The sequence below is a fragment of the Salvia hispanica genome, chromosome 3, assembly GCF_029641045.1.
Source record: "Salvia hispanica isolate PSC_SH4W2 chromosome 3, Shi_PSC_v1, whole genome shotgun sequence".
In the NCBI taxonomy this organism is placed as follows: domain Eukaryota; kingdom Viridiplantae; phylum Streptophyta; class Magnoliopsida; order Lamiales; family Lamiaceae; genus Salvia; species Salvia hispanica.
In genome coordinates this window covers 18,163,623-18,235,711 of record NC_142694.1, presented here as the reverse complement: position 1 = coordinate 18,235,711, position 72,089 = coordinate 18,163,623, and the positions used below count along the sequence as shown (strand labels likewise).

Sequence of the window (72,089 nt, the reverse complement as noted above, 5' to 3'; positions counted from 1 at the left end):
TGAAACTTCTTCATGATTACCTTTAATTGCCACATTCTTATATTTTAAAAAAAGTATTTATTGAATCTAAATGGCGGAAACACGTATTTCCTCTTTACATGACAACACTGTGTTATTTATATTACCGGCTACTGAACCAAGTATATTAGCTCGAGTTCTCCGGTGGAAGTGGACACAATTGGCCCACACGTATATTGCATGTGTTATTCTTGATTTTGTTTTGTGTTTGAATCCATTGTTGATCAATCGAAGTTAGTTTTACACTTTTTATGAGTTTTAGTGTGTGGAGGATGAGGATGTCATGACGGTGAAAATAAAGGTGAAAATTTTAGGGATTTTTTTAGCTTTACGGGGAGATTGAGTGGAGATGGTGGCGGAGGCTATTACATCTCCACATTTCTATTTAACTCACATACCTCCTTCTTCACTCTCACTCTATCACTCTCGACCTTCCATGGTTAAAAGTGACGACGTACTCAATGACTACAACATCATTCAACTGGGGATCAAGGCCGAAGCACAGCGTAGAGAAAACATGCGCCAACTAGCTGTTGTTGAACATGCTCTAGCTGAGCATGCCCGTGTTGCCTCATCAAACGATACCATTAGAGTGAGCACCTATGAACAGATTAAGGGCGTTGAAGCCCTCGTGGGATGTCGTCCGCATTGGACCGGCACTGTGACCGTGCGGTGTGACACTAAACAAGATGAGCGCGGACATGTTTTAGCACTTGCTACTACTTTGACAACAGACAATCCTAACATCACTCTTATAATCGAGTGATACAATGGTTTAGTAGTATTTCTTATGTCATGTTTAATTACTACTACTACTACTTAAATTCTCATGTTGTTGTTAGTCTGTGTTGTTTTTTTCTACCTGTTTATATGTATTATTGTGGCTGTTTTAGTAGATTTCTTTTGTGCTATCTAATTAACCATGTTTGGTACATGTTAGAGTTATCACATATATTATTAATACCATTTGGGTGGTGTGATATTATGAGTGGAATGTGAAGTCCATTATCAAAAATAGCAAAAAGTAAGGGTGTGTCAATAATTGGGGACAGACGAAAAAGGAAAGTGGTGCTAATAATGAAGGTGGATGAAGTATCTCTCTTTGTAATTCTGAGATCATTATTAATAATGTTATCTCGAGTTCTCCGGTAGAAGCGGGCGCAATTGGCCGAACCACGTATATCGAGTGTGTTATTCTTGATTTCATTTTGTGTTTGAATCCATTGTTGACCAATCGAAGTTGGTTTTACACTTTTTTATGAGTTTTAGTGTGTGGATGAAGATTCCATGGCGATGAAAATAAAGGTGAAAATTTTAGGATTTTTTTTACTTTTTAAAAATAGGAATTGCTAGCTTATTAATATAGATTCACATCTGTCAAAGGGTATTTAGGAAAGACACTCTAATCTAGAGCAAAGATTAAGTTTTCATATGATTTCATTTTGGATTTTAGTGTGTGTGGAGAAGGTGGGGGTAGAGGAGGACGATGCCTTTGCGGTAGAGGTTGTGCGGAGGCAGAGGCCATGGTGTTCAAAGAGTACAAAGACATCACATTATGGCCAGATCAGACCTACACAAACCAGGTGATTTTGCTGCTGCCAAAGTGTTTATTGAATCCGAATGGTGGAAGCACGGATATCCTCTTAACGTGACGACACCATGTTATCTCTATTATGGGCTATTGTTGCGCCACGCTTTCCCCCTAAGTAAGTGTTATTATAATTTTTTTTATTTTTTAAAATTGGAATTTATATTATTATTTAACTATTTCAATTTCTATTTAATTCAGATCTCCATTTGCCTTTTGAAGTTCTAATAGATGAAGCTGGCGTGTTGTGGCATACAACTTGTTCATTATCAAATTTGAATGTATTCAATAGTAATCTTCAATTCAATACACTTTATGGACAAAATGTATAACCCAATGCAAATGTGAGTTATATGCCAAATTACAATGTCCATATCGTACAGGAAATACGGCCCCGATTCGTAACGAGTCCCAATTTTGAAGTGACACTAACTATGGATAACAAAATATTTTCGGGCTCTATGAAAGGGAAAAGCACTGGTCGACAATTTCTTCTTGCATCCAGGGGTGTAGCCAGAAAATCATGATAAAGGGGGCAAAATTATATCCAGGGTAATTTTATGAATTGTAATAAGGGGGCATTTAGTGAAGAAGTGGAAATATATTTAGAAATTTATACCAAAATATAGAAGGATTTGTGGGGGTGAGGAGGGGCAATTGCCCCATCTAGACAAAGTGTAGATACGACCCTGCTTGCATCCATACAATATGTATATTAAATAATAGTTTATTAAATGCATAGTTTATCAAATAATTTAATTTTATTAATATAGATGGAGAACATGGATATTATAAAAATTAAAGCCGAAACGGAAGGCGAAGAGAAGAGATAGAGTAGGTAAGACGTATAGCTTCCAAAATGTGTAGGTGTTAGTCTACTAGCTTCCGAGAATAGTGTTCACTATGATCTTCACGAAAATTTACAGACTATGAATTCCATTTGGACAATATATGTAAATTTCGAGATTATGTTTGAAAAGTACAAAGATATTATATTACAATATTGACCTGATCTATACGAACTAGGTGACTTTGGTGTGCCTAAAGTATTTATTGAATCTAAATGGTGGAAGCACGAATTTCCTCTTTACATGACTGCACTCACTGTGTTATTTATATTATGAGTTATTGGCTAAACCAAGTATATTAGCTCGAGTTCTCCGATGGAAGTGGACACAATTGGCCCAACCCCGTATATTGCATGTGTTATTCTTGATTTCATTTTGTGTTTGAATCCATTGTTGATCAATCGAAGTCGGTTTTACACTTTTTATGAGTTTTAGTGTGTGGAGGAGGAGGAGGCCATGACGGTGAAAATAAAGGTGAAAATTTTAGGGAATTTTTTAGCATTATGGGGAAATTGAGTGGAGATGGTGGCAGAGGCTATAACATCTTCACCTCCGCCGCAGTAATTATAACATCTTCACCTTTATATTTAGCTCACATACCTCCTTCTTCACTCTCACTTTCACTCTATCACTCTCGACCTTCCATGGATAAAAGTGAAGACGTACTCAATGACTAAAACGTCATTCAACTGGGGATTGAGGCTGAAGCACAACGTAGAGAGAACATGTGCCAACTAGTTGCTGCTGAACATGCTCTAGCTGAGCATGCCCATGTTGTCTCAAAGAACGATACCATTAGAGTGAGCGCCTATGAACAAATTAAGGGCGTTGAAGCCCTCGTGGGATGCCATCCGCATTGGACCGACACTGTGATCGTGCAGCGTGACACTAAACAAGATGAGCGCGGACATGTTATAACACTTGTTACTACTTTGACAGCGGGCAATCCTAACATCACTCTTATAATCGAGTGATACAAGGGTTTAGTAGTATTTCTTATGTTCTGTTTAATTACTACTATTACTTAAACTCTCATGTTGTTGCTAGTGTGTGTTGTTTTTCTACCTATTTATATGTATTATTGTGGTTGTTTTAGTAGATTTCTTTTGTGCTATCTAATTAACCATGTTTGATACATGTTACGGTTATCGCATATAATATTAATACCATTTGGGTGGTGTGATATTATGTAGATAATGTATATTATAAGTATTAATTTTTTATGTTTTTATTTCCAAATAATTGTGCATTGATCAGTTATTTAATTTTTTCATGGTGATCTTGTTTCTAATTCAGGAGAGAATAATATAGAGAATAGTCTTTTCTACATTATTTTCTCTATTACTTTTCTTTTCTCTATTTAAACTGTTTATTACATCAATTCGTCTTCAAAATATGGACTAGCTTTACCATTTTTTGGTCGTCCCCCAAAATTAGAATAAGTTTAAATATGGAAAGTTTTTAATAAATAATAATCATACACATCATTTTTAATGTGCACCCCACAATTTACTAACACTATTTCGACTATCTTTTCCCCTTCTATCTCTTACTTTTTCATACCTCTATTTTATTTTACCAATTGCACATTAAAACTCATGCCATTTAACAAATTGTCTATTTTTTTGGGACAAAGAGAGTATAATTTTTTAAAAACGAGTGCTGAAAATGAAACGGAAGGAGTACTAGTTTTAAAATAAAATGTGAATGAGAAATAGCAGAATGTTATATCTACTGCCAAAATGATAAAAGTGTAAACTTTATGGACGGACTACAATAGCAAAATGTGACAAACTTTTAGGAACAGATGAGTAAATATTTTATTTACATTTCTTTTTTGAAAGGCTAGTCTAAAATTTCTAAGATTCAATTATCATATTGAATTTACAATTCAATGTAAAATTATTACACCCACCGTCCCAAGTTAGTTGGAGCATTTCTTTTGGACACGAGATTTAAGAAATTGATTTGTTAAAAGTTAAAGTAGAGAAAGTAAAGTAAGAGATGAAGAAAGAGTAAAGTAAGAAATATAAAAAAAGAAAATGACTTCCTTAGGAAAAACTAAAAAACGAATACGACTCAACTATATTGGGATAGAGAGAATAGTAGTATATTTTTGCACAAATAACATTAATTCAAATAATATAAATCAAACTTAATATAACAATGTCAGGCCACCAACTATGATTGAATTGGGAGATAATTTTTGGTAGGGGCATCAATTTTACAATCCCATTTATCGCGACTGAGTGGGCCCCACGACAATCCCGTCCCAAAGCACTGTTCTACGCACTTGCACCCTTGTGCGCACTTCTTGAATGTGTGCTATGCACTCATATTTTTGGGGGTTGCAAGTCGTGGGCCACAATTTGAATCATTTTTCATTTCTTTTCTTTTTCATATTTTTTAATGTTGTTTTTTTAAAAAAATGTCTATCATTTGTTATTATTAGTACTTAAAATTTATTTTATATCTATATTTTCAATTTATATATCTATATCACATAATTTACATGTATTTATATGTGTATTTTCATTTTTACGCAGTTAGAGTAATTTTTAATTTCATACTCTTTCTGTTCACATATAAAAGGACAATGTGGTGGTAGAACCTAAATAAAAGGTCTAATATCAATTATAGTGTTCCATAGGAGTGAGAGCTAAAGCACTAAAGAACTTATTTGTACTAAGATTTTATGTTCTGTCCTTTTATTGATTCCAAAAGAAAGATTTTGTTCTCAACTTTCTTGATGTGCGTTTAAAACAACTAATTGGCCTTTCCCTTTTCCTTTCAACATCTCTACTTTGACAACGCTGCAGCTCTTTGGGGGACAAATCTTCCCACAACTTTGTGCTTCAAATATTCAAAGTACTTTTAATAAAATGAATTTTATTGGATGAGAGGATTGAAAGACAAGTTTTCTGTTAGTTAATGTTCTAAAATTAGACTTAGATTAATAACTTTTATTACTATTATTTATTTTATATTGATTGAATAAGTTTTTGTTATTGTATGGGGATCGGTTATTTAATGGAACTAAAAGTAAAAAAAGAACTACTACAGTATTACATTTATTGTTTGCCACTAAATCTTGCTATATTCCCGTTTATTTTTTCTGTCAATGATCCATCATATAGTAGATGCTAATATTTGGTTTCTTTTGTTGATTATTTTCAACATAACATCAAAGAAACAAAGTAATACTCCAATAACTTGATAGATGTTAAATGGTGCCAAAAAATTGTTCACTAGCTTCAAACTAGCTCAAGAATATGTTAGTTAACTACTCAAGTGGTCGAAATCAATTCAGAGTATCATACATATTTTTAAAATCCAAATCAAATCTATCACTTGCTCCATCATAGCCTTATAAAATGCAGGGACCAGTAACAGGCCTAAGTATGGGTAAAAGGCTGCTTTATCCCCTACCAAAATTTCTTTTTTTCGTTCTATGTTCGATTCATATAACGATATCAATAAAAAGGTTAACAAAGTCTAATTAACATAATTAATAAAATACTTTCCACAACTGACATTCAGAAAAATCATTATTAATCATGAAACTCTAGAGGAACTAAACCATATATCGATTAAAGAATACAGTATATACGAAAATTGCATTTTATTAATAAGACAACCGTTTATTTTCTACTGACAAAGTATGTTTCGATTCCATTCAAAAAAGTTTAGATAGAGTCCCTACATCACCTACTATTACTTCGATTTAAATGTTTAACACCTTCAAGTAGTTGGACCACCAAAAAGTAGTACAATTCCAACAATTACACTTTCGGCACTAAGAGATTTATGCATTAAATATATAGAAACATATATATGTACAAATTAAAACTATAATCTGCAAATTATTAGCCATTAAAAGTAGTAGTATCATCTTGTGGCTGTAGATTTAGACCTCTTCATTTTCCTATTCTTGTCTTCCGAACTGCTCCAACGGTACCCACTCGGAATGACGAATGGATCCTCCACCGCCTGCTCGCCACTCTTTAGGCGGTGGTGGCTGCCGCCTTTTGATGGCCGAGGCGGCAAGTGGCCGCTGGTTTCACCACCACAAGTAGTAGTATCATCTGGAAGTTGAGTTGGACTAGACAGAGGAGTGTAGAAATGTTCAAGTGGCTCTAGCTCCATGAACTTTGTAAATGTTATCACTACTCTCACCGTTGGAATCACCGGTATCGCAACCTGATCAAACAAGTGGTTCAAATTTAATCAATCTATCTCATTAAATTAATCAATACTACTATATGTCAAGATTACACTTTCCAGCTTGTACTATGAATCATATAATCCATGTGACAATATTAAATACTGTCAGTTCAAATGGATATGGGTCCACAAATGACACATTCAAATAGTAAAAGTAAAATATGAAAATGTCCGATATGATTAAATCTTACTTCCTCAATCTAATGATTAGAGAATCAAACATAGTAGGCCAAAAGCAATCGATAATATAACACTCTGTGTCATATGAGTTAGAAATAAAAATAAATAAATGAAAATGAGGAAACACTTGCTATAGCTACCTTAACCGGAAATGTGGACGGCGGTAACGTCGTCGTTAAGAGCTCTCGCATTCTTCTAACGGTCTTAATCTTATTCGACAAAATATCGAGTAACGGCAGCACCTCCTCCGTTTTCAAGGGAAAGTGTTCCGTCAGCCACACCGTCGGCCGCAGGCTCTTCGCGAACTCCTTCTCCTTCGTCCTCGGCGGCGCCACCAGCCTGTCCGCCGTGCATGGAGGCGGCGCTCTCCTCCTCGACCCACCAGGGAATATGTCCACACTCTTCCGAGACACCGACACGAATTCCCTATCCTCCCCGACGAAGCTACTGTGCCGCCGCTGGTAATCGCCGGAGACGCTGAATCTCGGATTTTCCGCTACGATGAAGCCGTCGTCGGAAGCCTCGTCGATCTCCAGAGGCAAAATGCACGTCTGTGGGAGTGGATCGCCTCTGTTTTCGGCTGCGGCGGCGGCGATTTTGCGCGATCGGAATGTTAGGTGGACATTGTGCATTTCATAAACCCTAGCTTTCCATTCTCCGACGGATTCGGTTTTCTCCTGGCGCCGCCAGTTGGTGCGGCCGATCAATTCGGCTCTGGTGACGTCCATTCCGGGGCGGTAGACGCTGGTTTGATTGCAGAAATTGGAGATCTCGGCGTCGGAGAGGGGATTTCCGGCGTTGTCGAAGACGTTCGAGATCAATTTCTTATCGTGATTGAGGGTGATGAGCGAGCCCTGCGGCGCGGAAACGTCGTCGTTTAGGAAGAGGAAGCTCTGATTGACGCGCTGGATTTTGAGGCCGTCGTAGCCGGCGAGCGAGGTGTCGGCGCGGAGGTTGCCGTCGCGCTTCCAGATCTTGTAGGTGTCGGAGGGGGCGATTTTCCCGACGAACGGCACGACGGAGCTGTCGAAGTGGAAGGAGATCTCGAGGTAGAAATCGCGCATGCGGCGGAGGGCGGCGACGAGGCGGGGGAGGCGGCGGCGCCACTTGGACCAGGCGGCGAGGTGGTGGCGCTGGACGAGGACGGGGACGATCGCCGGGCAGCGGCGGAGGAGCGCCTCCTGGAGGGGGTTCCAGCCCGCGGCGTTCTGGAGGGAGATGTCGGCGCCGGCGCCGGCGAGGGCGTGGGCGGCGGCGACGTCGTTGAGGCGGACGGCGAGGTGGAGCGGGGTCTCGCGGAGGCGGTTGTCGCGGCGGTCGAGGGCGGCGGAGATGCGGTCGGCGAGGCGCTCCTCGGCTAGGGAGTCGGATTCGGTGTGGATGCGGGCGGGGTCGGAGAGTTTTGGCAAGGGGGAAATGAGGTTGATGAGGGCAGCGTGGTCACCCGTGGCGACGGCGTAGTGGGCGGGGCTGTCGGCGTAGTCTTGTGGCCGTACGACGGCCGAGAATTTGGACATTGTGAGGAATGGGCGGTTTGGATATTACTGGTGGAGTTGAAGTTATGAATGCAGTTAAGAAGGAAGGGGAATATTTATTGCGAGAGCTGTTACATTTGTGCTTTGTGAAAACAAAGTGTGAGCATTGTCAAACAGTCATAAATCTTCTTGGCGCGGCTTTTCGTAAATCTTTAACTGTGCAGCTCATGAATTTTTGTCGCTCATATACTATGCTGTATTTCTCAATACTAGGAGTAAAATTTAAATATTAAATGATGTAGTAGTACTAAGTGTTTTCACTTACGATGTCAAATTAGAAAGGGTTAATATAGTGATGTTTTGTCAAATTTTGATAAGTTTCTAAGGTTCGAAAATAAAATAATATTACTACCACTTTATCAAATACTAGTAGTATAAGTAATTTTTTAAATTTTTGGATTTTTTTTAATTATATGATTTTGATTTTTTTTGTTTTGTTCGGGCTCAGATTTATTTGAATTTTTTTCTAAAAGAAAATCATTTTTCAGTTTGTTGTTAGAAAAAAAAAACCGAATGTTCATCCCAAAATTAAACTGAAACCAAAAATACTCACCGTTATGCGAGAATTAATGGAGTTGCACCTTGCAACATTGCTACCCAACCATATTAACTATCTAAGCCCTAATTAAGGCCTGAACTACACCCGTATTACGATGCTACCTCTCTCTATCACCTACTATCACATAATTCATATTTGCATTTGACACACTCAAGTAAATGATCTTGTATTACCTAGATAGTACTCTCTTTGTTCCATAATAGGAGCCACTCCTATTTTGAGCATGAGTTTTAAGAAATATACACCATCCATATTAAACTGGTCCGATCGTTTAGCCGCTCTTTCTAAGAGACGGGGTTCGAGCCCTGTCAGTCCCGACGGATTCAATAAATACATCAATTCATCTCTCTATATAGAAATAATTGAATAGAGAAAGAAACGAGAAAAAGAAAAACTCCTTAGATTATGTGTAATGTAGTAATTCCGTTTTTCATTTGGGAGAGATGGTTGAAAATAGAAACATTTGAAACAGTACGAGTTTTAATGCACAATTGGTTAAGTAAGTGAGAAGAATTAGTAAAGTAAGAGAAGAAAGAGAAAAAGTAGTGGAAGTAGAGTTAGTGGATTGTGGAGTCTATATTCTAAAATAGAAATATTATAAAGTTTCTATTTTTAAGAAACTGCCCAAAATGGAAATAGTTGTTATTTTTAAAAAACAGAGAGAGTAAAGAATAATGGGTTGAAAAAAAATAGTGAAATATGATACTCATTTTTTTATATTGATTTTATAATAAAATGTGAGTGAAGTGAGTTAGTAGAATGTGGAACCTACTTACCATTTATGGTAAAAATAAAGTATGACTCTTATTATGGACAGAACAAAATGACAAAGTGTGACTCTTGTAGTGACGAAAGGAGCAGTAATTTCTGTTAAAAACAGAAAGTGAATGATCTTATATTACATAGATAGTGGAGTAATAATCAGTTAACATGGAGTTAAATGTTTTTAATTCAAGTAGTCATCAGTCATGAATGAATTTGTTAATACTCCATACAGTTTTACCTTGCTTGATTTGTTGCAAATGGAAACGAGCAACTCTAAAAAACCTACTCATTATGGAAAAAATGTTTTTAATTCAAGCAGTCATGATTAAATTTGCTAATACTCCGTAAAGTTTACTTTACTTGATTTGTTGCAAACGGAACATACAACTCTAAGCCTACTCATTATCTTCCACGCCAAACTCCAAACAATTTATTTTAAATTCAAACTCATTTTCAATAAATATTGTTATTAATCAATAAATCTACTCTAATTAGAATCTCATAGCTGGAAATTTGTTCTCTCCTCGCTTATTTTTCCAATCACATCTATATATTTTATATAATTTTATTAAGAATCAATGATTTTATATAAAATTAGTATTTTAAAAATAGATAATAGTAATAACTAAAATTCAAAATGAATTTAATAACAATTACAAAATTAATTCACTTAACATGTAATCATGATCTCATTTATGGAGCTCATCAAATTAAATAATTAAAGAAATTAATGAAGCTTGGCCAATAAGCCCATTAAACTCGGTCACTTAGCCCAAATTGTTAAATAAATAAAACTAAACTAGGTCATTTAGCCTCATAAAATAAATAAAAGTAAGCTAGTCCATTAAAAGATATACACGATCGACCATTTGAGCCATACAAAAGCTTGGCCATTGAAGTCATTTTGCCAAGAGAATTCAGCTGGAGGCTCACTATCTGTCTTAACAGATTTATTCACTGTCTTCTCACAAACAACTTATCTAATAATCGGGATACTCCAGCTTCGCGCCTTATCATTTTCGATAACAAGAACACGATCAAATTACAATCTCCTTTAAGAATGCTTAATAGTCATTTTACTAACATTCTTGAGCATATCAATGACAATGACAGTTAAATTTCGCAGAATTGCAGGAAATATAAAGATGAGGGTAGATTCTAAAATTTGCATATAAAATTAATGATATTACGAACCACTATTAAAATTTATAATAAAATTCGAATAATTATTCCATATTGAATATAGAAAGTTCAACAAAATAAAATGAAATAATTCAGAGACATAACCAACATTGGCCCAGCAGACGCTTCAGCGGGAGCTTGGCCGGTGCGAGATGACGATGAGACAAAGATCAATGTCAGTTTCTAAAAGCGGTGGATTTTGTTTGTGGGTTATATGGACACAGGTAAAAAGGAGCAGTCAGGAATTCCTCTTGAGGTGTCACTGTTCTTTATTGTATTTTTAACCCTATTTTTCCACTCTAATTTTCTGTAATTAGTAATATTTTCATTTATTTCAGTTTTAGATGATCAGGAATTCTGTTTACATAGGCATAGTTTAATTTTATTTATTTTAATTCTCTATAATATTTTTTGAATTGTGATTTATTTTACAAATTATTTGAACCCATAATTTGTGTGGGTTATGTACAATCTAGTTACATTATGTATACTTAACTGTGCATTAACTCAAAATTTCCAATTCTAAATAGAATTTCATGAAATTTAATTAGGAGATATATGTATGATGTACTCCGTACATATGAGCTTTTCATACAAAATACTACTCCGTATATATTATTTGTATCAGTATTAGTATATTCTAAATTATTTGTGAGCTTATGCTCATAGACGATGGTCACCCCCCCGTTCGCATATTATTCCTAATAGTTTCAAGACATGATGATCCGTCAAAAAGTTATCATCTACATAGAGTCTAGCAAAATTTAAATTAAAGGAATTATATATATATGGAGTACTACATAAAATTGAATAGTTTAATATTGAATTTACTAAATTTGTAGTTCCGCTATTGGTTAGGTCCTTACAAACAAGAACGTCCAATCGTCACGTGGAAAAGTTGAAAATCAGATGCATTAAGGGTAGAGGTGGCCAAACCAAACCGGACCGCCGGTTAACCGGCGGTTCGTCCGGTTCCGGTTCGAAATCCGGTTACACGGTTTTTACGGTTCAGTTACGGTTCAAGAAATATGCAACTGGAACCGGCGGTTAACCGCCGGTTCGGAACCGCCGGTTAACCGCTGGTTAACCGGAAAAAGTAGCCGTTCGCCGATAGGTTCGTAGGGTTCAGGGGGTAGGTCTGAAAAAGAACGGTTAACCGCCGGTTTGTGTCGGAAAACCGGCGGTTTGTGTCAGAAAACCGGCGGTTCCTGGCACAAAACCGCCGGTTCCGGACGGTTCAGGCATAGGGTTCAGGCGTAGGGTCTGAAAAGGTGTCGGAAACCGCCGGTTTTCGGTCAGAAACCGGCGGTTTCCGACCGTTTCAAATTTTGAATTTCAATTTTTTTTTTTTTAATATCAGATTTTCCCCCCATTTTTATCTATAAATACCCCCTTCTTCATCACTTCTACTCACCCCATTCTTGTATTAACAAGGATTTCTCTCTCAATCTCCAATTCTCTATTCTCTACCTCATTCTCTCAATTTGCTCTCTACTTGTTTACTTATGTTGTTCATCAATTTTCATAATTTGCACTTCATATTAGTTACAACTTACAACTTGTTCAACTATATTACTATAAAAAAAATATGTCTTCTTCTCGTGGTGGTGGTGACCGTGATCGACGGGGCAAAGGAATTGCAGAAGATCAATCTACCCGTCCGAGAAAATCACGACGACCTACTCGTCGAGAAATTTTGGAGGAGGTTTCCCATGCTGAGGCTGTTCGCTTACAAGTAAGTTATAAAATATTTTGCATATTATTTTTTTTATACATAAAGTCATAACTTAATAAGTTTGAGTTCATAATTTTTCTATGTTCATCATCTTCTAAATTCTAATTCGTACATACTACGTATACTATTTGTAGATGGAAGAAGATCGTCGTGCAGCTGCAGCCATTGCACTATCCCAATTGGGTGGTCATGGCGCGGTTGGCGCCGAATCCGATGCTGATAATTACATCTCGGTCGATGATTATGATATTGATGATGTTAATGTTAATCTGAACGATGATAATGAGGACAGTGACGGTGGTGACCACGAAAATGAGGAAATGCCCCCCCCCCCCTTCACAAGACGGCCGCAGAGAAAAAACTAAATATAAATCTGATATATTTGTGAAACATTTCAAAAAGGTCCCAATAGTTTCTTCCGCTAATGAAGTGCCAGTATTTTTTATGGCATATTGTAACTACTGCACCAAAAAATACAAATTCAAGAAGTCCGGGGGATATGGCTCTCTCATCCGTCACATGCAGACGATTCATCCCGAACTATATGGGCATACCGCTAGCCAAACCCAACTCAACTTCCAAAGTGCGAGTGCCCATGGCTCCGCCTCCGGTTCGTCTCAAACAGGTACGCCGTCCTCCGCTCTTTTAAGATATGATCATAAGCATACTACTGACGTTATGGCTAAATTTGCTGCCATGCATCATCTTCCTTTTGGTATTTATGATAATCAAGATTATGAAGATTCGATGAAAGAGTGTTATAATTTGAACTCAAAAAGACTACCTAGAACTAGTATTCAACGATCTACCAAAAATCAATATACTGAAATGAAAAAAGATTTATCACGATATTTGAGTAACTTGGGACACAAAGTGAATATTTGCTCTGATGTATGGACTGACGCTTTCCAAAAGCATGCATACATGGGAATTACGGTTCACTTTATGGACAATAGTTGGTCTTTGAACAAACGTTTAATTGCTTTTAGAGATTTTCCTACACCACACACTGCAAATGCAATTGCTTTTTTAATTATTCAAGTTTTGAATGAATATCAATTATGCAATAAGGTGTTTTCTATTGCTTTTGATAATGCAACTGCTAATACTGCAAATATTAGCGACTTGATTGATGCGTGCTCTCCGATTATCGATGGTAAGTATTTTCATCAAAGATGTGTATGTCATATTTTGAACCTATGTGTACAAGATACGCTTTCTTTATGGCAAAAGCATGTTGATCCTATTAGAAATGCAGTTAGAGCGATCCATTTCAAGCTTGGCAAGGCTTGGAAAAAATATTGCCGTAACAGGAACATCAGGTATACAACTTTTATAATGGATGTGTCTACTAGATGGAACTCTACATATGATTGCCTCAATTCTACTTTGGAGCATAGAGATGCTTTGTGCGATTTTTTTAGAACTAATCCCTATGGTGATATAGTTCTTACGCCTAATTGTTGGGACTAAAGCATGAGTTTATGTCAATTGTTCAAAGCTTTCAAAAGTGCTACCGTTGAATCATCGGGTGTTTACTATTGCACATCTGTTCGTGTGTTAGAGCATTGCATGTATATAGCACTTGGTTTTAAAACATGCATGAAAAATGCTAGATCTCGTGAATTAATGTGTGTTTATTTTATATGATTGAAAAATGGTTGAAGTATTTTAGTGAAATTCCAACTGTGTTTTTAACTGCTAAGTGCTTGGATCCGAAATGGAAATTAGCTGGCACAACTAAGATCTTAGATTTCTATTATCAAAATTTGCGTTCTATTGATCTTAGTCCACTTCAAAATTTGCCTTTTGATGATAATGAAACCTCGAGAGTTTTTGAACTAACCATTCCTGATAGATCACTTGTTCAAGCTCAATTTGAAAGTAGTTTGCGTACTCTCTTTGCCGAATATGAAGAAAAGTATAACCGTACCCACCAAATTCATCCACGTACACAACATGCTCCTCAACTGCAGCAATACGGCGGTTTTGGTTTTGCTTATGATGACCCCGATGCTCAATCACAATTAGCCGACTTATACGGCTACGGCACAAGCTCAAGTTCAAGGTCCACCTCAATGGGATCGGTAAGCGAGTTAGATTTTTATTTGGAAGCACGCCACCATACTTTTAGTGATGCAGGTCCTACACCCGCCTAAATCGACGTCCTAGAGTGGTGGGGAACACACGAGAAAGATTATCCCATACTTGCGTAAATGGCTAAGGAGATCTTTGCAGTCCCGGCTTCCACTGTAGCCGTCGAGTCCGCTTTCAGTGTTGGAGCATGTGTCTTGGACGTGAGAAGAAGCAAACTCTCCGCGAGAAATATGGAAGCCGTGATGTTACTTGATGATTGGGGAAAAGCTGCAAGGAGAGCGCAAGAACCAGATTGGGATGCTCGTGAAGAGAGTGAGGAAACCTTCACCGACACCGAGGATGAAGGTGGAGAATGAAGGCCAACCGTCGTCAACCGCCAACCAACAAGGTAAGGAAGGTAAGAGAACTACGTGGACTTTGATTCCTCAATGCAATTGAGCATTAAGGATACGTAGGCACCTCAACTTAAATTTAAAATTTAAGTTGAGCTCAAGTCCTTTTCCTTTTATTTCTTTTTTTTTTCTAATTGTTTCAACTTTACTTTTAATATGTTTTTTGTAAATTATAATTTTGTATTTAAATTTTAAATTCAAGTGTATAGTTGTAGTATTGTTGTATTTTGTAACTTGTAATTGTAATATTGTATTGTAGAAATTTACATTCAAAGTTTCAAATCAATAAAATTGCAATTCTTTATCGTTATCGATTCTCTTTGGATTTTACTATAGAATTGCAATAAAAGTTATAACTCTAAGATTTAATAACTCTAAGATTGGCCGGTTACGGTTCATGATCTCGCCGAACCGGAACCGCCGGTTCCGAACCGGAACCGGCGGTTTTCGAACCGTGGCCACCTCTAATTAAGGGTATACGATTTGAGTATAAGAGGAGAATAAGTTGTGACTAGTTGTTGTATTAGTTATTTTGTGTGTAGCATGTTTTGATTTTTTAAGTGGATGATTCCTTTATGTTCATAGTGAAAACTTACTTTGAACTGCTTGTAGTGTAAAACCTTTTTTTTCAATTCTAATGAGAAGGAAATTATTTTTATTTGTTCATTTTATAAATGAACAAAATGAGTCCAGGTCTTCTACATTATAGGTTGATAATGACAACGCTATTAAAGGTCGTGTTGGTCAGCAACTTGCAAGAATATATATAAGTTTCACAATCTATACATACTTGGATGATATATCAAAAAATATTGAAGTATTGTTAACCTAGCTAGAGAGATAAATGATGTTGTGGTATATCACTGAATAGATCATTGTGAGATAAGCTTCTCTTGTTAGGTATAGTAGGATGAAATTAAATTTTGATATATATAACATTTAAGCAAACAACAAAAGTTATTTAATGGTTTTACTTGTCAATATGTGAGGTAACCCCATGCAAACATGGCATCTTAGGTAATAGCCTAATAAATGAATCCATCATCCTTTTGGATAAGTCTTTGGTCCCAAGGATGTCATATATCTACTCGAAAAAAATTTGTTCATGTTCTTACCTTCTATCCCATTTCTTCAGTTCAACCTTTTTTGGGTCAAACCCATTACCTTATCACATGTTTGCGTTGGTTACAGAAACAAATCGTGGTAAAGACTTTCAAGTAATCTATGTGTTGAAGATTCACATCAGCACATGAGGCAGTATTATCGATGTGGGCAACGCACACGCCTCTTTCAAGAGCATGGAAGTTTGAATTTAATTTTTGACAAATTTTGGATCGGATCAGTTTGGAAATTACAAAAACCGAAACGTATTATAAATCTAAAACACTCTCATATCTTTATACTCCCTTCATCCTAAGATATTAGACCCATATTCCACTTTGGGATGTTCCAATACACTTGAACCATTTCTATTTATGGTAAAAATTTACTCCTACTATCAACTTCACTTACACCACTAAACAATTATCTCCTAAATTCTTGTGCCCAAAAGAAAGAGATCTAATATCTTGGGATGGAAGGAGTATATCGTTTGGTGGCTATGTTACATCAAGATAATGACATTGATCTATATATTAGTACTCCCTCCATCCCAAGATAGATGTCACGCATTCATTTTCAGTTTATCCCACAAAAGATGTCATATTTCTTCTTTTAAAAAAATTTCCTCTCACATCAATTATAAAATTATATTTTCTCTCACCACTTAACACACAAAATAACATCTCCTAAAATCTCGTGTCATCTTCCAAGTGTGACATCTATCTTGAGACGGAAGTAGTATATTTTTGTGCTGCTCGTGTCTTGTATCCAGCCTTCATGAAAGCCAATAAAAGGCCTATGTTTCAACTAGCAAACTAATGAATCAATTTGCTAAGTTACATAACTTGTTTCAGATATTGTACTCGGATAGAGTTAAAGAAAATACTCCATTTATCTCAGAGCTAGTAACTCCAATTTTTGGAAATCATGAGGATACTTTTGATCATTAGAAAAATTGATTATTTTATTTTATGCTATCATGATTATTTTTCTTATTTTGGCTTATACCAAGCATTTAGATTTTAGATATTATAAATCACAATTTCAATTAGCTACCAAAAAATTAAGATAAATTAATTAATTGGATCTTTAATAATTTTTGTCTTGTTTACCTACCAAACAATACCTTATTATGTTTCGAAGTAATATTATATATTTGGCATATATAATATAGGGTTGTGTTAAAATGACAACACCTCTTAAATTGACACCGTGACATCACACATATAACAATATTATAAACGCTACACAACAATATTTTAAACGCTAAACAATCTATAGATTACTGTATAGCGTGTTGAATATTGCTGGCCAAGAAAAATTGTTGTGTAGTGTATACAATATTGCTGGCCGTGTTTTTTAGGGTTTTTTTTTTGCCACGTGACAACTTATTATTCATCCACGTGTACAAATGATTGGCTAGGAATGGTGGTATGATGTTATTTTAAGAGGTGGTGGCACCCTAACACTCCCCTTGTAATATACTCCTATTCTCGAATTTTAAGAATATATATTATATAACACCCCTAACTTTATTCGATAAACAAGATCAGGTGTTAAATTTATCAAAAAGAAACAACATTAAACAATACTTAACTAGTATATTCTTTTTATTTTCGGATGTTTTGTAATATTTTATATAATTCTAGATTTTCTGTTTCGGATCATATTTCGTAATTTGGATTTAGAATTTTTGGGTTTGAATTTTCGAGCAAAGTGACTCGATTCAGATTTAATTATGAGAAACTTTTTAAAACCGAACTAAAATTCAAATGTCCACCCAATTTCATTTGTTTTCCTTTAGCCGCCATTATGGAAGTTTCTGGACATCTATCCAAATCAAACATTGGTCCATTCACGGTAACAAGCAAACACGTCATTTATAGTGTCATTACATTTCGTTTCTTTTTTTAACCTCCACCTTTTCATCAAACATAAAAATGATTATCTAGGTAATTGAAGCATTGTAGGCAACCTTTTTATTGGTGTTAAAAAATGAAGACCTATAAAATCCATCCTGCTTAAATTTTCGAATAAATATAGTGATGTATTTGGCCAACTTGAATATTCTTATTTAATTAATAAAATTTAACAGCTATCTTAAGAATTAATGAATTTTTAATTGAAATTTGAATGCACACAAATCTGCCAAATTTTTTTACAATAAATCTATGCAACCAAATTTTGTACAACCAAAAATTGGTTTATTTGGGAGAAAAAGTAATGTATATATACATTTAATTAAAAAGTATAGACATACATATAGTATAGGGAACGTGCATAATATTACGGTATCTGTGTATAATTTTTAAATTTTTTTTGAACTATAAAATGTAATTAATGCATACTTTAATTCAAATTTAAAAAATAATAGAGAAATAATTCAAATATAAAAATAAAAAATTAAAAATGAGGCCAAAGACTAATAAATTATTTTTAATTTGTTAACTAACTATATTTATTATTTTAATATTTAATTAACACATCAAAATAGCTAATATAATATTGTTTTAGTTGTACAAAATTTGGTCGTTTATGATTGCTCATTTTTTTAGTGTTTCAAAAGAAACAAATGGTTAAATCAGAGACAATTTAAATCTAAATCGTTGGATTGAATAAGTGGGACCCATTTCAAACACAAAAAATATGACTATGATCAATCGGGTCATTAGCCGTCATCCATTAGTGAATGATTGTCTTTAATTATACTCCGTACTATAGTTTAATCACGCCCACAAAACATCATATAAAAAGTACTCTGACCCTTGGGTTTTCTTACGAGCTGCTTTTTATCAACGTTATTACTATTAAAAATGCAAGATTTTACCATAAGTCACTATTTAATTAAGAAAAGCCACTGCAACATCTAAAGACTTACTGACCATGAATCACAATTTAGTTATTAAGACATTTTTATCCATTCAATTAATCGAGCTGGTTCAAGTCATTAAAGGATTGATGAAAAACTATTATAGATATTCTTTGTAAACCACTTTCTACTTAATGATGGCTATTGCCTTTTTGCAGTATCCAAAATATATACATATACTGTAGTATTTTTTATATATATATATGTAGCCTTATATTGGTATTTTGTGTAGAGAATTTTCAATAATAGAGATAAATTCATTAAATTCCAAATTTCGGGTATTGTGAATTCTGCAATGTGCAGTAACTTACATTCTCGTAATCAAATTAAACAAATTACAAAAACTTTTCAATTAGCAACACATTGTTTACAGCTGAGATTTTAACATGGATAGGAGCTTTCGAAACTCATTGTTTGAACTATGCTCTTATATTGTCAAATTTAACTCAAACTTTTTTTAAAAGATTTGTAAGAAGTAATAACCAGATGTCATCTCACATTCTTTTATAGATGTCACACGTTCATTTTTAGTTTGTCTCCTAAAAGATGTCACACTTTATTTTTTGAAAAAAGTTTTCTTTCGTATTAATATTACTAATATAGTACTATTTTCTCTCCACACTTAATACACAGAACAATAACTCCTAAAATTTGGTGTCACTATCTAAGTGTGTTATCTATTATGGGACGGAGAGAGAACTACATACTCCCTCCGTCCCTGAAAATTTGTCACTTATTTTCATTTTCGTCCGTTCACTAAAAATTTGTCACTTATTTCCATTTTTAGTTGTGGACCTCATATTGCACTAACTCAATCTCACTCACATTTTATTATAGAACTAATATATAAAAATAAGACTCACATGCCACTAACTTTTTCAACCAACTTTTTATTATATTTCTTAAAATTCGTGTCGAGTCAAATGGTGACAAATTATGGTCGACGGAGGGAGTACTTATTATGTTTTTCTCAAATTTTGAAATATAATACTAGTACTAATTTTAATCAAATTAAAACTCACACATCCAATCGAAGAATACTGATATGTATGCAATTATACATACAAAGAAGTACTAATTAAAGTTGTTAATTGTTGAATATTTATGGTTGCTTGTGCTTATACAAATCTTGTTGCTTGAAGTGTTATGACTTATGAGCTTGGAATCCAATTCAAACCACTTGAGTACTTGTGGCAACGCCATCCCCATTTATCTTTCTGGCTTACATTTCCTCATGGATTCGTGTTCTACAAATTAAAGTACTCCTATTAAATAAAAGAAAATTGTTCAATCAGCATCACTATATAATTGGTGGCGTGTGTTGGTCACAAATTTCTAATTGAGAATATTCGTTGCCTTATATTCTAATGGGGCCCAAATGGATTTTGTCTTATTTTTGATCAATTTTTTTTACTAGCCATAAAGGGGTACACTAAAACCTAAAATAGGATATGCATTTAGTTTTAATAGTACTCAAAAATGAATTTCAATTTAAAAAAAATTATCTATCTTTAGGTTTACACTAAACCAATACCTAAAAGTTTTTCAAATTTTATGAGTAAAAAAAATATAATATAGAGAATATTCGTTTAAGTATGAGTTTAGTGTAAATGATTCGAACAAAATCATATTTGATATGACATTTACACTTAAATGGATTTGAGTTTAATGTAAATGGTTGAATATCTCCAAGTAATTGATCAATTTTAATGGAGCCGATTTGGCCAATTAGTTGTCTAAATATCCACTCCCAAATCATAATCGAAATCGAACCGGTTAATTTACATTTTATATATACTATCTCACCTTCTCCACAGTTAGTTCTTATTTAATACGGAGTAGTATAATATATTAGTGCATAATTAAAGGATTTGATTTGTAAATTGTGGTTTTCTGTATTTGCCACCATTTGTTACTATATAGAAGTGGATTTCTTAGACATAACTGTAACTTACCATGTCCATGAATATTTTTATTTTTGATTGACCACATATATAATTAAGTTACAAAATTTAAAATTTCCTTGTAAGATTTAGTATAAATTATGTAAAATTATTTCTACATAATTTTAAATTTTATTTCATTTGTTGTAAAATGGAAAACGTCTCCTCGCTATAGTGGGACGTTCACATTTGTAAAGATGCAGCAACGAGAATAGAATCCACAGCCACCACACTGCTGTACCCAATCACATACCGCCACGTCAGCATACTCCCCAAATCCAAAACACGTCCAAGTTCAATGAACCTGCAACGGCCGCCCCCCGCCCTTCATTTCCCGACTTATTTATTTTTCCATTTCTTCCTCACAAAAACACACACCACAAACAGCAGCTTCCCAAAACCCAGAAACCGAAATTCGGGTTTTGCAATCGACAGAAATCATCTTATCAATGGCATTTTCCGTATCCGCTTCGCCCGCACCCGTTCACAGCTCCTCTCCGTCTTCCTCGTTTGAGCAGCCGAGAGGTAAAATCTCATCCCAATTTCATATTCTCCGAAAAAGTTTCGGTAATTAATTCGATTTTTCTTCTTCTTTTGGATTGAATCGCGTTTTCTATTGTTTCAGCTGCGCAATTCGGTGCATTCCAGCCGTTGGATAGGTCTCACCTTTCACCGTCGTCGGTGAAACTTTCACGGCGTCGTTGCGCCGCCGTGAAGCCGTTGCACGCGGAGGCGAAGAGGAGTGATTCGATCGTTCCGTCGGCTGCAACCGTGGTCGCTCCTGGTGCGTCGATAAACATTCATAGAGTCTGTGCATGTATATTAATTGGAAGAGAAATTAGTTAAATCTGGCATCATTTCTCCTTGGTAGTTTTCTAATATTGAAAATTATGCAGAGGTGGTGGAAAAAGCGGAGGTAGAAGAGGACTTCGAGAAGTTGGCGGTGGAGCTTCAAAATGCTTCTCCGCTTGAGATTATGGATAAGGCACTCGAGAAATTCGGAAACGATATTGCTATTGCTTTTAGGTATTTCTCGCACGCCTTCGAATTTTTTCATTTGATACTCTGTTTGAGATGCCTATAATCATGATAGTAATTGTACCATTTCTTTATTAGTTTTTGTTTGAAAAATTTGACTTAAGATTTTGATATGTGCTTTTCAATGATCACGGAAGCTTTTACTGAAATTGCATAAAAAAGTTTGTTTGTATAGTAAGCAGTTTTTTAGGCAGAGGAAGAAATTGGATATCATCATGAAATCTACTCATCTCATACCTCTGTGTATTGCTGAATATATCGACTATTTAGAAATACTTATTTATTCGATTTATCAGAATCCAATTTTAAATTGGATTATTAATATTGTTTGAAGACGATAGGGGACCGTTGATTATAGCAGTAGTATATACTCCCTCCGTCCCACAAAGATTGTCCCATTTTTCTATTTCCGTCCGTCCCGCAAAGTTTGTCCCATTTCATTTTTTACCATTTTTTGTAGTGGATCTCATATTCTACTGACTCATTCTTACTTACAATTTATTATAAAATTAATACATAAAAGTAGGACACACATTCCACTAACTTTTTTAACTCACTTTTCATTACATTTCTTAAAATATGAAGTTATTTCAAAGAGTTTTTGGAAAAAATATGAAGCATTTAGCTAACTGATGCAATGTTAAAAAATTTGCAGTGGGGCGGAAGATGTGGCTTTGATTGAATATGCACATTTAACAGGGAGGCCATACAGGGTTTTCAGCCTTGATACAGGGAGACTTAATCCAGAGACGTATAGGCTCTTTGATGAAGTTGAGAAGAAGTATGGGATTCGCATTGAATACATGTTTCCAGATGCTGAGGAAGTCCAAGCTTTGGTTAGAAGCAAGGGCCTTTTCTCCTTCTATGAAGATGGCCACCAAGAATGCTGCCGCGTGAGGAAGGTGAGGCCTTTGAGGCGGGCTCTCAAGGGGCTTCGGGCATGGATAACAGGCCAGCGTAAGGATCAGTCTCCTGGGACCCGATCAGAAGTCCCCATTGTCCAAGTGGATCCTGTTTTCGAAGGTTTGGATGGTGGAGTCGGGAGCTTGGTGAAGTGGAATCCAGTGGCGAATGTGAAGGGCAACGACGTCTGGAACTTCCTCCGGACAATGGATGTGCCGGTGAACTCGTTGCACGCACAGGGCTACATCTCAATCGGGTGTGAGCCGTGCACGAGGCCTGTTCTACCCGGGCAGCATGAGCGTGAGGGAAGGTGGTGGTGGGAGGATGCCAAGGCCAAGGAGTGTGGCCTGCACAAGGGAAACATCAAGGAGGAAAATAACACTGTCCAAGACAACGGGACTGCCCCAGTCACAGATCTCTTCACATCCGAGAACGTCGTGAGCTTGAGCCAGCAGGGAGTTGAGAACTTGCTGAAGCTGGAAAACAGGCAGGAGGCGTGGCTCGTTGTGCTGTACGCCCCTTGGTGCCAATACTGTCAGGCGATGGAGGGCTCGTACGTGGAGCTGGCTGAGGCGCTAGCAGGATCTGGTGTCAAGGTGGCGAAGTTCAGAGCAGACGGGGAGGAGAAGGCCTTCGCGCAGGAAAAGCTGCAGCTGGGAACCTTCCCTACTATCGTCTTCTTCCCCAAGCGGTCTCTGCGTCCGATTAAGTATCCATCGGAGAACAGGGACGTCGCCTCGTTGACGGCTTTCGTGAATGCTCTCCAATAGAAGTGAAAATTATAGGAAAGTTTGGATTTGGGTGGTGGGGAAGCCTCTAAAAGTATGAATGGTGTATAATTTGGTAGGTTTGTCGTCTCTCCCCTAGTTTTTGATCTATCTTTATATTGTTTGGGTTTTGTAAGTTTTGATGGCAACCGCGTTAAACGATCGTTCGACGTTGGAAATAAGATCTCGTGTTCTACTCTCTTATTGAGTTTATGTGTGTTCGAATTAAAAAAAAAAAAAGTGTCATGGGAGTATAAGCCCCGTTCAGTTAGCCCAGTTACGGGCCAAGTGAATAACTGTGAAACATCGGCCAATTCCCCACGGGCAGCGGTCAGGGGGCTCCACACGTGTCTCAGCCCCGACCTAGGCCAGGCCGCCAGCCCATGGGCTTAACTTGTTTCCAAGCCCGTATCTCTGCGGTTTGTGGCCCGGGGACTTTCCTGGGTCAGCCCATTACGGAAATAAGCCACAACCCATTCACTTCATCCCATGACTTGTTAATTGGAAAATGGAGCTACGGGTATTATATAGCGCTTTGAACTTCATTATTCCTCCGATGTGGTAATTTACTCCGAATACTTTTCTCCTAACTAATTAATTATAATGAATCGCAGACGATATCATATCTAGATGAAAAGGAGTCGGGAATCCTAAGGCAGCTCTTCATCTATGTATTATATAATTGCAATTTCAAATTACCAAATTCAAAAATTCAAATTTTGAAATTTAATAGTATAAACATGTTGTGTCAGCGTATTGCGATATGAATGAATAAATCAGACTGAATACGACGATATTTTAGATTAGAATTCAAAGTATTTACATCTTACAGAGCGCAATTTATATTTATTTATTCTAGCATTAGAATTTCTAGTAATGTGTGAACAGTTTAGTTTTCAACCCTTCCTATATAAAATATGGATCCATCACTGTATGAATGATTTGATTATTATTTCAAGTTAATAATTATTTGACATTTTTTGGAATATAATCATTTGACTTTAGAATCTTTGTAATAAGACAAAACACTGTTCAACGACCACACGCTATAATACTAAAAGACTTACTTCACTTACGTCCCTTGAATTATGAGGTCCTAATCAAGGATTTTGTCTTCATTACAATTCAATTATATATATGGTGTTTATGTTGGTGTTTTAGTTTGAGGGGAATTGGGAATTGACATTTAATTTCAACTAGTAGATAATCACATGCCATGCCAAGTCAATTCAATTTTTCTATCTTCACCATTCAGCCGCGGCTTTTATCAATAAAGACCATCAATTTAGAACCTAATTATTAAGATTAGTGGAAATTATATATTCCTACTTATTTTAATTTTGATAAATAAATAAAAATTTTAAGGTCGCTCAAAACATTTGGCATCAGACATTAACCACACTTGGGCAACACAAACACATCTACTCCTTTCTTCTTCTTTTTTTTAATTAATTAAGAGTCACATTCTTATATATTTATTTTTCATTAATTAGTGTCTCATTTAATAAAATTAAAAGTATAATAGTGACATTCTTTCCTATTCAACCTTATATAGGAGTACTACTTATTTTTAAAGAGCTATTAATGTTACTAACTTACTGTCCTTTAAGATTTTCTCATGAATTTCAAATATAATCAATTAAATCGTAATCTTTTAGATTTTATGTAATTTTTGCAAAAGATCCAACCCACCCTTTTCAAGTGAAATTTAGACAACATGGCATGTCGGTAAATCTATATCGATATGCCGGATTTATAATCAACCAAAAAACTCCAATTAATTAATTTTATTTTTATTTATTTTTATAATAATAATTGACTTTTTAAAATTAGTTTCATTTCACCCAACTCATTATCCTAACCTGATCATATTTTCATCGGCGGCCAACTACCACCTCCAGCCTGACATTACCACTGGTTTGACACCGCCATCAGCCAATCACCCCCTCTAGTCACACATGCCCGTCGTAGGAGTGGACGATCTAGTAAAAGTAAATTTGTGATTTTAATGAGATTTTGAACTCTGAGCAGGAATTGATGGTGAAGGTTTCGTTTGATTCAATTCTTTTCTTCCTTCTTGTGTTTTTCCTAGTTTCCCTTTCTAAGTTATCATTGGGAAAATTTTGGGTACCCAATTAGCCGGGTTCAGATACCCGTATCATATAATTAGTTACTCAAATGTATAATCGCGTCGAGTATCGGCCGGAGTGGGCAACCATTTCTCGGGTGCTTGTATCTGATTTTTTTTATTGGCTACAACTACATGTTTTCCCACTCCTAATTTTAGAAACCAGTACCCTATTTTATTTTCAAACAAAAACTTTGACAACAATGACAAATTTTATTGAATGCGACTCTTTCGTGATCTACATTTCAACTTCATTTCTGGTGTCATTGTGATGATTTAATGTAATTGACTTTCAATTCAAATAAATGTAGCTAAGTAAATTCCAATTTTAGTCTTCACCATTGAGCTGCGGCTTTTTATCAAATAAAGACCATCAATTTAAGAATTCGAAACATATTAGGATTGGTGGAAATTATTTACTTATCTCCTTTTTTTAATTGATTGTCCTGTTTTTCATGAATTAGTGTATCATTTAATAAAATTTACAAGTATAATTATTGCGACATTCTATTCTGTACAACCTTATTTAATAACTTTTGAAAGAAATGGTCTTGTCTAACTTATCAAAGACCCCGTCAGCTTTACTTGTCATCTAAGAAATATTGATCATAAACTCATCATGTAACGGCTCGGATTTCTAGGATATAATAAATACGGCGACTGCTACTAAGGCGGACTTAAAAGCAATAAGGACATAGGCTAGAGTTTCATTTAGAGAGATTTGACCAAGGTATTAAACGAACTATCAAAGCAATAAGTCAACGGTTTAATCAAGAAAATCAATGAAGAATAGATATCATAAACTATGATCAAAAGTCAAGGGTTTGACATAAATTCAACAAAATGCCTCGAAATCCTAAACCAAAGAAATAAGTTCAAATCAATCAAAAAATAATAAGTTCCATAATCCAGCGGAAGCAACCAAGAGAAAGTGAAGCCATGTATGAAGACACAACTACACTCGAAGTTTCAACACATCCATTTTATCCAATTCAATTTTCTCAACACCACCAACCGTCCGTCGCCGCTCAACCTGCACATAGGGAAAACACATGCATGGCTGAGTATTTTAACATACTCAGTGAACTCATGCTAAAACGTTTTAATAGTTATGCCACCCTTCGTGAACTCGAGTTTTTGCATTTATTTAAAGAATATCATCGAGTATCACAAAATAATTTCATGGACTGGCCAGTCAAACAATACCTCTCATTTTCTCATCAATCAACAATTTCATGGTGCGACGCAAGTGTGGCCACACTTCGCCCACGAGACCGGCTGACTAGCAAGGACGGCTCCCGATCTCCCGTGTACACTAGCCTGATAGGGTTTGCGGCCCTACTCAGATCCGAATTCGTTTATATAGCCCTATAGCCTAATGGAGCGCACTCGCAAACTAGGCATCAGGCACACACAATATCCAAAACAATCACAGACATGACATAACAGTTTAATCCACCCTTATTTCTCCACTTTCATAAATTTGCAACATAAGAGAGATTAAGAATAAAGCCCACATTGATTCCTTAGATCACAAGTATGTTCTTCTTCTTGCTATCACTCCGTGAGCGCGAGTTAACACCTTTAATTTATGTGTATCACAAGTAAGTCTCAATCATTCATTCAAAATCATGCATGTTCTCAATGTTTCCCTTTTTCCCATTAATTCATTATAATAACACCATTCAAAATCAAAGTATGATTATCATGTCACTTTTATTCGCACCACAACTCCCGATCTATCATCAAAATATGTCACGCATGAGTGTTTCACAACACACGTCACACACACATACACAACACACGTGCACGCACACCGAGGCATGCCCCCACACACACACGGTTTCACACACACACACACACGCGCATCCCATATTCATCAATTGTTTCCCCTTTCACTCATTCTAAATGCATGAGGACACAAGAACACCGATTAATCGATAGATGAAGAAAGATTAATATAGAAAATACCTTTTTCGATAGAACGACCGGTAGAAACAAAGTAATAGCCTTGATTCTTCAAAGATTCTTGAATTTCAACTTCAATTCTTCTCCAAAAGATGAAGAAATAATGGAGAAAAGTAGAAGAAAACTTTGAGAGAGTGGGGAGAGAGGAGTGGCGTGATTTTGGAGAGTGGGGGTGGGGGGGGGGGGGGCGATTTTTTTTGTGATCTTGTGATCTAGGGTTAGGTTTTGCCTCTTATTTATAGAGTGCAAGATATAATCCCATAATTAAATAAATATAAGATTTGAAAGAGATATGTGAGAGATTGGCGTTAATATGGGTGAGAAATAAGGTGGTTTCGAATTTTAGGCTATTTAATTAGCCTATGATTTAATTAAGATATTTCACGGAGTAGAATAAAATATCACGGAGCAGAATAAAAATAATAATCATCTCGAAATAATATGAAAGTGGCGTGATTTATTGATTCCTCCATAAAGAATCAATTTCAAATATTATTTAAAATAAGATATGGCAAGATCTCATTAGATATGGTAGGATATGCTAGGATATTTGAATTTATTTATGGAAGAGAATAAACAAGGGATCAAATAAAATAAAGTAACCCCTTCTCCCATAAATAGGAGATTTTTGAAAATCTACTTGAAATAATCATAAGGGCCGAAAATTTCATGAAATAAATAAGGAATAATCGGACTTTGAATTTAATTTAAATAATTATCCCAAGCAATAATTAAATCCAAGAAAAATAGGATTTCTTTCCAATAAATAGGAGGGTCGAAAATTCCGGGTGAATTAATAATGCTCCTATTTAATTCTCACTCATTCCTTAGGAAAATAATTCACCACAATATTATTTCACCCCGTATCAAAGTATTCATATATTCGTATCACAAAATCCACCATTCAAATTTCACCGCCACGTCACATTTTCAACGACTTTGACCATTCCACGGCCACGTCATATTTTCCACAATATTGACTATTCAATAGCCACGTCATATATTTAACAAGTTTGACTATTCAACTAAACTCAACTCCATATCGCAATTAGGTCACAAGAAATAATGCAATAAATTACTCATAATTAAATCCACATATTTCATAAAAGCATTAAATGCAAAAAAAATGCACGTCTCAAAAATTAGGGTTCGAAAAAGTGGGATGTTACACATCAACTATTAGAAAATTGATATTTGAAAAATAATATCCCCCCCCCCCCTTCCCATAATAGATGTTACGCTTTCTTTTTTAGTTTGTTAGCAAAAGATGTCATATTTCATTTTTTGAAAAAAACTCTCTTTCACATTAATATAAATATACTATTTTCTCTCTTCACCTGACACACAAAACAACATCACCTAAAATTTCGTGTCAATCCCCAAATGTGTCATCTATTATGGGACGAAGGGAGTACTATTATGCTTCAATATTTCTTAACTTTCATGCCAAAAAGAAACATGAAGCCTGTTACTATAATATTGGAACGGAGATTATATATATACAATAGTGCTCCGGGTAGTGATAAAATGCAAACTTATATATTGTACAAACTCAAAACCAGTGTTTTAAAAACCAGAACGGACCGGCAGGTTTGACCAGTTCGGCCGCGAACCGTTGAGTGGTCCGGTCCGGTTGTCTCTGTAAAGCCGCCAGCATGTTGGGCCGCCGCGAACCGCCAAAACCGGCCGGTCGAACCGGTCTAGCCGGGAACCGGAAACCAGTTTTCTTCATTGTTTAAAATTTTTGTAAAATAAGTGCTTTTGGTGGGGTCGAACTCATGACCTCTTGGTCAAGAGACCAGACCAAGACCATTACCACTCACCACAAGCATTTCTTATTGATAACATGAACATTAATTATTATTCCCTCCGTCCCAAGATAAGTGACTTACTTCTTTTGGGCACCGGATATAAGGAATTGTATTTAAATAAGTTAAAGTGGAGAGAGTAAAGAGAGGGAAAAGTAGAGGAGAGAAGAGAGAATAAAGTAGGTGGAGAATAAAGTAAGAAAAATGACTTTTTGTTAAAAATGGAAATATGTCACTTATAGTGGGACACCCCAAAAAGGAATACAAGTCACTTATCATGGGACAGAGGGAGTATTATATAAAAATAATTTTTTTAATTTACTCAAACTAATCATTCAAGTTTAAATTTATATTCTAGTGAGTAGGTATTAATAATATAATATATTTATCATCTAAAATTCACTCTTTTTTACTAAAATTAACTATTATTTGTATAATATAGGTACTTATATTTATATTTATATGTAAATATAAGTAGTTATACCTAACGTTTATATTAAATTATTTACTATATAGTATATTTTCTAATTCATATTTATTTATATATTTTTTCATATAATTTTTTTGAATTATTATGAATTATCTTTTTTTTATATCTAAAATATTAAAAATTTATTCACACTAACTTGTATTTTGTACATTTAATTATATTTATTGATAAAAAAATTAATAAATTTTATTATTCATTTAAACTGAATATATTTTATATATTATATATAATTTGTAACAATAAAACGGTCCGACCAGTGATTGAACCGGTCGGACCAGATGAACCGTGAATCAGTAGCCTCGCCGGTTCACTGGCCGGTCCGATTTTTAAAACATTGCTCCAAACTTTTCAACATAGTAAACTCAATATTAACCCAATGTCAACACAGAAAAACTGAGTAAAAGAATAGGAATAGATTGATAAAAATTGATGAATAAAAGAATGGGTACATTTTTAATTTTATTTTTACAAAAAAAATATGATCAGAAAAGCTTGCTTGCAGATTCATCAATGGCATCCCCTTTGACCAAAGAATCCTCCGCTAAATTTCTGAGCTCCGACAAACTCCTTCCCAACTGCAAAGCAACCTTCATCTCCACCATTTCTCCATTCTCTCTTCTCTCCAAATCATCCTCCTTCAAGTTTGATTCAATCGATTCTTCCATTAGTTTAAAAAATCCAGCATTGCTTCTATACATCTCAAACACCATTCCCACTTGCCCGCCGTGCTCCAACGTGTTCGCCACCGCCGCCAATGCCCCACCGCCAACAGCCAAGGCGGCGGCCCAGCCACCGTGAGACTGAGAAAGCATCGCCGAACCAACGGCGGCCACACCCGTCAAAACAGGACCGCTCATCGCCAATACCTTATTCAATTTGAGTGCCTTTTCCCCCAAATTCAAGTACTCTTCTTCGTCTTTTCTCTTTATCACATTTACTATTTCTCTCATTTCTTCTTCCAATTTCCCATTCCATCCGTTGTAGCCTTTGCTCGTTTTAGGCTGCTTTCTTCCGTTGCGAGGCCACCACACCGCGGGCTCCACGGTGGCCGGGAATTTATCGAGCATGGCGCCGAGGAGAGGCAGCGGAAAGGCCCTGTCGAGCGCCAACACTTTGTCCATGAATTCCTTCACATGAATTGGATTTGGATTGCCAATTGAGAGAATGGTTTGGATTTGATTGTGAAGCTGTTTGAAGAGTCTCGTTGCGTTGCGCTGCTCTTCGGCTAGCTGAGACGGTTGGATTTTGTTGACGATGGAAAGCATCCCTGTCGCTGCCACGTACATCGCTGTCGATGACAACGCCACTGCGGTGGCGTCTCCGTCGCTCATGGAGGCGATGCCGGCCATGGTGGCGGCGGCCAGAGTGAGAGCGTTGATCGAATTCAGAAGGAGAGAGTTCCATTCGTTTCTCTGATCTCCGATGTTTTTGTGCATTTCGATTCTATCTGCAACCGCTTCCATAATGGCGTAGAGCTTAGCAATGACCGATGGATCCGTTTCGTCTCTTTCGATCAAGGCTTCCACGTTAGGGCTGAGCTGCTTCTCGAGTTGTTCGAAGCTGCTAGTGTTGCTTTTGATGTGTGGAAGTGTGATTTTCGAGACTCTTTGTGGGAGATTGATGGTTGCCTTTGTAGTGTTATAATTTCCTCTTCTATGAGTGTTTAAGGAAGGCAAGATTAGGCTTGATGCTTTTAAGGCTGCCATTTTCTCTTTCCTTTGTAGTAATATAAGGTGCTTTGTGTTTGTGAATTGTGAAGTTTTTTATGCTGATATGAGCTCTGAAGATTGATGGTATGATTTGCAAATTCGAAATATGTATATATATAGTACTATGAGAGAGAGAGAGGGAGTAGAATGGGATGTTGTTGACCACATGAATTGAAATGGTTTGAATTGAAAGTTTCAACAATAGATAGTTTTTGAAGCGGTTAATGAATGCGACTGTTTCTTGATCTGATACTGCAATTCCAATTTTGGTATTTTAGTTTGAGGGGATTTGGAAAATTGACTTTCAATTTCAAATGGTGGATAATTTGCACAAATTTTATTAGTACTATTTGAAAAATCGAAAGAGCAGACCAGCCAGGTCAATTCAATTTTTTGTCATCCCCATTTAACTGCTCTTTTAGCTAATGAAGTCCGTGAATGTTAGAATCTAGCCAATTAAGACTGGATGAAATTAATTAAACCTTTTTTAATGAAAAAAAATATAAATAATATTAATGGAGTTCATTAAAAAAATTAATATTGCGTTACATGTCTTCATTGGCATTAGGAATTTGATTTTTTAATTAAATTATTTCCCATATTGAAAACACCAAATATCCATTTATTAAATTTATGTTTGTTGGAGGCTATGATTAACTAACATACGTTTTCAACAGTGCTATACCTCAAACATTTAAATAAAATTGAACAGACATGTTTTGTAATAAAACCTTTACGAGTCTCTTATGGGGATATCAACAATGCAGGTCTTTTAGAGACACAATTCTATGTAATAATAATATTAATACTTTTCGCAAATTAATTATCACTGCCAAAATATCAAGATATAGGTTTCGAAAAATTCATACTTTCTAATATATTAAAGTACGTTTGTAAAATTACAAAAAATTACAAATAAATCAACAAAATAATTAATTAATTATATATTTTAATAGTAAAATAAAGAAATAGGCCTAGCTTTAAGCTTCAAATTAAACATACAACATTGTTCCAAGACATAAACATAAGTTTGACTTTTAGCATACAATAAGATTATTAATTATAATATTATGATAATAAGAGAGAGAAATAATAGAAATAGTTAAATTTGTCCTTGAAATTTTTTTAAAAAAAAAGACAAAATAGAAAAGAAATAATCACAAAAGATGAAAAAATATCTCAAATAAATTAAAACCATAGTTTAAATGAATTATAAATGTTACTTACCTCACTCCCTCCAATTAATATATGAGGTCATAATTTTGTTTTCTACCGAAACAAAATTCACAACAATTGTAAAGTTCGACGCTTTATAGTAAGAAATTTACTTTTTATAAAAAATATTGGAGGTGAAATTTGATTATTTTTTTTATCTTAAAATACAAGAATTCAAAATCAACTAATCTCATAGGTGTATGATAAAATTGATGATGTTGTTATCACAGTTCAACCAACTTTTTCCATACCATCATAAATATGCCATAGTTAATTGTTAAGAGCTAAACTCGTAGGCCACGATTCAAAAAAAATACACTAACTTTATCAATTAAGCAGCAATCGTTTAAGCAAAGCCAATTAATAGAGTACCTGGTAGTATCTTATATATTGGCAATATCATATGTGTATAAATGGATAATGGAGATGTGCCCAATCCAACTCTAGGCTGGCAAATCTGAAACTTCATTCGTCGTCATTGAAGAATATAGACTCACTATTTCTTTGTTTTCATAAACATTTTATAACTTTATTGATTTTCCCTAATAACAGAATGCTTTTGTCTGTAAATACACATATAGTACTAATTTGACTCCTACCCAACTCTATTTTCTTCCTTATAATTTCTAGTCTAAAAAAGAACGCTACTCCCTCCGTCCCAGATAATTCGTCCCAGTTCCTTTTTTACACTCATTTTGCAAAAATAATAATAAATAGTTAAAGTGGAGAAAAAGTAAAGTAAAAGAGAGAATAATGTAGAGAATAGTCTTATCTACATTATTGTTTCTCTTATTTTACTTTCTCTCAACTTTACCTATTTATTATTATTTTTGCAAAACGAGTGTGAAAAATGAACTGGGACGAATTATCTGGGACGGAGGGAGTATTTCTTATTCTTTTATATATCCCCTTTTATATGTGAAAAAAGGTCCGTATAATATTAACGAATAGCCGCAATTTTTTCAGTAGTCCGTTACAATTCAATTTTTAAATTTTACCATGATTTTTATTATTCTCTAATTTCATACTTATCTAAATATCTATATTATAAAATTCCAAAATTAATTAGTTAAAATCAATGAGATATGTGAAATGATATTATTGCAGTATCAATTACTCTAACTAACAATGTTCATCCACTCATATCGCAAAATAAAAAACTTAGATTTTGTTGAGCACACTCATAAGCCCTTTTGCAGAGGCAAAATCTTATCTCAAATTAATGGTAAACACAATTAAAAAATTATCCTATCTATATACATGCTCGTTCAATAGGTATTTTTCAATTATTTAAGATATTAATTTTTGTTTGGTATTATCAATTACTAGGCAAATTTTTATTTTATACAACTATGCCATCGGTAATAATGCATTTGCTAACTAAGGCCATCTCCAATCATTCACGCCAAACTCAAACCCATTTTTGAGTATATGTCACACCAAAAAGTAGTTTTATTCCAACCATTTACACCATATTTATGTTTACGTCATTTTTGAGTATTTGTCTAACAAAATTTTGGAGTAAACACCATATTTGGTGTTAATCCATTCAAAAACCCAAAAATGGGTTTGCGTTTGGTGTACGATTGGAGAAATTATCTACACCAAAAATGAGTTTTGGTGTATTGTTGGAGATGGTCTAAGAAGGCCTTATGGCTTATGCGAATGCTTTATACCATCTCCATATACCAAATCTTAATTTTGGAGGTAGAAAACTTCTCTAATTATACTGCAAATTTAAACTCATATTTTTAGTCCTTATTTTACGAAACAATACCAAATATGGATGTGTATTATAGATAATGCAAACATGTGGTGAGACGTATACATAAAAATTGATGTAAAAATTGAGTTTGGATAAATAATTGAAGTAAAATTCATTTTTAATGTGACATATTATAAGAAATGAATTTGAATTTAATATAAATAGTCGGAGAACAATATTCCAATATTTTTCTATCTCTATTTTACTTTAGCAATCGTGTGTTTTAGGGACGAGATGAATAATAAATAGTTAAGAAATGTGTCACTTATTTTACGTTACCGGAGAAGTGAATTATAAGAATTGTGATTCTTTAAGCAAATCAGGGAGGAATATCAATGTTACAATTTTCATATTTATTTTATCGTTTGTTACATCTAGATAATAGCCCTCTGTTCAGGAATTTTATTATATCATGTCAAAGGCACAATACCATAATTGAAGACTTGAAGTACTCCATCAAACATTGAAGCTGTCGCATTCATATAAGTCACATACTTCTATAATACAACCATTTCAAACTTTTAACCGTTGAATTTTTCCATTCAAACCAATTCAACTTATCATGCAGTCAACACCAATCTCACTATATATACCAATACCACAAAGGTTCAACAATTCATACATCAAATCTTAACAAATATATACCTCACTTCAACAAACAACCAAATTCTTTACCCACACTCACTTCACAATTTACATATCTTGAGAAAATGGCAGCCTTAAAAGCATCAAGCCTAATCTTGCCTTCCTTAAACACTCATAGAAGAGGAAATTATAACACTACAAAGGCAACCATCAATCTCCCACAAAGAGTCTCGAAAATCACACTTCCACACATCAAAAGCAACACTAGCAGCTTCGAACAACTCGAGAAGCAGCTCAGCCCTAACGTGGAAGCCTTGATCGAAAGAGACGAAACGGATCCATCGGTCATTGCTAAGCTCTACGCCATTATGGAAGCGGTTGCAGATAGAATCGAAATGCACAAAAACATCGGAGATCAGAGAAACGAATGGAACTCTCTCCTTCTGAATTCGATCAACGCTCTCACTCTGGCCGCCGCCACCATGGCCGGCATCGCCTCCATGAGCGACGGAGACGCCACCGCAGTGGCGTTGTCATCGACAGCGATGTACGTGGCAGCGACAGGGATGCTTTCCATCGTCAACAAAATCCAACCGTCTCAGCTAGCCGAAGAGCAGCGCAACGCAACGAGACTCTTCAAACAGCTTCACAATCAAATCCAAACCATTCTCTCAATTGGCAATCCAAATCCAATTCATGTGAAGGAATTCATGGACAAAGTGTTGGCGCTCGACAGGGCCTTTCCGCTGCCTCTCCTCGGCGCCATGCTCGATAAATTCCCGGCCACCGTGGAGCCCGCGGTGTGGTGGCCTCGCAACGGAAGAAAGCAGCCTAAAACGAGCAAAGGCTACAACGGATGGAATGGGAAATTGGAAGAAGAAATGAGAGAAATAGTAAATGTGATAAAGAGAAAAGACGAAGAAGAGTACTTGAATTTGGGGGAAAAGGCACTCAAATTGAATAAGGTATTGGCGATGAGCGGTCCTGTTTTGACGGGTGTGGCCGCCGTTGGTTCGGCGATGCTTTCTCAGTCTCACGGTGGCTGGGCCGCCGCCTTGGCTGTTGGCGGTGGGGCATTGGCGGCGGTGGCGAACACGTTGGAGCACGGCGGGCAAGTGGGAATGGTGTTTGAGATGTATAGAAGCAATGCTGGATTTTTTAAACTAATGGAAGAATCGATTGAATCAAACTTGAAGGAGGATGATTTGGAGAGAAGAGAGAATGGAGAAATGGTGGAGATGAAGGTTGCTTTGCAGTTGGGAAGGAGTTTGTCGGAGCTCAGAAATTTAGCGGAGGATTCTTTGGTCAAAGGGGATGCCATTGATGAATTTGCAAGCAAGCTTTTCTGATCATATTTTTTTTGTAAAAATAAAATTAAAAAATGTACCCATTCTTTTATTCATCAATTTTTATTAATCTATTCCTATTCTTTCATTCAGTTTATTAATCCTGGTAGTTAAAATTTTGGATTTATTACTCAATATGTGCTTTCAGTAATTTGCATGGATACGTTCATGTTAAGAAATATTGAAGCTTATTATTAATTCTCAAATATCAACTTTCTAGTATATGTACGTATATAGTTGATGAGTTTGTGATCAATATTTCTTAGATGACAAGTAAAGCTGACGTGGTCTTTGAAAATTTAGACAAGACCATTTCTTTCAAAATTATTAAATAAGGTTATATAGGATAGAATGCCACAATTACATACTTGTAATTTTTATTAAATGAGACATTAATTCATGAAAAACAGGACACTCAATTAACAAAAAGGAGATGAGTAAATAATTTCCACCAATCTTAATAAGTAGATGTTCTAAATTCTTACATTGATGGTCTTTTTATTTTATAAAAGCCGCAGCTCAATGGTGAAGACGAAAATTGGATTGACTTAGCCTAAATCATTTATTTGAATTGAAAGTCAATTATTTTAAATCATCAACATTGACACCAGAAATGAAGTTGAAATGTAGATCACGAAAGAATTTGTCATTGTTGTCTACGTCTCCACCAATCTTAATTATAGGATACTTAATTAACAAAAAGGAGAGGAGTAGATAATTTCAACCAATCTTAATAATAGGTTCTAAGTTCTAACATTTATGATCTTTATTTTATAAAAGCCGTAGCTCAATATTGGTGAAAATGAAAAAATGAATTGACTTGGCCTGGGATATGATTTTCCACTAGTTAAAATTGAAAGTCAATTCCCAACTCCCTCAAACTAAAACACCAACATAAACTCCATAATTGAAATATTGATTATGAAAGGTTCGCATTCATTAATTTGTTATTATTGTAATTTTTTTGGTTGAAAACTAAATTTATTAGAACCTTATAGTATATTTTAGGGACGTAGGTAGCTCATCTAATATCGTGTGATAGTTGAACAATATTTTGTCTTATTACAAACTTCTAAACAAATGATTTTTTCTCAAAAAAGTCAAATGAATTAGTAGTCGTTTGAAATAGTAATTAATACATTCATACAGTGATGGATCCAAATTTCGATAATAGGATAGGACAAAACAGTACCACGCTAAATTCTTTATATAGATTGCAAAATATATAATGTTAACATTTGAATATTCGCTCGTGTCACACATAACACCATTTTTATTTTAATTCTTTAATTATTTTAAAAATGTCGAACTTGCACCGGGTTAAACTGGGAAATATAGGAAATTAATTTTGCAAAGCTTAAAATTAATTTAAATTTGAACAATGAACGCAAAAGTAGGAAAACAGAACATTAATTTTTGCCAAGAAAGATTGTTTCATTGAAATAAAGATCCAAATCTTGAACAGTGAGTACACTCAAAACAAATATCACATGTAATTACTGATCACATTATTTTTGTAAATATGAAATTTTTCTCTAAACAGCTTCAGCAAACCCAACTCTCAGTTTCCCATGGTCGAACACGGTATGATAGCGACCCATAAACATATCTCCGAGGATCCTGCAACATCACATTCGAGTTAAGCGCAAGTTTTGTAAAGTTAAAATTTTATAAGACGGGTCAATATCAAGATCCAAATTGAATCAAGTTTTGAATCCAACTTGATTCATCACACAACATAAAATAACGATCTCACACAAATTTTATCGTATAGTACTAGAATTACCAGAGTGGTCCACGTGGAGGAGGAACATCGATGCCGGTGAAACCACTAATGCATTGTGCTTGTCCTTGTCCTTCCACCTTAAGTATGTACTGATGTAACACATGACAAAACCAACAAGTGTCATTGATCAAGATACAAAGAAGAACTAATGCTCCAGGCTAAATAATTGAATGTGTGAAGTAAGAAAATGTGCACCTCTTTTGATGAGAGATCAAAAGTTTTGCCACCAATTGTGAAGGAAATAATAGGCATAGAAGCAATACTTCCACAGTCAACAATTGATTGTCCCAGTGGATTAGGCATCTTCTCACAAACCTTTGCAACATTATACCCAAATATTACAAAATAAATAAATAAAATGAAATTAAACATTATACCATATCTTAGTCAAGTGAAAAAATTCTACCTCGTTAGCATACTTCAATACAACGTCTCGGGTTTTGTTAAGCCCGAGTTGGCTTTTCATCCAAACCGCGGCCATTTTGCAAACCGGGCACAGAGCATTGATCAGGCCCGCTGATTTGCCCTCCTCATCTCCCACAACGCTCTCGATGCCCTCGCTGCTGCATATTGAAGATGTGTTCACTTAATACTTTTATCTATCTAAGCCATCACCCGAGCCATGAAGACGAGCACTAACCTTGCTCCATGGGCTTCGCACACCCCGAGTTGGCCACATATATTCTCTGGTTGCAACTGTTGACAGACCAAATCATGGTTCAATGACTACAACACCCAAAATTGGAATCAAATGTAGAGAATTAATATTAAGAGAAAAGTTACCTCTTTCAAGAGAAGATCCATGATTGATGAGCCATATTTTTGAACCAAAGACTTGCATCCTTGATTTACCACTCCAGATACTCCAATGGCATGGTTGATCATTGCTATCACAGTCTACAACCAAAGACAGCATCCATTAACATAAACTCAAAAATAAGCTTAGCCAAACTAAAAAAGAAGCATAGAAAAATATACCGTTGGACCGGCTAAAAGAGAAGTCCCGGAATCTGCAATCGCGGAACATCCTTGGGCGCAATAGCCTACAAAATGCATACAACATGGATCTCACATTTTTTATCAAAGCAAAACAAAAAAGTTTGAAAGTAAGGTGTGACATACCACTCTGTTTACCACCAATGAGAACATCACCCATGTCAAACTGCAAAATATCCATACACAATTTCAGAAATCACCAAAACAATCCTCAATTTTTTATGTAATTTTCAAGATCAGCTATACATATATATGCTCTAATGAACAACCTGCCAGTAGCCTTTCCTTGAGACCGGAACATACGAATGTTCGCCCTTGAAATGTTTGGTATCAAAGCCACCAAAAACAAGCTCACCGCCGTTTTGATCATTCACATTCCTATTCAGCCAGAATGAGAACACAGGCTCCTTAACAAGGCCTTGTGCAATCATATTGTACCTGCATACAACAATTAGATTGGAGATTTGAGTAACCAAAAGACGAAAAAAATAGTACTAATGGGGTGCCGGGCTCAGACCATGGGGGGGTCGAGTTCCCGACTGAGATCTCTTGGAATCCAAGTCCTAATATGCCATCAAACTTGGCAGCCACAAATGTCACACCAGGTTCACTTGTTGCCTCAATAAACTCCTGCTCAAATTCCAAATTGCACAAGTTATGTTGTGGCCTTTGATTTATAAGAAAAACAATAATCTAAAAATAAAAATGGAAACAAAACCTGATTCTTCACAACTAAATTGCCAATTGTAACAACATCTTCACTGTAGAATCCAGAGATTGATCCTGTTCCATATTGAATCGCAGCAGATTTCCCTGAAATCAAATGATGCCAAAGACTCAGGCCTTTTCACATAAGTACATATCCTATGTAGGGGGAGCTGCAGCCCCATCAACCAAAAAATTCAAAACTTTTTTTTATCCTCAAAATCATAATTTATTTAGAATATTTCAATTTTCAATCATTATTACAAAACAAGGGAATGAGAACTAACCATTCTTTTTGTAGGTACTAGATTGCCTAGACTTGTATTTGGCATGGAGAAAACAAGCAGGCTGCACCCAAAAAACCACCACTTCTCAATCACAAACACGAACACGAAAACAACACGAATCGCACACCAACACGAATATATACTTACAGAAAAGTAGCATTTCGAAGATGGCACCCACAGGTTGGAGCTTCCCGTGTCGAAAATGACCATGAATTTCTGCGGTGGGGTGCCGATGGCAATCTCACCAAAGTACTGAAATCGAATATCCATGAATTATTTTTTTTTTTCTAACAGATTAAATCATTTAATTGCTTATAGCAATTTTAAACACTCTTTTGATAGTACCTGAGCATCCATGTAGTTCTTGAGTGCCACAACGGCATCCCCTCCATCCCCGGCCTTGGCTCTGAGGCTCTCCTTCGAGTCGAGGAGAGCAGCTTCCCTATTTGATGGATCAAACTTCACCTTCTTCAATCCTATTCTCATCAGCCCATCATCTGATGCAGAAACTGCAGGACAAAGCAACACTAGACTTGCCACCAAAAGGCTCAGTGCAAAAGCTTCAATCTTTGTTCCCATTTTTGCCTATAAAATCAAATTTTTTTATCAAGAATAATTTAAGCAAATGCCAAATTCAGACTGCATCAACATTCAATATAATCTCAACTTATTACTTGAAATGAAATTATATCATTGATAATGTTTCTAGTTTCGCTTAACTTGAAATAAAACAGCCACCGCTAGAGACTATAAATAACATGTCCTACATCAATGCAACATTACATACCATGATAGGAATATTAAAAAGTAATTTATCAAAATCAACAATTCTTGAACATTATTCCCATTAAACACGAATTCATGAGTACAATAATTTAGAGTGATATGTTACAAAATATACTCACCCAAATTATGGCATTGAAGTTTGATGAGTTACAGAGTTTGCACGAAACTAAGCGTATATATAGAAGAAAATAAACCAACTTTATGACATCAACTTTTGTTAGAGATCCGAAATTGTGAAAAAAGTAAATTTTATTTATGATCACATCCGAAGAGATGTAATAAGAAATCCAAAGAATTAATAATAGTAAATGTATTACTACAATTATTATTATAGGTTGTGCCTTACACGAGATGCTACTTATTAACGCGGGGTGGCGAGTTACGTCGCGGCCCATGGGATTACGATGTGGCGGCAGATCTCATCCGTTGATATTTGATCCAACGGATGAAAAGAGGATATGGTGGGAAACGACGTCGGAGAGGATTATTTATTTAGTGTAACTGAATTTTGACGTGTCAGCAAAGCTTGGGAGGTTGTTTACGCGACGCTTTGATTTGCTTGTTTTAAGAGGTTCGTGCTTTGTGTGTTTAAGGTTTGTTTTGTTGCTTTTTTATTTGCTTTTTTTCCTCTTTTTTCTTTTTGAGGATTGATTGTGTCTTATCTCGTTTATTGATTTTGGATTTTATTCCATTTATATCTTTGATGATGTATCTAATGATTATTGTTGTGAATCCATACAGTGTATTTACATTGAACAAGTTTTTCTTTTCTTTATTTTTCCTATGGGCGTTTTTGTAGTTGAGTGCGACCCAATCTATGTCTTCATACTATTTTATGTATAGAGTAAAATAAAGCAGACTTTACAGAAATAACTGAGTCATATATGTTGATTACAGCTACAAAGATAATAATATTACAATTAAGTATTCAATCCAAAAAAATAAACTAATTTTACGTTTTAGTGAATTTAGACCAATTCTTAAAAGAAAATTTTCAAACAACTAATAATGTATACCCCACAATCCACTAACATTACTTCTATCACATTTCCCCTATTTTTCTTACTTTATTAATTACGTATTAAAATCAGTGCTATTCACGAATTGGTATATTTTTTATAGACTAAAGAAATAGGAGTATATTTTTCAACAAAAAATTTAATACTACTAATGATAATAAGAATATAAATATTATTATGTCGTTTGGTAATGATAGAATGTAAATTGAGCTAGTGAGTATTCAATAAGAAAAAAAATCTAAAATCTAAAATTCAAATTTCATCAACGACGTTTCTATAAGATTGAGCAATAACGCATAGTTTTTCAAATGTAGAGTGCGATTTTTCAGGCTACTTTACAAATATATGAATTTATCGGTGCATATAGCCATTAATTTTTTTTCTTATAATTATTATATTTATTTGTTTTATAGACATCAAATTTAAAGCTAAGACTTTTAACTAACACCTAAAATAAAAATATAAAGTTAATTGGGTTAGGCCTACAGCCCCCTTAGCCTATGACTTAATTTGATGGGCTTACACACAAAGCGTTGTTTATCATAAAATATAGGTCCAGCCCAGACTCCACTCCACCATTCCCGCTTTTATTTTATTGTCTCTCATTTTAAATTATTAATAAATAAAATCAAATAAGTTGGGAAATAATCATATATAAACAATATATATATTTTATATTAAAAAGTATAATCACTTTATACATAATCTATCCATATATAAAAGGGGAGTTTTGGGGGTATTTATGGAATTACCAATAAATTTTGGGGGTATTTATAAAAATATAATTTTTAATGTTAGAATGACATTCAAATAAAATAATAAATTCAACAACAACTTCTCATAAATAATTAAATATTAAGTATAATACTAAATTCACTTTTTATATCTATGTGATAATGTAAAGTTGATTTACAATAATTTTATTTTTTTAAATAAATATCCATTCTAGATGTATATTTTCGTTTAATTTTAGATTTATTGCTAAATAATATAATATGTTGGATTAGTTGCTAATTTTTAATCAAATTTGTTACTCCTTATTTTGTTGTATGTTAAATTTTTTTGGATAAATATTTATTATAATGTGGATATTACTTGATTCCTGTAAATTTGAATTAATAAGGTGATTCGATGTTGCGTGGACCAATGAAAAACAATTGGGTAATGTATTCATATTTGCAATTGAATTAATAAGGAGTATTTATTTAGATTGTTCGGGAAAAAAATAGATTATTACAGTGACATATGATATGGGGTAGTAAGAATGTGATACTATTCGTGAAATTGAAAAATTACTCCATTTTCATTGTGAAGGTCTATATATATATATAAAAGGGATGTCATTTTAAATTAGATATATTATAAGTAGTTTACATAAAACTGATTTTTGTAAGAATAATTATTTTATAAAGTTGATACATAAAAAGTTTTTTAGATCTTTTAATTTGTTGGAGGAAGTGAATAGACTCTAAATGAAGAGACGTGAAAAGGTTTTGGAGTTACACCTATTGAAATTACAAACATAGTAGGAGTACTACTTCGGCTCCAATAAATAATACCATTTGGTGTTTGGTAAATAATACCATTTGGTGAATATAATAGTAGGAGTACTACTTCGGCTCCAATAAATAATACCATTTGACGAATGCAAGTAAGACTTTTTTTGTTTTATCGTTCACATAGCCCTATTCTAAAGCACTTTCTTAATATGGGCATGGGAGGGAGGGAGAATTTTATTAATATTTGGCTCATTTATTGGTCATTATGAGTATATTTTAAAGTTAAGGTTTTAGAATATATGTTTCAAGGTTTAGGTTTTTAGTGTATAGGGTCATTATATTGCAATTAAATGAAACTCGAATAGGAAGTGTCTGACGAGTGCTATTTTAAATTATAGCTTTTGATAAATAATATCTTAAATCTCATTAGGAGAAGTGGTAAATTATACATTCTTTAGGTTTTTTTCGTGTAGTGTATAAGTATGTTTTTCAAAATTTATGGGTGATTCCTGTTTTTTCAATTCTTTTATGATATTTTCTCCTATAATTTAACATTGAAATATTATAGTTTGTTATTAATTGTTTCATAGTATTTATTATTGATCTATATTTATTATATACATATTTCATATAATGATATTGTTTCTAATTTTATTAATTAATTTATAACCTAAATCAATATTCTTAAAAAATATTTTAGTCCGTGCATAGCACGGGAGTAATACTAGTAATTATAACATAGCTCTTACTCTGATTTTATTTTATTTTTGAACAGCCAAGCCAAGCCACTAGATCCTTATCATTTGAATTTCAAGAAAATGAAATTTGAGTTGAAATAAATTATTTTTTAAAAATAAACAAAATAATTTAATTTGATTAATTTATTCAAATTTCAATATTTCTTTTTATCATCGAGCTTCATTCCTATTTAATTTTATATTACAAATAGTCAGATATATTAATTTGTATAACAGTTCAACAATGCATCCAAATATTTAAACTAAAATTCTCTGGAATAAAAGGTCCAACGATTTGCAATGAAACGTTGAACTTCTAATTTCTAACTAAGTGTACGACTTAGACTAAACTTGAACAATAAACCCACAAATTATACAAGTCATAAATCCAAATATATTCAAAATTAAATATATTTAAACAAATGATTGAATTCGAGTCATTACAAAGAAACATTATTAAAATATTATTTCAGTCAGCAACTCAGCATGATAAACAATCATATATCCTTATCATATTTGGCTTGTTTAGTGGAGCAGTATTAAATTATAGTGTCTCTCGATGATAAGAAAATTAAGGTTAGTAGTATCTTGCAAGTCAACTTAAGACTAGTCGAATGATTTGTGAAATTTATAGCTAAAACTATTTCTAAATTGTCCATAGTTAGAAATTAAAAATCAAACGAAAAATGTGTCATTATATTAAAAATTATTTTCGTTTATAACGAAAGTGTCAGATAGTAATTAACGATGATAAGTACTCCACAAAATAATTAGTAACCTTTGTTAATAAATACAATTTCCGTATAAAGCTCGTTATATAAAGGCCATTAACTCTCATATATAAGAAATCATTATCCTTGATGACTATATATACTTATTTATTAAAAATGAAAACAAAATTCATTTCTCCCACTGTTTTTCCACCCTATCCATGAAAATATGCTAACTACAAATAATCTATTTCTTGGAAGACTATTCTGCATGCTAGACTCTTCAAAATTAATTTATGAACATATTTATCCCTTCGCTTTATTTAGTTTTCGAATTATTTATTGATTTATCCTACATAACCAGTTAACCCATTTTTATTTCCATGGTTGTATATATTCCATTCGATGAGACCATTAATATCTGAAAATTAGAAAAATATGAGATTATACACTATAGTCATGGTTTTGGTAAATTTTGGTAATTATAATTCGTGTGACATTTTAAGAATATTAATATAATCTCAGCTATAACAATGCATTTAAAGAAAACGACCTGAATAAAATCATATATCGATGATGTACGTAGGCTCATGTTGGATCATATTCCAATAATGGCTATTAACTGAATAAAACCTTTAATTTCATGATTCAAATGCCTTTCGTTAACTTTTAATACTATTCCTTAATTTAATAACTAATTTTACATATGAATGGATTCATAAATAACAAATGCACGAAAATGTAAAATAAAAATATAAAATCACATGGCATCATGTGTTAAATCATTAGTTCAAGTCAACCAAAAGTTGATATATTTGTACGGGGGATAGAGGTACGGTGGCGGTGCGGCCAACAATGTCACACGTTCAATTTTCTTTAATTAAATCTTGTAATCTTATACATTCATTTTAGTGACGACATTTATGGCAGGGAAGTCAACAACGCATCTCACTCTCTACTTTTTAATACTATTAATATGAGACATATCCCAACTCTACATTTTTTTATCTTTGTGAATAAAGATAAATATAATTTTATATACATTATTCTTATTAATTTTAAAATTAAATGAATTGAATTATAAATTATTTTTTTTGTTCACAACATTATTCTATATCAATAAAGAAATAATATGGAAATTTTATGATGAATTTTTACATAATTCCGAGATTGATTCGAAATAATTACACAATAATATGGAATATTTAATAAATTTTTTAAATATGCAGATATTTAATTTAAAATTTCAATATATGTTCCTTAATATTTGCAGAATATTAGTAGTATGTAATTTATTCTATATTAATTAGTAGGAGTAATTTTTATCACACAAATAATGAACTCATTTTTTATTTAATTTTTTTAATTTTTTCCAAAAAAAAATGCATTTATGAATTTTGCATTTCCTTAAAAAAAACTAATGGTGCTTGATTACCTTCGCAAAAAAAAAAACCTCGCTCAATCGCCAAGTGAGCAAAAATACCTCTAGAAGTATACATATGAGTCAAGGTCTCAATGAAATCTCACTAAAATGAAATTTCCATTCGATAGAAAGGAAGATACAATGAAAGTGCCAAAAAAAACAATCGAACTAGAAAATTTGGTTTCTATTTTGCCACATGCAAAGTTTCAATTTTTTCATAAGTAACAATAATAAGATTAACTTATAAGCGGAATATTGATGAACTGTAAAAACTTGTTGTGAAGACCGGTTTAAAAGAAATCTTATCATACTCCCACCGTCTCACAAAAGATGTAACACTTGTGGGACGGCATGTCATTTTAGGAGGTTTTGTTTTGTGTGTTAAATGAAGAGAGAAAATATAATTTTTATATTCATGTGAGAAAACTTTTTCCAAAAAAGGAAACGTGACATCTTTTGTGGAATAAACTAAAAAAGAAAGTGTGACATCTTTTATGGAATTGAGAGAGTCCTTAGCATAAAATCTCGCTTTCATATATCAAATGACAGACACACAACTTGAGCTTGCAATTTTAATTTAATTAAAAGAAAAAACTGAAAGATAGTAAAGACAGTAACAATTCTAGATTTGGATATTATAGTTGACGTCTCAATCTCAAGCTCCAATTTTTTCTCAACGTTAACGTGTCAAATAATCAATGGCCGAAGTTGTTGACCTCTCAAATTCAAACCTTTGATTCTTTCTCAATTGGTCTATATCATTTTTTACTAGTACAAATCTCCAATTGTCCATATATCTTTTGTCTTTTCTGTCCATTATTCAACATTTGATATATCGACAAAAAAGGAAATAGTTAAATGAAGTTGATTGATGAAAAATCATTGATTAATTTTATTCTTTCCCTCACACACTCGGCAACTAATACATTAGTGTGAACTTCTATCTTTTAACATGGATTTGAGATCAATTTTCACCAATCTCCTTCTCCCAAAAAAATTAATAAAATCATTGTAACACAATGATGCCAATTAAAGAATGTAAAATTTGTCCCAAAACTTTTCCCACAGTATTACATAACAATATCAACATGCTAATTCCACAAAAATGAGAATTAAAAACTAGACATAGATAGAAATGTGGTACTAGTAGTTATTTTTCTTTTGATGAAAAAAAGTGGCTCAATAAATGTTTGATCACTGTGTATTCTTGTCATTAGTATTTACATCGGAATAATTAGCGGCACCATCGCTATTGGGCTGAGCTCCGCCGAGGATGGACGAGATGGCCGCGGCTAGGGCCGCTGTGAATGTTGGATCGGACGTGATAGCAGCCGTGGCCGCGCTAAGCCTGTCGGCGTAAGACGGCTCATTCTTGTCCGGAGACATTTGAAGGCCCGAAAATTGGGACTGATTTTGGATTACTTGACCGAAAACCTGATGAAACGGTGGCGGCGTAGGCGGAGCGAAGGGCAGCTGGAAGTTCGGGCCGGGCCGTTGTTCGGTTAGGTCGAGTGTGATGGTGGGGAAAGGAGCGGAGGCGGAGATTGCGGCCATGTTTGGAGAGCATGGGAGCATCGTTCGTGTTAGGAAGCCAGGATTTATTAGGCCGCCATCGGCGCTCGGCATAGATCCCGAGAGTAGCATGCTCGCGGCCGCGGATGTGGTCGAGGCCATTGACATGGCCGCGGGCGGGAGAGGGTGGCTGTGGTTTCCCTCGTAGGTCGTGATCAAGATTGTTCGATCCTCCGCACATCTTTGGACCTGTAATTTACTTTTGAATATTAACATTCATAGTAGATAATACTACCTCTGTCCATACTTTTCTATTTTAGCTCGTTCAAAACTACTTACACTATTTCTATTTTAATTTTAAGAAATAATTTGGATATTTAATTAATATAGTAGAGTTAATAAAATGTTTTGTTATTAAGTAATCATTCATTACACTTAAAATACTAATTTAACTACCCTAAAAATCTATCTCAAATTTACGATTTAAAATGAAAAGTGCGATTAACATGGGACGGAGAGAGTATATTGGATATTTGGATTCATATTAATAATATAAGAAATTTTAATAATATAGATAAATATTCTTATTATCAAGTATGAAAAATAAACCGAGATCGTTTTCAGAAAATTAAGTGTACATGAAGAAATTTGACACTAATTAATGTAGTTAGACATACTTGTTTTCGAACGGGACAACCGACAGCCATCGTGCAACGATAATAAGCTCGTGGACACGGATTGCCTTTCGCCATCTTTTGCCCATATTTTCTCCATTGGCATCCATCCGAAATCTACATAAATTGCGATACCTGAGTTATTATATAAAATAAAACTACGTAATTAAATAATTTTAACTTAAAGTCGTTTGACCGATTACTAAACTTTCTAATTTTACCAAAGAAATGAAATTGAACGTTTTTTAATTTACCAGCAATTAAATCTCTAAATGTTATTTTAGTAATTAACGGAAGTGATCAATAGTACCATGGGCGCCTCGGATCGAGCTCGGACGGAGACACGGGCTTTGCGCATAGTGGCGTCTGGCAGCGGATCAGCCGGCTTAGGTGACTTGTTGGGGGCCGAGCCTTCCGATCCGTCGCGCTCGACCCTTTTATTCCCCGATAGCGTTCTCTCTTCGGAAGATGACCCCGATTGTTCATCATTCATTTCCTTATTCAACTCCAAGAATTGTCTCGGAACCAATGCTACTCCCTTGTCTTCGGATTTTCTCTCAACAATCTAAAAAAAAAACTAGTCTTGTTTCACTAAATCTCCGATTATATACAATTTTATTTAAATATATGTATTACCTGGTGGTGCTGTGTAGCATTTTGTTGGTGTTGCATCAAGGTGTGGAGGTGCATCTGCAGATTGGTGCAATCATTGCTGATGTGAGTAACCATCCCTTTCAATCTCTGATTTTCAGCTTTCATTCTCTCGATTTCAACCTGAATATGTCCCAGCTATATATGTATAAATCATGAGAATTTTTGTAATAGTAGTTAATTAAGACTATATCTCAAGCAATGATCACCTCAATTTTGGATCGGCGATCATCGGCATCCACGGTGGATCGGTCTCTAGGAGTCAAACCAATCTATACCAAAAATAAAAAAAATTAAAATTAAGAAAAATGGAATTTCATACATAGCATAGTATACTAGTATTAGACTCACATTTACGTCCAAATCTCTGATCTCTTTCTTCTCGGAGAAGAAATCCACTGCACCTAAAACCTCTCCTCTACCGCTCGAGTCCACTGGAAACATCGGGCTGATCCGGCTACTACACGATTTTCCACCGAAGAATCCAACTCGATCGGAATTCTCAAGGTCGAGACCCCATCCCTTTTCCATAATAAGAAAAAATGAAGAGTTGATCAAAGTCTCTCTCTCTCTCTAATTAAGGGTATGTATGTGGAGAAATGTGAAATGATTGAAAATTCTTCCACAAGCAAATGGAGAAGGTGTGTATATATAAATGGTTGAAATTATTTACGTAGAATGAAAAGAATTGTGGCGTGCGAATCAAAAACAGGTAGAGATGAAAATTGATTTAACATTTGTAGGAATGGGCGTGGGAATAGGGAGAAAAACATGTTTAAATGGAAAAGCAAAGAGGAGAGGTAAGGTTGCGTAAGGTTGTGCGTCAGAGATTGTATTTATCGTCAAGACTGGGTTTGACGGAAGAGGAGAGAGAGATAATAGAAAGGGCACGCCACCGCCCCGAGGTTTGCGGCGCCTTACAAGTGATCAACCACCGCCAAAGTCAATGACTTTGACGCACAATCTACTGTGCTCACTCAGCTGCCACCTGGATCCTTAATACTGCCAGCTGATTTTTTTTTTGTATTTTTTTCGATTTTGTTTAAAATTTTCAGATTATTTTAAAAAACAAAATAAAGAATGGTCTGAAAATCGAGTGGGAGCGCGCCATACGGTGGGCCGCGTTGTCTCGACAGTAAGATGCCAGTCCTCCAGAACGAGCCACTCGCAACGGTGCACACTTAGTGAATGCTTTCAATACAAATTACAGGCAAAATAAATATATACAATTCCCACGCAATTATAAATTCTCCCTATTTTCTTACTCTGTGTTATTTATTGTATCTTTCATTTTTTAAAATTTGTTAAATTGATTTAGGTAACAATTAAAAGTGTGATTGATACCGATTTTAAGAAATGATTTGATTTCATAAATGAAAGTGATAAAAAAAATTAGTGGAATATACATACGTTTATATATTGATTTCACAATAAAATGTGAGTGGAGTGGATAAATGGAATATAAAGTCCACTTGTCAAAAATAGTACTAAAAGTGAAATATGACTTCTAACATGGACGGAACGAAAATGACAAAATGGAACTTCTAGTGAGAATCAAAGGGAGTAAATCTTAGTTTTAGTTAACGTCCCACAAATATATATCGGTACTTAGGGATGTCACAATTAATTGGGCCAACCATCCGATCTAGCTAATTGAGTTGTATTTTTATAGGGTTATAAACATTCATCCCTAATTGTAAATGTTCAGGTTTCAAGCTAATCCATCGAGCTAATCGGGTTGCTATCAATAATTTTTACAGGTGTCTAATTTAATACATAATGATAAAGGTTTATTGTATTTATATGATGTAAATTTACATAATTTTGAGATATATGAATGATTAAATACTAATTTACGACTTATATAAATAAGTATAAACATAAACATATTCAAGAAAATTTAAAGAATATTCTAAAAATTTAAATAATATAGTAATTTTTAGAGTTAATTTTAAATAATCTAATTTAATTTTCATTATTTTATTATTAAAATTTAACTTACATGTATATTAGAAATAAAAAATGGAATATTAGTTTTTAGAGTCATTTATATTATAAAAATCTTCAATAAGTATTTAATTAGTAATTGCACATAGGTTCAACACACTAGAACAGCCCTCAGATCAAGCCTACATGGATTATTGGCAAACCACTGCTGATTGTGGTAGAAATTTGCGACCCTGGCCCTTAGCGGACTATTCACCCCAACACACGAATTGTGGGTTACTCTGACATTCCTATGGATTGTACTTGCATAAAAGGTATATTTACAGGAAAAAAATTTGTTACTATTAATCTTGTGTATTTTAACTAATAAATTATTATACACCTTCTGTTCTATAATAAGAGTCACATTTTGTTATTTCGATCCGTCCCACCATAAGAGTCACATTTCACTTTTTACTATAAATAGTAAGTAAGTCTCATATTCTACTAACTCACTTTACTTACATTTTATTATAAAACTAATACAAAAAGTGAGCATCATATTCCACTAACTTTTTCAACACACTATTCTTTATCGTGTCCATAATAAGAGTGACTTTTATTGTGGGATGGAGGAAGTATTTTCTTATAACTCGTGTTGAAAAATACTTCCCCCGTCCGCGAATAGGAGTCCTATTTTTCCATTTTAGTCCGTCCGCGAATAGGAGTCCTATTTTTCCATTTTAGTCCGTCCGCGAATATGAGTCCTGGTTCATTTTTACCATCAATAGTAATAGCGTCCCACATTCCACTAACTTTTTCCACTCACATTTCATTTTAAAGTAATATATACAAGTGAGACCTCCATTCCACTAATTTTTTTCACCCACTTTTTTAAATATTTCTTAAAACTCGTGCCACCGTGAAATGGGACTCCTAATGGCGGACGAAGATAGAGGTGCCCACGGTTCAGGAACCGGCGGTTACGGTTCGGAACCGCCGATTCCGGTTTTAGAAATTGTTGAACCAGAACCGAACCGCGAGGATGTTTCGCAGTTACGGTTCCGGTTCCGGTTCCTAAACCGCCGGTTTCGGTTCCGAACCGGCAGTTTTCCGGCGGTTTTTTACGGTTCCGAACCGTCGTTTTTTTGCGGTTCCAGCTTGATTTCATGATTTTCTGACGGTTTTTCGCGGTTCCGGTTCGAATTTTTTTGAAGCTGAACCGAACCACGGTTCAAAAATCGACGGTTTCGGTCCGGATAAATTATCACGATTTCAATTTGGAACCGTAACCAACGTTATGTTTACGGTTTCGATTTTAACCGTCGATTCGGTAAATCTTGGACAGGTCTAGACGGAGGGAGTAATGCTTACTTAGTGAGGGACGAAACGAACAGATGAAAACACTTACAAATGGAATTTTATTCCTTTTCTTTCCGAAAACGGTATATATAAATACTGGAAATTAACAGCATAAAAACGACGAAGTCAACAAAGCGGCTACAAAGTCAAATCGAAGTAAACAAACAAAAAACCGGTTTTGGGGACAAAAGGAAGTTGACTGAGATTTTGTCTGACCAAAAACCAACTCCCACGTGGCTTACTTCTGCGTGTAGAAAAATGGAGAAGATTAGGTGTGATTTGGAATAAAACTATTTAACATAAATCATCTCAAATTCAAGCGGGGAAACGAATTAGAGAGATTAAAGCTGTTAGCTCTACACATGTGCCAAAAGAAAAAAAATTTAAGGTGATTTATGTAGTTTGAAAATTTGAGTTCGAAAAAAATTCAAGGTGAATTCAAGGTGATTAATCTATCTATTTATACATTTATAAATATATAAAAGGAGAATTTTGGGAATAACATTATTAATATAATTTTTTTTTATAATATACTTACTATATTATTAAATTTTAATACGTGCTATGTAACCTAAATGATTAACTACCCACTAATGACATTCATTGCCACTTACCCACTAACCTATTAACTTTGAGATTTATATAGTCGTCAAATTATGAAGAGATTTTTCTTTTAATACTGCTACTCTTAATGTTTGATCATCAATGGTTGTTTATGTTGTTTTCCTTGCGGGTCCTTATGGTGGAAGTGATGTACGTTTTGAAGTGTCGAGCTTAATTATATGATTTTTTCCCCCTTTTCTTCATGTATTATTGTAAAGTGTCGAATGCATAATTTGTTGCATGTAGTGCTCTATATGAATATTAGGTTGGTGGCAGCTCTTATTCATTTGTCTTTCCTAGACGTGGTATGGGTGGTAACAACGACACGGGAAGTAGGCGATGCGGGGTATACTATTAGGGTATGCAACCAGTTTTTATTTTTTTATTTTTATTTTTATTTTTTTTCCGGCTAAATGCATGCATATTGATATCGGTTATATATTCCATGCTATTTTGCTGTATTTTTGTTGATGATTTGATCGATTTGGCTATCTTCTAATATATATTTATACATTATTTTTATTGATATGTGTTTGTGATTGATCTTTTGTAGTATAGATCTAAAAGTGATTTAAATGATATGTGATTTGTGTGCAATTTTTAATTTATAAACTTATTTGATTATATGTGTGACATCCCTAACCTGAAACATTCATCAATTATTTCATGAGAATAATTTTTATTTTTTTCATGAGAAATAAATGTAATTGTTTATATGTATAAGTTAAAAAGAATTATAAAGTTAGATGACTTAACTTAGTTAAATTATATGCTTATAATATACTCCCTCCGTCCCCTATTAAGAGTCACATTTTTCTATTTCGGTCCGTCCCCAATTAAGAGTCACACTTCATTTTTACCATAAATGGTAAGTAGGTCCCACATTCCACTAACTCACTTCACACACATTTTTATTATAAAATCAATATAAAAAGGTGGGTCCCACATTCCACTAACTTTTTCAACCAACTTTTCTTTACATTTCTTAAAACCCGTGTCCGGTCAAACTGTGACTCCTAATCGGGGACGGAGGGAGTATATATTTTTCCTTAATTATTATATAGTAGTTGATATAAGTGTGTCCGTATGTGTGTCTTTGTGCATAGAAGTATATATGTGCATGGGATATATATTATGTAAACATAATTATATAATATATATGTATGATTGTATAAATATGGGATTAGGGATAAGGACTCCTTATAGAGTCACACGTGTATTAATTGTTGGAATTTATGCCGGTCAATGGACTTTACCAAATTATAATTTTAACGAGACATTTAATTTTGTGAAATTAAATGATATAGCGTCGATCTACGTTCGGAGTAGATGACCGTGGTATATTCATTTTCTCAAATCCGATTCCCGGTGAGTGAGAAATAATGGATTAAAGTTTTGCAAAATTGCAAACTTAATGAGCTATGAGAGAAGCTTAGGAAATAATTAAGAGAGTTAATTATCCTACATTGGAAGTTACAACCTTATTAAACTAGTATTTAATAAGAAGGATTATTACATATAATAATTATAGTAGACTAAGATGGGCTGTAAAAGCCCACACGCGCGCACACGCGTGCGTCGCGAGCCTCGAGCCTCAAGCCCAAGCCCGTGCCCTTGGACTTGGATCTTGGCAATTGGTCTTTGGGTGTTCGAGCCCAAGCCCAAGCCCAAGCCCAAAGGCTGTTCGAGCCCAGTGGATGTAGTTCTTTTTAGACTACCACCGTTTCCACGTCAGCGAGCCAAGCGGAATGACACCTCGTCAGTATGACGCGGTAAGCCAACGTGGCTGACACGTGACAGTCCACGCCATGAACGAAAGCTCTCTTCTCTAGCATTCTAGCATTTTAGACACTGAAAACTAGAATCTGCATCATATTCTAGCATTCTAGACACTGGAAACTAGAATCTGCATCATACACTCTCTTCTCTCTCTGCATTGTTTTTTCTGTCAAAATCTGCCCTCTCTTCCATCCAGTTCGCCGGAGCTCTGTTGATTGCGGTGCTGCTTCATCAGAGACGTTAGCCGTTTTATCTTTGGGGACGAAACGCCAATACGAAGAGCACTACCGGGGCGTATCTCGTCTTGCGGAAAGAGGCCTCCTCGATTCGGCTATTTCCTTTTCCCTACGGTTTATAGTTTCGATCTCCTTGTAATTCAGTTTCAGTTATTTTTCTTGTATTCCTTTTGGGTTGTATTACGCCCGGCTTTTTATCTCTTGTAATCCAGAAACCAACATTAATAAGTGTAGGATTGCAATTTTGGTGGATATTTGACGTCCACATATTAACAAAAAAAAAGAAGAAGAAGAGAGCTTTAGTTAATACTCCCTCCGTCCACAAAGATAGTCTCACTTTGACCCAGCACGGATTTTAAGAAATGTAATGAAAAGTGAGATGAAAAAGTTGATGAGACGTGGGTCCTACTTTTAAAGTATTAGTTTTATAATAAAATGTGAGTATGAATGAGTTAGTGGAATATGAGGTCCACTACCAAAAATGGTAAAAGTGAAATGAGACAAATTTTATGGGACGGACGGAAATGGGAAAATGGGACAATCTTTGTGGGACGGAGGGAGTATATAAGTGAGTCGGTTTATTTGGCTATATCACTAATAAAAGAAAAAGAAACAAGGAGAACATGGTTTTCGCTAGCAGAGAAATAAAATGAGAGGGTTGGAATTTAGAAGAGGAAGTTTACACATATTTTCAGTTTCAGGTACACGTGCCTACATCTTTTTACATAGTTGTATATACATAATCTTAATTAATTAATTTTTGTAATAAATAGTTAATAGGATGGAGGGCTATTGGAACATGAGACAGAAATAAAAACTCGGTTAGATTATATGTCTTAATCAGGTGTGTATAAATCACACTTTTAATTTTCCATGTGTTACGTGGTTAATTGCTATGTGTTGATTTAGAGTGAATATTTGGATTATATGATATGAATATGATATAGTTATGTGATATTTGATATCAATGGTGGAATATGATAGAAATATGAAATTGATATGTTTACACATGGTTTTAGAATTATTTGAATCATTGGATTAAAGAGGATCTGTGACAGTCTTGCCCTAGGTCTGATATCAATGGCAATGGGCCTACGGGTCATATATACAATGTCAATGGACCTTTGGGTCATATATATATGTACAAAGGCAATGGGACCTGTGAGTCATATATAAAATGGAATCCGGGGCAGATACCAGGCTTGATCTGTCACAGAATAATAAAAAGAACGGAGAGACATATGCATATGAATATTAAATTGTTTATGATATTTATTACTTCTGGTGATATATGTTGGTGAAAGAATGTATTTGATATTTGTATGTGGAATTAAAGGTAAGGTTTATTTACACTGAGTTGTGGCTCATATAAACCATTAATATTTTTCAGGAATAAGATATCAATGATGCGTGGGTTGATGTGAGTTACAGTTATTATAAGGGTCGGCGGCTGACGCATTTTGGCAACTTCTCTTCCTCATCATTTTTGCATGTAGATAAATGTATAGTATATAGAGGGGTGAGAGGGTCCCACTGCTTTTCAGAATGTTTTGAAATATGTACTTGATAATTGTTAGTTTTTGAAAATATATAATATGTGTGTTTCATTTACTTGACATATTGGTTATTTAGTTTAAATTTTGAATTTTTTTTTGGTAAGTGCATAAGTCATAAGAGTTGGGGTGTGACAATATGAGTTTTTATTGGTACAATAAATTGCTATTGTATAAATTTGTGATTTTAGAACTTGAAATAATAATATTGTTTTTTCATTCTGTATATGTAAATTCGCAGTTTTAAATTAATGCAAATCGAAAATCAATTGAACCGTGCATCACACGGGGTGTGATACTAGTCTATACATATATAAAAGGCGAGTTTTGGGTTAAATATTGAATGTTTAAAAATTTTGGGTGAAATTTTAAATATTGATTGTTATTGGCCGTTTCTTATGAATATGATATCAATGTAATTGTAATTACCACATAATAAAGTAATATGGAGTACTAATTTTCATTCAAACTCTCAATGATTATTGTAACGGTTTTCCACTAATTAAAATATTAAATTATATACAAATAACTAGCGTTGAATTATACAAATTTAGCACCGTTACATAATTAGAGAATCAACCTATCCTATTTATTATATTCATGGCTATAAATATATGGTCCATAGGTGCAAATACCATATTGTATTCCGCAAAATTCTTACCATGAGTTTGGGAAAAGAGAATGGCTGATAAATTTGTCTTCATTGCAATAGTTGAGTATGTAATTGTGTGACAAGAATTTTCAAACAACCTGTACATTTCATATTTATTGATATGTTGGAGGGTGAATTTTGTATGTAAAATGTAAATGGTGAGATCATTATAGTGGTCTTTGGATGTGTAGATGGCCCTAATTGCTCAGCTGTAGTTCATCGCCGAGTTCAAGGAAGCTTGAGTGGAGAAGGTAATCAACAAAAAACAACATTTTGTTATTAGTTATTTTATATATATAACGTCTTATTTGGTATTTATTTCATTTAAATTAAGATCATAATTCTTTTTTTGGACTATAAAAATATGACATGTGGTAGTTATAAATTCATTCACTCTTTATTTTCTATTTTCTATTACATGTCACTGAATTTTCGATAAACTTTATTTTTGAGTTCATCTTTCGATTGGATAGATTTGATTAATTATCATTATTTATGTAAATGTAGGAATTATATACACTACGTGGATTGTGGTGTTGGAGGTAATTGTTTAGGCATAAATTTTAAATCATTTCATGTAAGTTTGAAATTTGTAGTTTATTTCGATAATTGATATTGATTTACTAATATTTTCTTTATGTTAATTATTAATCTAAAACTTAAAATAATACGAAGGAAATTTAATGTTGAATCTCCAATTGATCGAGAATACGAAGGAAATAGGATGGATACGTAAGTTGCGACAGAAGTATATTGCAGAAGAAATTAACATTTGATTTAAGAAGAAGATCTGACAATGTGTTTATGTTTGGTTAATATTTTTATTTATTTATTTAATTTATAACTATTTTTATGTTTGACTTTGGAAATAATTTTCATGCACAGTTATTATAAGAAGTATGTTTTTTTTTTTCGTGAGAGAGATTGTGTGAATTTTTTGAAAATTTTAATTTGTATCTAGGAGGTTGATGCAAATAAGTTTTCCAAACCTTATAATATTTTGTTATCATATAGTAAATTTTTTTATGTCCCGCATACTTAACTATTTTATCTCTATATTTTATTGACTCTTTAGTATTGATTATTATCTCTACTTTTATTGATGTGTATGGTATTGAAGCATTTATATTGTCTATTAATACAATATAAAATTATGATTGTTGTTTCGTGGTAGACATTATAATACAATATAAAATTGTGATTATTGTTTTGTGATAATAAAATCGCCATTTAAATTATTTTATACATCTGTGATTATTATTTATTAAAGCACTTGGTTGATTTATAAAGTTGTTTAATTATATATTTTAGGGTTGTTTATTTAAATTGTATTATTTAAGATCATATAGTTGTATCTGATTTTAAGTAACTAATCAAAATATGATGTTACTGTGATGAAATTAAATCGATCCGTGCATCGCACGGGCGTGATACTAGTATATATAAAGGAGGAGTTTTGGAGATATTTACCAAACTGCCATTTTAAATCAAAACAATAATTTATTTAAAATTGTTTTTGATTTAAATCATAAATACCGGCATTATCATTATAAATTTGGTCTCAATAAATAACACATTAATTTCCTTTTTATTTTACAATCAATATTCATTAACATAGAAATTAATATTCAAATAAGAAAGGTGAAGAGTTTGTTGAAATTAACATACGAATCAAAATAGAAATAAGAATCAAAGAGACTCAAGCAGATCTCTATAAATAATCTTCGTAAATCAATTATAATGCTTTTGGAGAAAATAAAATGGGAGTTTTGGAGAAAATAACAAAAATGCCATTATAATACTTTTAAATATATTAAGATATTATAAATTTTGATTACATATCATAAATTTAGGGAAGTCAAAAAGTTTTTTTTTATTATTATGATAATAAATTTCTTTTTATTATTATTACAATGATGGGGAAGTGAATGGTTTTGAAGAAGATGAAGTGACTTATATTCTATATACCAAATATTTATTATTAATATTCTAAATATATATTAATTAAAAGTTTAAGTAAATGCATATAAAGTTTATTAATTCGAATTATAGTGATGACAATTCATTTAATTAGTTGAATGCAAATTCAATCAATATTACTATTATCTTTTTGATTCATGTGATAGTGGCAATTATATATGTCTACTTTCAAACTCCTTGATGCGAATTAAATTGTACATTTTTATTCCCATAACTATACATGATTTGTATAGTTTGATGCTAGCAAAAGTATATTTTATGGTGTAGAAAGAGGAATTAATGGTGAAATGAAATATGGAATGAAGCTTGGATGTCATTGAAAAAGTCGTGCAAAATGCCCAAGTTGACAGACTGCCCAGTCTGCGTCATGAGTCTAGAAACCTCTCAAAACGAGGCACCCAGCCGGGTGAATTTTATGCCTTATAATTACACCCGGCCGGGTACGATGTTCAGAACACGAAAATTCCAGAAAGCCCTCAAAATTGGCCACCCGGCCGGGTAATGCCCAATAATGCACCCGGCCGGGTACGAAGATGAATTAACCTCCAAATTCAGTTTTCATATAGTTTGGAGGCGGTTTTGAGAGGGGGATTCAGACATTCTTGGACGAGAAAAGAGAGAGGAAAAGAGAGAAAGAGAGGAGGAAGAAGAGAAGGAAGAAATTCCGGCCAACATTCCGACGATCCGTCTCCACATCCCAATTTCACTCATCGAGAGCATGATTCCTATGGTTTTTATTGCAAATTCCACTATGTGTTTAGGCTAAACTCTCTATGTTGCTACAAGTTGTAATCTAGGCTTTGTATGGATGTTTCTACACCTTTGAACTCATGTGTTTGTTATCAACAATGTGCTTAATGTTTATACACTATATTTTTGGCTAATAATGTAGTGTTGTTCTTTCCTTTGCTATTGTCTCTTTAACATAGTTTAGGAATGATTGATTGTTGGTATGCTTTTGAATTAGAATTGTTCAGAGGATAATTTAATAGTGGATTAAGTAGGTGATCATAGTAGATGTTTATTTCTCCAGCGCTTCCGTAGGAGTTTATAAACATTGAAAATTGGTTCATAGGTTATGTGTTCAGCTAATTGTGAACTACTCATCGTGTACATGTTCAGTGTATGTGATTAAGTTGATGTTTTAATCCCTTCATATGTTTCGTTGTATAGGTGTAGAACAATACAAGCTTAGTGAGCAACTTGGAGTGACGTATTTTCTCATTTGAATAGTCTTTCTTTAGTTAACTTGTAGCTTTATTTTGTCAACATCTTTCAAAACCAAAAATCAAATCTTTATGCTACATCTTTTTAAGTTTTTAAGTTTTAAATAATCTTCTGCCTCCCTGTGGATCGACACTTGAAATTCTACTAATAACACTGTAATCTTGCAGTATCGTAGTATTATTAGAGTTAATCAATTAAACTTGATATCTTGTGTGAACTGAATCAAATACTCTAAAATACGCATCACTCCTACATAAAAGAAACATGAAGAGGCTCCAATTTGAAAAGTCACGTAAATGTTAAAAAAAAGTATTGTGTATGATTTATTATTAATGGTTTTTGTCTTTTGTAGGAGATGAAGTGGAAAGGTTTTTAGAATAAATGATATTGTAATAAAAAAGAAGAAGAATGCCAAAGGTTACAAAATTTCTATAAAAATCAATTCTATTAATCAAAGCGTGTTTCTTTCTTTGTGCTTGATATGTGTATTGTTGGGAAATAAACACAGGCAATCACGAATATAAAAGGAGAATGAACACAACGAATTGTTTACCCAGTTCGATACAAAGTGTATCTACGTCTGGGGGCGATGCCAAGCCAGGGATTTCACTATATAATTTCAGGATGATTTTACAATGAGGGGACACCTCTATTTATAAGCAAAATAGAGAGCCCTAATTCTAGTCAACTAGGAAACATATTCCATAAGGAAATATCTTCTATGGAATAATAAATCTATCACAAGGAAATATACTTCTAGGAAACAAATCCTAAATATGGTAGGAGATTAGGCTCCATAATTAACAATCTCCCACTTGGAGACTAACAACTTCTAGGCCACCATATCCTCGTGATCTCATCCTTGCATCCGCTTAGCATCGCCTAACCTTCTCTTCAAGTTTCAAGGCCAATTGAAGCTATGCATAGCTTCAATTTCTCTAAGGTCACCACCTTAGTAAACATGTCTGCTGGATTCTCACTTCCAAGTATCTTCTCAAGTTGCAGGATTTTCATCTCCACTAGGTGTCGAATGTAATGATACTTCAACTCCACATGCTTTGTCCTAGAATGAAACGCTGGATCCTTTGCCAAGAAAATAGCACTCTGACTATCACTGTAGAGTCTGCTACTCTTGTTCTCCTTCCCAAGTTCATCTAAGAAACTCTGCAACCACACCATCTCCTTGCTTGCCTCCGTCGCGGCTACATATTCAGCCTCCGTAGTAGACAAAGCAACAGTCTTCTGCAACTTAGAAGTCCATGAAATAGCAGTACCACCAAAAGTAAATACATACCCGGTTGTGCTTCTTCTCCCATCAAGATCATTGGACGCCAAGTCTGCATCCACATAACCTGCCAGCTCGACATTCTTGCCATTGAAACATAAGACTCTTTCTGTAGTACCTCTCAAGTATCTAAGGATCCATTTAACCGCTTCCCAATGTTGCTTGCCCGTATCACCCATGAACCGACTCACTACTCCCACTGCTTGTGCAATATCAGGCCTCGTACACACCATTGCATACATAATACTGCCAATTGCTGAAGCATAAGGAACTTTCTTCATTTCAGCACGTTTGAAGCGTGCAGTGTGTTTAGTGATTGCTCTGTCTCTTCCTAGTGCTTGTAAAATTATCAAGCCTCCTAGATCCAGCGAATCGACTAGATCGCAGGGTCTAGGAACTCGCGGAACTGGAGAATCTCGGTCGTTGGATACACAGAACACTCCTTCAAAACCCTCAACCACGAATACTAAAATTTAGCACAGGGAAGTAGGGATCGATCCCACAGAGATGGATGCGTAATGATTATGCATAGAGATCTGGAAACTATTTTTTTTGGTTTGGCTGCTGCCACGCATTTTTTTGGGTTGAGGAAATTAAACTAGGTTTGGAAGTGAACTCTGCTATGCTAACAGCTAGATCTAGGCAGAAATGAATATTGCATGAAAACTAAGACTAGACAATCACTAGATCTAAAGACTCGTAACTAATTTACCTAGACCAGGGAATTTAAAATGCAAGTGGGACCCAAAGCTGAAAAGGTAGATACGGACGAAAAGAAAAGCTGCATAATAACTAACTAAAGCATCAACTGAAAAATGACTTCATCTTCTCCGACGGACTCGCAAGAACACTCGGTAAATTTAATCGGACGCGATTCGGAAACAAACAATCAGATTCAAAACAGGTAGGTGACATACGAAAAGATAACAGAAAATTCTACGCTACTAGACGAAGCCAAACAGAAACAGAGCATAACACTTGAAATTCATGCACAAATCTATCTCCCCTGCTCAGATCCAAAACTCGGATGCTAAATCCACTCCGGATCCAAGCATCCGACACAAAACTCCAACCAAAAACAGCTCCATAACAACAGATTTGGATTCTCCACAGATCAACAACAACAATTACAGATCAACAATCGAACTCCCAGATCAAACACCATGTCGACAGAGAAAATAGCTCAACATAAATCAACTCCAACAAAGGTAAATGAACCAAACAGAAATGCATAGGAAATTAAGCAACATCAACAGCAGATTCGACTCCCGAAAGTGAAGTTCGAAAAAACAAGAAACAACAAACTGAAATTAAAATGATTGTATCTTCGCCCTCACGCGGACGGTGTTATGTCGGAACTACTGAACTCAAAAACGACCCCCTTAACCATCCCGAATTCCCATTTCCAAGTGTGTGTGTGTGTGAGCTAAGTGTGAGCAAAAGTTCTGTTCTTTTCGTGCTGCATACTCCTCCATTTATAGGCGTTGAGGTGGGGCCCAGCGAGGTATAGATAGACTTTGTTGCCCTCAGCTATTAACTCCCTTCCTCTAGCCTTCTTTTTCTTCAGTTTTGATCAATTTCTGCTCTGTTCCTCGCTAGACTGTTTCCTCCAGTATCTCCTGGATCTATCCTCGCTAGACTGTTTCCTCCAGTATCTCCTGGATCTAGCGCTTTATCACACACCTGGCTTAATCAAACATGTTAGACCCAACAGAAATGTGATGCTTTTCACTATATAACCAATGCATGAAATTAGCCTTGTCAAACTGCTCACACTTAAACCATACTTGTCCTCAAGTATAAAGACAAGAGAAAAGAATAAGGCGAATTTCAAAGCATGGTTATCCCTTGACCGACTCTACAGACTCTAAACAGACTCCTAGACCTAGACACAACTGGCACAATTTTAGACACTAAAATGAAAACACATAAACACATAAAACAAAAACACATAAACACATATGCATGAACTGGCTTCAACTTTTAGGCGACCGTCCCCACAAGATTAAGGTCAATCCAACAGGATGCACTCCTCCAAATAGGCCCTTTCCCTTCCTCTACCTAGCCAATCTGTCAGTTCGTCAAGATGGCCTTTTACTTCCCCAATTGTTGGATTCACTTGATCACTCATTCCTCACCAGGGATGTTAGGACCAACTCTCTCTTAAGTCATCGCCATACCACTGAAGCGTCAGGTTATGAGAATTTCCTCCTTCTAACTTCCCCCCCCCGTTTTTTTTTTTTTTTTTTTTTTCCTGGACTTCGTCCAGCTTATACCTCCTTAATTATACTTCTTGATTTCCCTCCTCTGGACTTCGTCCAGCTTATCCCTCCAGATTATCATTTATTTTATTATCTCCTCCCTAAATTCTTCTCCTTCAGCATTCAGTGGCAGCCCATTTACATGTGTTAGCTCGAAGTTATTAAAGGCTTATAACCCGCTTTTAAAGTAGGGCTTCACAACTGAGTAAGTAAAGGCGTTCTCTATCGTTCTCGCTTCACTCAGATTGGCTCGGCTTGTTAAAGAAAAAGGCTTCTAAGTTGGAATACCTCCTATTTTCAATTACTCTCACTAAGGGAATCCTGCCATATTATATTCACCGGTTCATGCGACTCAAACAACTAGACCTAACGACTCTTATATCAAAATTGCATTGACTCCTCTCCCCCTCCCACTTCACTCAAGCTTGGCCTCAAGCCGTCGTCGTGAAGGGGAAATAGAGAGATCAATGCAAAACAAGCAGACAAAACTTCTTACACTTAGACTGAGCATCGGGCTAAGTGGGAGAAGATAAAACAACACAGAAAAAACAAAACAACTTCTCACACTTAGACCGAGCATCGGGCTAAGTGGGAGAAAAGAAAACAGAACAGAAAACAGACAAACAAAATGTAAAAGGAAAAAAGTAAATGTTACCTGGTCATGGGGTGGTGTTCACTTCTGGGGCTGGCTCCCTCGGGAGCCAGAATGTGGTGGGATTCCGGGGCGGGTCATTTTCACCTTCTTCTTTGCTGGCTGATCCAACTCTTCCTCTGCTTGTCCTGTCTGGGTGGGTACCGACTTCATCACTTGGGGCTTTGATTTGGGTGGGACTGGAACTTGCTTGGGAACGGTCGGGGTGGTCATCTGCTGGAGTGACTTGACGGAGGGACTGCTCTGGATGGGCTTCTTGACCTCACTGCTTGACCCAGGAGTTTCGTCTGGGTCAAGGGGAGTGTTTGCTGCATCCACTTCAACATCCTCATGGAGAGCTCCACTGCCTCCGCCACTTGTTCACTTTGTTTGGCGCATTTCACGGCCAAATCCTCCACATTGTCCCTCAGGACCTTCGCTTCCTCCCGATTCCCGTTCAATTCCTTCCTGATCCCGCCGAGTTCCTTTACCATCTCCTTCCTCAGCGGGTTAACCGTTTTCTCCATTATCGCCTTGATCTCGCGATTAGATATCTCCGCTTGACCGTTAGACTGAGGGTGGTACGGGGTAGATATTCTATGGTGAACACCGTATTTCTTCATCAGAGCCTCGATGGTGCGACTACAGAAATGCGTCCCTTGATCCGAAACGATTGCTCTAGGAACTCCATATCTGTTGAAAATATTGGTCTGCAGAAATTTTGCCACTTCTTTTGATTCACATGTCGTTGTGGCCTTGGCTTCTATCCACTTAGACACATAATCTACTGCAACCAATATGTAAGTATTCCCACAAGATGACGGAAATGGTCCCATGAAGTCCATTCCCCATACATCAAAAACTTCACAAACAACCACCGGGACCTGAGGCATCTCATCCCTCCTAGAAATTCCCCCCGTCTGTTGGCATCTCTCGCAGCACTGGCAAAATTCAAATGCATCTTTATTCAATGTTGGCCAGTAAAAACCACTATCCAGGACCTTCCTTGATGTCTTCCTTGGTCCGAAATGACCTCCACATGCCAAAGTATGTCAATGAATTAGCACGTCCTTTTGTTCCCATTCGGGAATGCAGCGCCTAATCACTTGGTCTGAACACATTTTCCACAGGTACGGATCATCCCAAAAATAATATTTAGCTTCGCTTTTAAGCTTCATCCTCTGGGCTCGGGAAGCTTCTTCTGAGCTTGGCACTTCTCCCGTGACCAAGTAATTTGCTAGATCGGCGAACCATGGTTCTGCGTTAAGTGTGCGCTTTCCTTTATCAGATTCTCCAAGACCGGTCAATGCCAACACAGCTTCCCAGCTTATCGGTCTAGGGAGTTCATCCAGACAGTACAAATGCTCTTCGGGGAAAGCATCAGGGATGGCCTCTTCTGTTTCCCCTTGATGACTTCTACTCAAGTGATCGGCCACTTTGTTCTCCGTTCCTCTTTTGTCCCTTACTTCCCAATCAAACTCCTGCAGAAGCAATACCCATCGGATCAACCTTGGTTTCGACTCCTTCTTAGCCAGTAAGTACTTTATTGCTGCATGATCCGTGAAAACAATAACCCTTGACCCAAGTAGATAGGGTCGGAATTTTTCAAATGAGTACACGACAGCCAACATTTCCTTCTCTGTGGTATCGTAATTTTTTTGAGCTTGATTCAACGTTTTGGACGCGTAGAAGATCACATAACTTTTCCCGTCTATCTTCTGCCCTAGGACGGCTCCCACAGCGAAATCGCTCGCGTCGCACATTATCTCAAAAGGGTAATTCCAGTCTGGCGCCCTGATAATTGGTGCGGTCACGAGTCTATCCTTGAGCAACTGAAATGCCTTTTTGCATTCTTCATCAAACACGAACTCCACATCGTTGTGCAACAAATGAGTGAGTGGTTGCGCAATTTTTGCGAAGTCCTTGATAAACCTCCTATAGAAACCTGCGTGACCCAGGAATCCTCTAATTTCTTTTTGACTTGTGGGGTAAGGTAGCTTTGAAATCACTTCCACCTTTGCCTTGTCTACTTGAATTCCTCTATCAGAAACTACATGACCTAGGACAATGCCCTCAGTCACCATGAAGTGACACTTTTCGAAATTCAAAACCAGGTGCTTCTCTTGGCATCTTTGCAGCACTAGGTCAAGGCTGGCCAAACAAGTATCAAACGAGTCTCCGTATACGGTGAAGTCATCCATGAATATCTCGATACATACCTCCAGCAGATCCGAAAAAATACTCATCATACAACGCTGGAACGTTCCCGGTGCATTGCATAGACCAAATGGCATCCTTCGGTAGGCATAAGTGCCAAAAGGGCATGTGAATGTGGTCTTTTCCTGATCCTCTGGGTTGACGTAAATCTGGAAATAACTGCTGTAACCGTCAAGGAAACAGAAATACTGTTTGCCAGCCAACCTCTCTAGCATCTGGTCAATAAATGGTAAAGGAAAATGATCCTTTTTGGTGGCCTCATTCAGTTTCCTGTAGTCAATACACATCCTCCATCCAGTAACCAGTCGAGTAGGCACCAACTCGTTTTTGTCATTTTCTACCACTTGTATTCCTGATTTCTTAGGTACCATGTGAACCGGACTGACCCACTCGCTATCAGGGATGGAGTATATGATTCCCAGGGACAATAGTTTCAAAACTTCCTTGAGTACCTCCTCCCTCATATTCGGATTCAGCTTCCTTTGTGGATCTCGTCGAGCCTTTGCCCCTTCCTCTAATCTGATGTGGTGCATGCAAAGATCGGGGCTGATGCCAACTAGGTCCGAAAGTGTCCACCCTATGGCCTTCTTGTTCCTCCTAATTACGTCCAGCAACATACTCTCTTGTTCCTCAGTCAAGCGGCTGCTGATTATCACTGGACAAATTTTCCCTTCCTCTAGGTACGCATACTTGAGATTCTCAGGTAAGGTTTTCAACTCTTTCTTCGGTGTGACGGCTTCCTGAGGCAGGGAGTTTTTCTCCATACTTCTTGTCGCTATTCCCTCTAGACTTGTTCCTTCGTCTGGGCTCTTCCCTTGAACTGACCCTGCTGATTGGAATGACAGTGGTTGTTGGCAGAATGCCATGATCGCTTCATTGATTTGGTCGTCCGTCATGTTCCGAGTAAAAAGGGTTTCACACCATCCTGTCACCTCCTTCTCTACAGCTTGGCTTAGCTCAGAATTGTTAATTTGTTCTTGCATTAACTCAGTCTCAAGATATTCCTGGACCAGGGGGTTAATCACATCCACAGCATGCAAATTCTCAACATCGAGTGGTTTTTTCATCGCTTCATCAATGCTGAAGGTGTACTTCTCCCCATGATAGTCTAGGCATATTGTTCCATCAAACACATCAATAATAGTCTTTGCGGTGCGAAGGAAAGGTCTTCCCAACAGCACCCCGCTAGACTCAGCAGATTCATTATCACTCATTTTTATCACATGAAAATCAGCCGGGTACAGGAAATCATGCACTCTAACTATGACATTTTCCAATACTCCCTCAGGAGAGATGCATGTTCTATCGGCTAACTGAATTACCACTTTCGTATTTACCATGCTAACTCCCACCAATTTTTTATATATTGAAAGAGGTAAAACATTTATCGATGCACCTAGATCACACATGGCTTGCTCAATTTTAATATCACCTAGAGAAATAGGGAGAGTGAACATACCTGGGTCTGTGCATTTTGATGGCATCCTTCTTTTCTGTATCACTGCGGACACACTTTCTCCTATGACAATCTTCCCATCAGGTTTGGTTTTCCCAGCTATGAACTCTTTGATGAACTTGCTGAAAGTGGGTATCTTCAGATCTTGTAAAAAAGGCAGGTTAATCTCCAGCTTGCTAAATATTTCCACAAAATCCTCTGGATCATCCTTCTTTTTCTTGGCTTCCCCTCGGTATGGAAATGGCTTTGGTCGCTTCACTGCATTTGTGGAACTCCCTGCGGGGGTCTCACTAACCTCCCCGCTGCCTTCTTTACTCTTTAATTCAGGTTCTGGATCAAGGAAAAATGGGTCACTTGGTCGAGGTAGAGATCCCCCTAAATCTCCCTCCTGGAGGTCATCCTGAACAAGGACTTCTCTGGGTCTAGGGTTATCCCCTTGAGACTCTCGGCTTTCTTTTCCTTTGATCACCTGTGAAGGTATCTTTTCATCACTCTCCAGCGTCGGTCCTTCATAGCCTCGTCCGGATCTCAAAGTGATTTGACTAATGTTTGCTCGGTCTGGTGGCTTGACCGTGGCAGGCAGTCTTCCTTCATTTCCCCGCATTTCATTCAACGATGTGGCTAACTGTGACATTTGCTTTGCCAGCATGTCCATGGCAGACTTCTGCTCCTTTTGAGCATCCTGAATTTTGTGCACCACGTCATTGTTAGCCTGCATGTTATTCTGCATGTGTTGCTGAGAGCTGACCAGGTCATGCACCATGTCATCTAGATTCCTCTGAGGCCGGTAATTTGTTTGATTTGAACTGGAACCTTGATTCTGACTTGTTCCAACAATCTGGTTCTGGCGATAATTTCCCTGACCTCCCTGATTGTTGTTGAACTGATTTGCTGGACCTTGGTGATTTTGTTGGAAATTTTGATTGTTCCCCGAAGTATTCCTTTGATGTGGTGGCACATAGGAATTCCCTTGGTTATTCTGGTTCCTGCTCCAGTTATGCTGATCCCCTTGATTACGGTAGCTCCAGTTGTTCGGCCCTTCTTGATTCTTCCCTGACCCGTTAGAATTATGCTGCGGTCCTTCTTGATTCCGGTTGGGCCAATTCTGCTGGTTCTCCGCTGGACCTGGATATTGCAATTGCAGTTGTTGGTTTCCTTCAGCCCACCTAAAACAAGGGTTATCCCTCCATGGTGCATCCTTAATCTTCCACTGGTTCCAGCTTGTATTTTGATTGTTTTGGTTCCAATTCCCCATCGCATTTGCTTGAGCTTGAAACTCTCCATCGGGTGATGGGCTGTTATAGCATTGGATTTGATGTTCCTCCTGACCAGGGGTATTCTTCCTTTCAATGGCATTTAGCAGTGCCTTCTCCAATCGATCAATCCTATCTCTAACCCCTTCTCCTTCTTGTTCCTTAACTGCATTCGCTGAACTTCTCCTCATGATGGCACGCGGATTGTCATACGCTTTCTTCGCGTCAATTAATCTTCCCAGAATTTCGCGCGCTTCACTTGCCCTGTTCTTGGTAAAATTCCCCCCGCTCGAGGAATTCATTAAGTCCTTGGATTCAGGATTTGCTCCTTCATAGAACAAATAAAATGTTTCAGCCTCCATCATTCTATGATTAGGACAAGCATCAAGCAGTCCCTTAAACCGAGACCAATATTGGCTTAAAGACTCATCGTAGTCCTGCTTGCATTCTTGAATCTCCTTTTTGAGAGCATTTGTTTTGTTGGACGGGAAAAAATAGTCCAGGAATTCCAGTTTGAAATCCCTCCACGTGGTGATTGAGTCAGGCGGAAGCCTCAGCAACCATGTGTTGGCCTCTCCCTTTAAGGCAAATACATACCCGGTTGTGCTTCTTCTCCCATCAAGATCATTGGACGCCAAGTCTGCATCCACATAACCTGCCAGCTCGACATTCTTGCCATTGAAACATAAGACTCTTTCTGTAGTACCTCTCAAGTATCTAAGGATCCATTTAACCGCTTCCCAATGTTGCTTGCCCGTATCACCCATGAACCGACTCACTACTCCCACTGCTTGTGCAATATCAGGCCTCGTACACACCATTGCATACATAATACTGCCAATTGCTGAAGCATAAGGAACTTTCTTCATTTCAGCACGTTTGAAGCGTGCAGTGTGTTTAGTGATTGCTCTGTCTCTTCCTAGTGCTTGTAAAATTATCAAGCCTCCTAGATCCAGCGAATCGACTAGATCGCAGGGTCTAGGAACTCGCGGAACTGGAGAATCTCGGTCGTTGGATACACAGAACACTCCTTCAAAACCCTCAACCACGAATACTAAAATTTAGCACAGGGAAGTAGGGATCGATCCCACAGAGATGGATGCGTAATGATTATGCATAGAGATCTGGAAACTATTTTTTTTGGTTTGGCTGCTGCCACGCATTTTTTTGGGTTGAGGAAATTAAACTAGGTTTGGAAGTGAACTCTGCTATGCTAACAGCTAGATCTAGGCAGAAATGAATATTGCATGAAAACTAAGACTAGACAATCACTAGATCTAAAGACTCGTAACTAATTTACCTAGACCAGGGAATTTAAAATGCAAGTGGGACCCAAAGCTGAAAAGGTAGATACGGACGAAAAGAAAAGCTGCAGAATAACTAACTAAAGCATCAACTGAAAAATGACTTCATCTTCTCCGACGGACTCGCAAGAACACTCGGTAAATTTAATCGGACGCGATTCGGAAACAAACAATCAGATTCAAAACAGGTAGGTGACATACGAAAAGATAACAGAAAATTCTACACTACTAGACGAAGCCAAACAGAAACAGAGCATAACACTTGAAATTCATGCACAAATCTATCTCCCCTGCTTAGATCCAAAACTCGGATGCTAAATCCACTCCGGATCCAAGCATCCGACACAAAACTCCAACCAAAAACAGCTCCATAACAACAGATTTGGATTCTCCACGGATCAACAACAACAATTACAGATCAACAATCGAACTCCCAGATCAAACACCATGTCGACAGAGAAAATAGCTCAACATAAATCAACTCCAACAAAGGTAAATGAACCAAACAGAAATGCATAGGAAATTAAGCAACATCAACAGCAGATTCGACTCCCGAAAGTGAAGTTCGAAAAAACAAGAAACAACAAACTGAAATTAAAATGATTGTATCTTCGCCCTCACGCGGACGGTGTTACGTCGGAACTACTGAACTAAAAAACGACCCCCTTAACCATCCCGAATTCCCATTTCCAAGTGTGTGTGTGTGTGAGATAAGTGTGAGCAAGAGTTCTCCCATTTTTCGTGCTTCATACTCCTCCATTTATAGGCGTTGAGGTGGGGCCCAGCGAGGTATAGATAGACTTTGTTGCCCTCAGCTATTA

The 72,089-nt window shown here is 35.6% G+C and overlaps 5 protein-coding genes, 1 non-coding gene and 1 pseudogene across 9 annotated transcripts; 2 read left to right on the top strand and 5 right to left on the bottom strand.

Annotated features, from left to right (window-relative positions):
- Positions 1–6,059: 6,059 nt before the first annotated feature.
- LOC125212377 (uncharacterized) lies at positions 6,060–8,503 on the bottom strand. Its single transcript, XM_048112533.2, has 2 exons — positions 6,999–8,503; positions 6,060–6,654 (listed from the first exon to the last, which is right to left on the bottom strand). Exons 1-2 carry the CDS (start codon positions 8,373–8,375, stop codon positions 6,343–6,345), a joined length of 1,689 nt encoding a protein of 562 aa, XP_047968490.1. The 5' UTR covers positions 8,376–8,503; the 3' UTR covers positions 6,060–6,342.
- A 12,897-nt stretch (positions 8,504–21,400) lies between these two features.
- On the top strand, positions 21,401–23,948 carry LOC125213990 (5'-adenylylsulfate reductase 1, chloroplastic-like). Its single transcript, XM_048114819.2, has 4 exons — positions 21,401–21,561; positions 21,662–21,820; positions 21,933–22,062; positions 22,730–23,948. Exons 1-4 carry the CDS (start codon positions 21,486–21,488, stop codon positions 23,745–23,747), a joined length of 1,383 nt encoding a protein of 460 aa, XP_047970776.1. The 5' UTR covers positions 21,401–21,485; the 3' UTR covers positions 23,748–23,948.
- Positions 23,949–23,985: 37 nt separating this feature from the next.
- LOC148930306 (RNase MRP) lies at positions 23,986–24,240 on the bottom strand. The gene has a single exon (XR_016137457.1).
- A 6,339-nt stretch (positions 24,241–30,579) lies between these two features.
- On the bottom strand, positions 30,580–31,910 carry LOC125216567 (putative F-box protein At4g22030). Its single transcript, XM_048118318.2, has one exon. The coding sequence runs from the start codon at positions 31,842–31,844 to the stop codon at positions 30,621–30,623; it is 1,224 nt and encodes a 407-aa protein (XP_047974275.2). The 5' UTR covers positions 31,845–31,910; the 3' UTR covers positions 30,580–30,620.
- A 3,557-nt stretch (positions 31,911–35,467) lies between these two features.
- Positions 35,468–36,853, top strand: LOC125216615 (putative F-box protein At4g22030 pseudogene; annotated as a pseudogene).
- A 1,299-nt stretch (positions 36,854–38,152) lies between these two features.
- Positions 38,153–41,558, bottom strand: LOC125210599 (aspartic proteinase A1-like). 3 transcript variants are annotated; one of them, XM_048110136.2, is made up of 15 exons: positions 41,438–41,558; positions 40,878–41,117; positions 40,680–40,784; positions 40,533–40,593; positions 40,259–40,353; positions 40,058–40,170; positions 39,810–39,978; positions 39,667–39,706; positions 39,523–39,587; positions 39,328–39,441; positions 39,185–39,240; positions 38,951–39,107; positions 38,740–38,859; positions 38,545–38,633; positions 38,153–38,378 (listed from the first exon to the last, which is right to left on the bottom strand). In XM_048110136.2, the coding sequence occupies exons 2-15, from the start codon at positions 41,109–41,111 to the stop codon at positions 38,294–38,296; spliced, it is 1,503 nt and encodes a 500-aa protein (XP_047966093.1). In that variant the 5' UTR covers positions 41,112–41,117; positions 41,438–41,558; the 3' UTR covers positions 38,153–38,293. The 3 variants fall into 3 exon arrangements, with proteins under 3 accessions (XP_047966093.1, XP_047966095.1, XP_047966094.1); XM_048110138.2 differs by having other exon boundaries at positions 38,951–39,104; XM_048110137.2 differs by lacking the exon at positions 41,438–41,558 and adding an exon at positions 41,207–41,227.
- Positions 41,559–47,715: 6,157 nt separating this feature from the next.
- LOC125211812 (WRKY transcription factor 6-like) lies at positions 47,716–50,354 on the bottom strand. 2 transcript variants are annotated; one of them, XM_048111749.2, is made up of 6 exons: positions 49,895–50,354; positions 49,753–49,815; positions 49,529–49,666; positions 49,203–49,457; positions 48,896–49,009; positions 47,716–48,467 (listed from the first exon to the last, which is right to left on the bottom strand). In XM_048111749.2, the coding sequence occupies exons 1-6, from the start codon at positions 50,072–50,074 to the stop codon at positions 47,901–47,903; spliced, it is 1,317 nt and encodes a 438-aa protein (XP_047967706.1). In that variant the 5' UTR covers positions 50,075–50,354; the 3' UTR covers positions 47,716–47,900. The 2 variants fall into 2 exon arrangements, with proteins under 2 accessions (XP_047967706.1, XP_047967705.1); XM_048111748.2 differs by having other exon boundaries at positions 49,529–49,681; positions 49,895–50,353.
- Between the last annotated feature and the right edge of the window lie 21,735 nt (positions 50,355–72,089).

Coding starts and splice junctions, on each gene's coding strand:
- LOC125212377 (XM_048112533.2), bottom strand. CDS start 8,375: ATGTCCAAATTCTCGGCCGTCGTACGGCCACAAGACTACGCCGACAGC. Junction 6,655..6,998: donor CGTCCACATTTCCGGTTAAG/GTAGCTATAGCA, acceptor TTGTTTGATCAG/GTTGCGATACCGGTGATTCC.
- LOC125213990 (XM_048114819.2), top strand. CDS start 21,486: ATGGCATTTTCCGTATCCGCTTCGCCCGCACCCGTTCACAGCTCCTCT. Junction 21,821..21,932: donor TGCAACCGTGGTCGCTCCTG/GTGCGTCGATAA, acceptor AAAATTATGCAG/AGGTGGTGGAAAAAGCGGAG. Junction 22,063..22,729: donor GATATTGCTATTGCTTTTAG/GTATTTCTCGCA, acceptor AAAAATTTGCAG/TGGGGCGGAAGATGTGGCTT.
- LOC125216567 (XM_048118318.2), bottom strand. CDS start 31,844: ATGGCAGCCTTAAAAGCATCAAGCCTAATCTTGCCTTCCTTAAACACT.
- LOC125210599 (XM_048110136.2), bottom strand. CDS start 41,111: ATGGGAACAAAGATTGAAGCTTTTGCACTGAGCCTTTTGGTGGCAAGT. Junction 39,707..39,809: donor CAAGGAAAGGCTACTGGCAG/GTTGTTCATTAG, acceptor GATATTTTGCAG/TTTGACATGGGTGATGTTCT. Junction 39,241..39,327: donor TGGATCTTCTCTTGAAAGAG/GTAACTTTTCTC, acceptor GTCTGTCAACAG/TTGCAACCAGAGAATATATG.
- LOC125211812 (XM_048111748.2), bottom strand. CDS start 50,074: ATGGAAAAGGGATGGGGTCTCGACCTTGAGAATTCCGATCGAGTTGGA. Junction 49,816..49,894: donor TCAGAGATTTGGACGTAAAT/GTGAGTCTAATA, acceptor TTTTTGGTATAG/ATTGGTTTGACTCCTAGAGA. Junction 48,468..48,895: donor GTTGTCCCGTTCGAAAACAA/GTATGTCTAACT, acceptor AGTAAATTACAG/GTCCAAAGATGTGCGGAGGA.